The sequence below is a fragment of the Choloepus didactylus genome, chromosome 6 (assembly GCF_015220235.1).
Source record: "Choloepus didactylus isolate mChoDid1 chromosome 6, mChoDid1.pri, whole genome shotgun sequence".
Lineage (NCBI taxonomy): Eukaryota > Metazoa > Chordata > Mammalia > Pilosa > Megalonychidae > Choloepus > Choloepus didactylus.
In genome coordinates, this window is record NC_051312.1 from 78,328,522 (window position 1) to 78,400,610 (window position 72,089).

At 37.0% G+C, this 72,089-nt stretch overlaps 3 protein-coding genes and 1 long non-coding RNA gene across 4 annotated transcripts; 1 reads left to right on the top strand and 3 right to left on the bottom strand.

Moving 5' to 3' along the window:
* Positions 1 to 5,124: 5,124 nt before the first annotated feature.
* On the top strand, positions 5,125 to 55,946 carry LOC119537716. Its single transcript, XR_005217455.1, has 3 exons — positions 5,125 to 5,423; positions 54,118 to 54,251; positions 55,352 to 55,946. It is a non-coding gene; the product is annotated as an uncharacterized LOC119537716 (long non-coding RNA).
* On the bottom strand, positions 22,762 to 23,709 carry LOC119537702 (olfactory receptor 56A3-like). The gene has a single exon (XM_037840244.1). The coding sequence runs from the start codon at positions 23,707 to 23,709 to the stop codon at positions 22,762 to 22,764; it is 948 nt and encodes a 315-aa protein (XP_037696172.1).
* LOC119537701 (olfactory receptor 56A3) lies at positions 44,645 to 45,592 on the bottom strand. The gene has a single exon (XM_037840243.1). It carries the CDS (start codon positions 45,590 to 45,592, stop codon positions 44,645 to 44,647), a length of 948 nt encoding a protein of 315 aa, XP_037696171.1.
* A 10,048-nt stretch (positions 55,947 to 65,994) lies between the features above and the next one.
* On the bottom strand, positions 65,995 to 66,942 carry LOC119537012 (olfactory receptor 56A3-like). Its single transcript, XM_037839647.1, has one exon. It carries the CDS (start codon positions 66,940 to 66,942, stop codon positions 65,995 to 65,997), a length of 948 nt encoding a protein of 315 aa, XP_037695575.1.
* Between the last annotated feature and the right edge of the window lie 5,147 nt (positions 66,943 to 72,089).

Consider the following 72,089-nt stretch of genomic DNA (forward strand, 5'->3'; position numbering starts at 1 on the left):
AAAATGGACCAAAGATCTCAATATAAAAGAAAGTACCATAAAACTCCTAGAAGATAATGTAGGAAAACATCTTCAAGACCTTGTATTAGGCGGCCACTTCCTAGACTTTACACCCAAAGCACAAGCAACAAAAGAGAAAATAGATAAATGGGAACTCCTCAAGCTTAGAAGTTTCTGCACCTCAAAGGAATTTCTCAAAAAGGTAAAGAGGCAGCCAACTCAATGGGAAAAAATTTTTGGAAACCATGTATCTGACAAAAGACTGATATCTTGCATATACAAAGAAATCCTACAACTCAATGACAATAGTCCAGACAGCCCAATTATAAAATGGGCAAAAGATATGAAAAGACAGTTCTCTGAAGAGGAAATACAAATGGCCAAGAAACACATGAAAAAATGTTCAGCTTCACTAGCTATTAGAGAGATGCAAATTAAGACCACAATGAGATACCATCTAACACCGGTTAGAATGGCTGCCATTAAACAAACAGGAAACTACAAATGCTGGAGGGGATGTGGAGAAATGAACTCTTATTCATTGTTGGTGGGACTGTATAATGGTTCAGCCACTCTGGAAGTCAGTCTGGCAGTTCCTTAGAAAACTAGATATAGAGCTACCATTCGATCCAGCGATTGCACTTCTTGGTATATACCCGGAAGATCGGAAAGCAGTGACACGAACAGATATCTGCACACCAATGTTCATAGCAGCATTATTCACAATTGCCAAGAGATGGAAACAACCCAAATGTCCTTCAACAGATGAGTGGATAAATAAAATGTGGTATATACACATGATGGAGTACTACGCGGCAGTAAGAAGGAACGATCTGGTGAAACATATGACAACATGGATGAACCTTGAGGACATAATGCTGAGCGAAATAAGCCAGGCACAAAAAGAGAAATATTATATGCTACCACTAATGTGAAGTTTGAAAAATGTAAAACAAATGGTTTATAATGTAGAATGTAGGGGAACTAGCAGTAGAGAGCAATTAAGGAAGGAGGAACAATAATCCAAGAAGAACAGATAAGCTAACGTTCTGGGGATGCCCAGGAATGACTATGGTCTGTTAATTTCTGATGGATATAGTAGGAACAAGTTCACAGAAATGTTGCTATATTATGTAACTTTCTTGGGGTAAAGTAGGAACATGTTGGAAGTTAAGCAGTTATCTTAGGTTAGTTGTCTTTTTCTTACCCCCTTGTTATGGTCTCTTTGAAATGTTCTTTTATTGTATGTTTGTTTTCTTTTTAACTTTTTTTTTCATACAGTTGATTTAAAAAAGAAGGGAAAGTTAAAAAAAAAAAAAGAAAGAAAAACAAGAAAAAAAAAAAAAAAAGATGTAGTGCCCCCTTGAGGAGCCTGTGGAGAATGCAGGGGTATTCGCCTACCCCACCTCCATGCTAACATGACCACAGACATAGGGGACTGGTGGTTTGATGGGTTGAGCCCTCTACCATAAGTTTTACCCTTGGGAAGATGGTTGCTGCAAAGGAGAGGCTAGGCCTCCCTATATTTGTGCCTAAGAGTCTCCTTCTGAATGCCTCTTTGTTGCTCAGATGTGGCCCTCTCTCTCTGGCTAAGCCAACTTGAACGGTGAAATTACTGCGCTCCCCCCTACGTGGGATCAGACACCCAGGGGAGTGAATCTCCCTGGCAACGTGGAATATGACTCCCGGGGAGGAATGTAGACCCGGCATCGTGGGACGGAGAACATCTTCTTGACCAAAAGGGGGATGTGAAAGGAAATGAAATAAGCTTCAGTGGCAGAGAGATTCCAAAAGGAGCCGAGAGATCACTCTGGTGGGCACTCTTACGCACACTTTAGACAACCCTTTTTAGGTTCTAAAGAATTGGGGTAGCTGGTGGTGGATACCTGAAACTATGAAACTACAACCCAGAACCCATGAATCTCGAAGACAGTTGTATAAAAATGTAGCTTATGAGGGGTGACAATGGGATTGGGAAAGCCATAAGGACCACACTCCCCTTTGTCTAGTTTATGGATGGATGTGTAGAAAAGTAGGGGAAGGAAACAAACAGACAAAGGTACCCAGTGTTCTTTTTTACTTCAATTGCTCTTTTTCACTCTAATTATTATTCTTGTTATTTTTGTGTGTGTGCTAATGAAGGTGTCAGGGATTGATTTAGGTGATGAATGTACAACTATGTAATGGTACTGTAAACAATCGAAAGTACAATTTGTTTTGTATGACTGCGTGGTATGTGAATATATCTCAATAAAATGATGATAAAAAAAAAATTTACTAAATAATGTATCTTCCAATATGGATTTGTGTTGTCAATTCTGACATTTGCCAAATTCTCCTATGTAAGCATCTATTGTTGGCCTGTCAACTACATTTTTGTATTTTTGCATCAGTTTTGCAGCATTTTTGTGAAAAATGATTTGTAATATATATTAATATTAATATTTGGTAGAGTGGTTTTACTTTTTTCCAAAGTTGATTTAGTTAATATGATTATAGTGAATTATTTTTGATTGCTAATGCAGCCTTGCATCTCTCAGATAAACCTTGCTTAGTCAAATTATCCTTCAAAAATATTGCTTATTTGATTTGCTAAGATTTTGTATATATGTTCATAAACTAGATTGTTCTGAAGTGTTCTTGAAATATCTTTTTCTGTTTTGGTATCAAGGTAATTCTGTCCTCATAAAAAATAATTTGGGAATTATGTCCCTTTCCTCTATGTTTCTACATTTTTCAAAAATTGAAATTATTTCTTCCTGAAATGTATATCATGACAGAAACTATGTGTGAGTAGATTTTCTTTGTGGATACGTTATTAAATAAAGTTTTAAAATAGATTTAAAATATTCATTTCCCTTTATATCATTTTTTAAAAAAAAATCTGTAAAATTTTCAGTTGGATATAATAATCCATAATTTAAAAAGACAGATTGAACTTTTATCAATAAAACATTTATCTCCTCTGTCAAGTAGATAGATGTTTTATTAAATCTACACAGTGGAAGCTCTTAAGATTTTTCTGAATTTTTTGCAATAGACAAAAAATTAAACTAGCCTGGAATATGTAGAATGTGAAGTCACAGTAAACACAACTTCTTAATGTTGATCTTCATTTCATTGTTATACCCTGTAAAATGTTGACGCGTCTGATAAAAAAACAAGCAACCATAAAAACAGTAAGAAATTGAGTACAAGTGAATTAATTAAAACTCAGTAGCTTAAATTTGTTAGTTCAGGTAAGATTTGGACTGTGGTTGATCATTGCATTAAAGAATTAAGGCCTCTACATTTATCCACATTTTAAAATAGGTACAGTGTATTACATATGTTAATAAAATGAAAAATTTTGTTTTTGGTAAAATAGTAATGGGTTTATTTTCTTATTCATGATACATCTCAGGTTTCAATTATGATGTAATTAATTAGCTATAGAGTATCCTTATTTAAATCTGAAAGTGTTATCTCAAATCTCAGTCAATGGCATCAGGGACTTATTCATCCAATTCAATGTTACTGACCCAAACATTTTTAGTTTTAGCATTATTTTCATGTTAATAGACGATTCCTTTCCCCTTCCAAAAATGAGATCTTATTATTGTATATAGTAAGGTATCAGAATCACAAACTCTTTTTCCTTTCTTTCTTAAGAAATATCAGTAAACTCAAAACAAACTAAGACTGTGCAGAGAAAATATTGAGAAATGAAAGAAGTCTCTTGCCATCCTTTGAACTACCGGGTTACACTCAAAAGACAATCCTAAATTCAGAACAGAAAGGGGAAAGAGGTAATATAATAAACGTCTTAAAATGCAGAAGAAATTAAACTAGTTTAGTTTTCTACAATATCTGCTTTAATAATACATTACAGCATAAAACTGAGCCCCAGTCTGTCAGTTTTAAGTGGTTTTTAAACATGGGGATGGAGTTCCATATGAAGAGAATGGAAACAAGTTCAATTTTAACCCTGTTTTTTGGCAACTAATGGAATTACAGAATGTGAACGGACTATTGTGTGTATTTCATAAAATCTTTGAAGATACCATAACAGTTTTATAAGAAACTTTGCTGTGATCTGTAAAACTCTTCAAATTGAATAATGAGGATCTTTAAGAATTATATTTTCCCTTTAAAGGAGATTTAACTCAAACACAAAAAAGGGAGATTATACTAACAACCCCCACATGGAGTATGAGAATTAATGTCTTTGCAAGAGAAATGTAGTTTTTTCCCTATCACTGAGACACAAAGATAAATACAGTGTCTTCAGCTGCTTATAAAAAAGGGAAAATGACATGAACAAAAAGTTTTTGTTCTGAATTACTGTTAGTCAAAGAAACAAAAAAGAAACCAAAATTGTGAATGGTTTTGAAATGATCTGCTATTAAACTTAATATACATCATCCAGGTTTTTTTATTTTTATGTATATTTTTCTTAAAGTAAATTGCAATTTGATTAATTTCTGAGTACTCTTACAACTACATAAGTCATTTTTCACCTAGATCATTAGCTGCAAATAACATTGCATACACAAATTTAATGAATGAGTTTACTTTAGTTGAATGAATCTGCCACTGAGCTAAGAAATGGGGAAAAGAATAGTGCATGCAATTCTGGCTGACGCATTTATTAGATTTTTATAAGTCAAATGAACAGAATTTCTGGAACCATTTATCCTGTAATGTTGTAAAATCAAAGTACTACTTTATTAAATGAGTCATTTTTACACAATATGAATATCAGTATAATTACAATTGTAATTGCACATGTGTAGACTGATACTCAGATTTCCAAATCAGAGTCAAATGTACATTTATACAGAATTGTTTTGCATGAAGCCCAAAAGGGAACAGCATAAAAATGACGTTTGTGTAGCCCCTTTATTTTTGCAGATCAATAGTTAGAAAAGCAGCTGCAAGTCTGTCTTCTAAGGTCTGAGACAATAGAAGAGTAAAAGGTGTCATGAATTCCCCTATCAACAACTTTTTGCCTGAACATTAACCAATTCTGGAGGAAGTGGTGTCTCAGGATACTTCCTCTCAAAGTGCTGCTTGAAGGTCTTAGGGTCAGGCATTTGTGTCCAAAGGCAGCTCTGGCAGCAGGCTTTTCTTCATGTCTTTGTTTCTTCTTTTGTCCAGCTTGCAATTTGGCATTTTTCTGCTGAGAATGAATCTTCAACTGTTCAAGAGACATGTCCGGGCTGTAATAGTCTTATGTCAAACAGAACGCGCAGTCTGAAGAGGCCAGTGGAGGTCGCCGGAAGGGGAGGAAGAGGGAAGCCCGCCCCACACTGCTTCCGCCTCCTGCACCCCACAAAGAGCGGAAAGAGGAGGGGCCCGGGGCGGGACAGCTGGTGCCTCACACACCCACCCCGGCCGCGCCTCAGCCTCAGGGGTCGCTGCTGTGCTTCGCGCCCGCGCAGGTAGCTCCACCTTCTTGTTTCCCCATTGCCTTCCTGCTCCCCTCGGTGCCTGTCTGCTTCTGTTTCAATTTTGGTAATGCGTGTTACGTAAGAATTTGTCTATTTTGTTTAGTTGTCAAATTTTATGGCGTGAAGTTCTTCAAAATGTTCTCATGTCCTTTTAAAGAATGTATTATCTGTGTGAATCCTCCTTGCATTCGTAATATTGCAAATGTGTTTTTTTCCTCTTTTTAGAAAAACTGAATAGCCTACTTAAGCTTCTATTCGTTTTATTTCTCTTTCAAAATACTAGTTTGCGGTTTCATTGATTCCCCCTCTCCCCTTTTTAGTATTGTTTTGATTTTTTAACCCTTCTCAGTTTTTTCTTTTATTTCCATTTACTTTAGGATAAACTTGCTCTTTACTGTAGTTCTTAAGGGGGAAAGCACAGAGCATTAATTTTATACCTTTATTCTTTTTAAATATAAGCATTTAAGGTTATATGTTTGTCTGAAGCACTGCTTAGGTACATCTCATAAATTTTGATGCGTTTTGTTTTTGTTATCATTCAATTGAAAGCGTTTTGTCACTTCTCTTTAGATTTCTTTCTTGGCCCTATTTATTATTTATAAATGTGTTATAATTCCTAATTGCTCTTTAATTTTCAGATGGGTGGGGCACATCTTCATGGAAACACTGGAAGAATTACAATCTAATCAACACTGATACGTCTGCCCACACAAGAGTTCATCAAAGATAGTTGCATTTTGGGGGACATAAGACATTGAATTGGCACACTCTCTTTCCACATTTTCTCTAACACTTAAATCTTTCTTATATAAATAAATCTTAAATCTTTTATTTATTTATTTATTTTGACTCTGCAGATTTGTTGAGATATATTCACATAGCATGCACTCTATGCAAAATAAACAATCAGTCTCACAGTATCCTCACTTATTTGTACACTCATCATCACTCAATTTTACACAATTTTCATTGCTTCAAAGAGAAAAGTAACAGATAGATACACTCACACCAAAGAGAAAACCTGAAACACCCCATAAGTCTTATCCCCCTCCCAATTATTTAGTTTTGTTGTGGTACTAGTGAGGTACTCCTGTTAAATCTAGCCCATTTCATGCAATAGGTAGTTTTTCCCATATACCACTCTATTATTATTAACTTTTTGTACAAGTATCATATGTTAGAAGTAATTTATACAAGAACTTATTTATATTTGTACTGCTCTTTGGTGAGATACATGGCTTTAAACAACCCCTTTCAATTATATACACCTTCAATATGGCATTATTACTTATAATCCCACTAGTGAACTACTATCACCTCTATTCATTACCATACATTTAAGTTCAACCTCTTTAAAAAGTCCGTGCATATTAGGTAACCGCTCCCCCTTCTTTAGCTTCTGTCTATCTCTGTGTCTCTTATGTTCTACATTTTAAGAATGTAGGGAGTTTATATTAGTGAAGTCATACAGGATCTATCATTTTGTGTCCAGCTTATTTCACTCAGCATTATAATTCACTCAGCCTTATGTCCTCAAGTTTCCGCCGTGTTGTCATATACTTCATGACCTCATTCCTTCTTATTGCTGCATAATATTCCATCACATATATATACCACATTTTGTCTATCTGTTGATGGTCACTTGTCTTATTTCCATCTTTTGGCAGTTGTGAATAATGCTGCTACGAATATTGGCATGCATATGTCTGTTCATGTCACTGCTTTCAGATCTTCTGAGTATATACTGAGTAGTGGAATTGCTAGGTCATAGGATAACTCAGTATTTAGTTTTCTGAGGAACCACCAAACTGTCTTCCACAGCAGCTGTACCATTATACATCCCACCAGCAGCGGATGAGTGTTCCAATTTCTCCACATCTTCTCCAACATTGGTAGCTTCTTGTTTGTTTAAAGGCAGCCATTCTTATAGGTATGAGATGATATCATTGTGGTTTTGATTTACATTTCCCTTAATAGCTAATGAAGATGAACATCTTTTCATGTGCTTTCTAGCCATTTGTATTTCCTCTTTGGAAAAATGTCTATTCATATCGTTTGCCCATTTTATAACCGGGTTGTTCGTTCTTTTGTTGTTTAGTGGTAGGATTTATTTATATATACCGGATATCAAACTGTTAACAGATATATGGTTACCAAATATTTTCTCCCATTGAGCTGGCTGCCTCTTCACCTTTTTGACAAAGTCTTCAGAAGCACAGAAGCATTTGATTTGGAGGAGTTCCCATTTATCTCTTTTTTTCTTTTGTTGCTTGTGCTTTGGGTGTAAAGTCTAAGAAGCAACTATGCCTTGAAGATGCGTTTCTATATTTTCTTGTAGAAGTTTTATGATTCTGGCTCTTATATTTAGATCTTTATCCACTTTGAGTTAATTTTTGTATAGGGAGTGAGGTAGGGTTCCTCTTTCATTCCTTGGCTATGGCCAAGGATATAATATATTATATATATATATATAATAATAATAACCCCATTTATTGAAGAGACTATTCTGTCCCAGTTCAGTGGATTTGAGGCCTTGTCAAAAATCAATTGACTGTACATCCTAGGATTCTGTTTCCGAACTCCCAATTTGATTCCATTGATTAATATGTCTGACTTTGTTCGAATAACATGCTGTTTTGACCACTGTGGCTTTATCATGAGCTTTAAAGTCAGGAAGTTGTCCTACTTTGTTCTTATTTTTTAGGATGTTTTTTTCGCAATTCAATGCCCCTTTCCTTTCCAAATAAATGTGGTAACAGGCTTTTCCAAGTCTGCAAAGGAGGTTGTTGGAATTTTGATTGTCAGTGCATTGAATCTGTAGGTCACTTTGGGTAGAATTGACATCTTAATGACATTTAGCCTTCCTATCCCTTAATACAGAATATCTTTCCACCTATTTTTGTTCTTTGATTTCTTTTAGCATAGTTTTGTAGTGTTATGTATAAAGGTCCTTTACATCTTTGGTTGTTTTTTCCTAGATACCTGATTCTTTTAGTTGCTATTGTGAATGGAATTTTTTTCTTAATTTCCTCCTCAGTTAGGTTACTAGTGTATAGAAACATTACTGATTTTTGCCCATTAATCTTGTATCCTGCCACTTTATTGAATTTGTTTATTAGCTCAAGTAGCTTTGTCATATATTTCTCAGGATTTTCCCAATATAGGGTCATGTCAACTATAAATAGTGGAAGTTTTACTACTTCCTTTCTGATTTGGAAGCCTTTTATTTATTTTTCTTGCTGAATTGTTTTAGCTAGAACTTCTAGTACAATATTTAACCATAGCAGTGACATTGGGCACTCTTGTCTCATTCCTGATCTTAGGGGGAAGGCTTTCAGTTTCCTGCCATTGAGTATGATGCTGGCTTTGGGTTTTTCATATGTGCTCTTTATCATATTGAGGAAGTTTCCTTCGATTCCTACCCTTTATATTGTTTTTATCAGATAAAGATGCTGAATTTTGTTGAATGCTTTTTCTGTGTCAATGGAGATGATAATGTGATTTTTCCCTTTCAGTTTATTAATGTGTTGTATTACATTGACTGACTTGCTTATGTTGAACCACCCTTGCATTCCTGGAATGAACCCCACTTGGTTGTGTTGTCTAATTCTTTTAATGTGCCTTTGGATTTGATTTGTAAGTATATTCTTGAGAAGTTTCACATCTATATTCATTAGGGAGATTGATTTCTAGTTTTTCTTTCCTGTTATAGCTTTATCTGGTTTTGGTATTAGAGAGATTTTAGGTTCATAAAATGAGGTAGTATTCTTTTTTCTTTAATTTTTTGGAAGAATTTGAGCAGGAGTGGAGTTAGTTCTTTTTGGAATGTTTGGTAAGATTCCCTTGTCAAGCCATCTGGTCCTGAGCTTTTCTTTGCAGGATGTTTTTCGATGACTGATTGAGTCTCTTTACTTGTGATTGTTTTGTTGCAGTCCTCTGTTTCTTTTCAAGTCAGTTTAGGTTGTTTATGTGTTCCTAGGGAATTGACCATTTCCTCTAAGTTGTCTAATATGTTGGCATACAGTTGTTCATAGTATCCTCTTATGATTTTTTTTTAATAGTTTGGGATCCATGGTAATGATCACCCTCTCATTTCTGATTTTGTTTATTTGCATCTTCTCTCTTCTTGACTTTGTCAGCCTTCCTAAGGGTTTGTTAATCTTGTTGATCTTCTCAAAGAACCAATTTTTGGTTTTATTGATTCTCTGTATTGTTTTGTTTTGTTCTCCAGTTCATTTATTTCCACTTTAATATTTTATATCTTTTCTTCTGCTTGCTTTAAGGTTAGTTTGCTGTTCTTTCTGTAATTCCTTCAGTTTGTCAGTTAGGTCTTTGATTTTAGCTCTTTCTTCCTTTTTTTTTTTTTTTTTTTTTTTTTCAGTATTTTTATTTTTTTTATTTTTTTTATTTTTTTTTAATCATAATTTTATTGAGATATATTCACATACCACGCAGTCATACAAAACAAATTGTACTTTCGATTGTTTACAGTACCATTACATAGTTGTACATTCATCACCTAAATCAATCCCTGACACCTTCATTAGCACACACACAAAAATAACAAGAATAATAATTAGAGTGAAAAAGAGCAATTGAAGTAAAAAAGAACACTGGGTACCTTTGTCTGTTTGTTTCCTTCCCCTACTTTTCTACACATCCATCCATAAACTAGACAAAGTGGTGTTTGGTCCTTATGGCTTTCCCAATCCCATTGTCACCCCTCATAAGCTACATTTTTATACAACTGTCTTCGAGATTCATGGGTTCTGGGTTGTAGTTTGATAGTTTCAGGTATCCACCACCAGCTACCCCAATTCTTTAGAACCTAAAAAGGGTTGTCTAAAGTGTGCATAAGAGTGCCCACCAGAGTGACCTCTCGGCTCCTTTTGGAATCTCTCTGCCACTGAAGCTTATTTCATTTCCTTTCACATCCCCCTTTTGGTCAAGAAGATGTTCTCCGTCCCACGGTGCCAGGTCTACATTCCTCCCTGGGAGTCATATTCCACGTTGCCAGGGAGATTCACTTCCCTGGGTGTCTGATCCCACGTAGGGGGGAGGGCAGTGATTTCACCTTTCAAGTTGGCTTAGCCAGAGAGAGAGGGCCACATCTGAGCAACAAAGAGGCATTCAGGAGGAGACTCTTAGGCACAAATACAGGGAGGCCTAGCCTCTCCTTTGCCCCAACCGTCTTCCCAAGGGTAAAACTTATGGTAGAGGGCTCAACCCATCAAACCACCAGTCCCCTATGTCTGTGGTCATGTTAGCAACCATGGAGGTGGGGTAGGCGAATACCCCTGCATTCTCCACAGGCTCCTCAAGGGGGCACTACATCTTTTTTTTTTTTTTTTTTTTTTCCCTTGTTTGTCTTTTTTCTTTTTTTTTTTTTTTTTTAACTTTCCCTTCTTTTTTCAAATCACCTGTATGAAAAAAAAAGTTAAAAAGAAAACAAACATACAATAAAAGAGCATTTCAAAGAGACCATAGCAAGGGAGTAAGAAAAAGACAACTAACCTAAGATAACTGCTTAACTTCCAACATGTTCCTACTTTACCCCAAGAAAGTTACATAATATAGCAACATTTCAGTGAACTTGTTCCTACTACAACCATCAGAAATTAACAGACCATAGTCATTTCTGGGCATCCCCAGAACGTTAAATAGCTTATCTGTTCTTCCTGGATTATTGTTCCCCCTTCCTTAATTGCTCTCTACTGCTAGTTCCCCTACATTCTACATTATAAACCATTTGTTTTACATTTTTCAAAGTTCACATTAGTGGTAGCATATAATATTTCTCTTTTTGTGCCTGGCTTATTTCGCTCAGCATTATGTCTTCAAGGTTCATCCATGTTGTCATATGTTTCACCAGATCGTTCCTTCTTACTGCCGCGTAGTATTCCATCGTGTGTATATACCACATTTTATTTATCCACTCATCTGTTGAAGGACATTTGGGTTGTTTCCATCTCTTGGCAATTGTGAATAATGCTGCTATGAACATTGGCGTGCAGATATCTGTTCGTGTCACTGCTTTCCGATCTTCCGGGTATATACCGAGAAGTGCAATCGCTGGATCGAATGGTAGCTCTATATCTAGTTTTCTAAGGAACTGCCAGACTGACTTCCAGAGTGGCTGAACCATTATACAGTCCCACCAACAATGAATAAGAGTTCCAATTTCTCCACATCCCCTCCAGCATTTGTAGTTTCCTGTTTGTTTAATGGCAGCCATTCTAACCGGTGTTAGATGGTATCTCATTGTGGTCTTAATTTGCATCTCTCTAATAGCTAGTGAAGCTGAACATTTTTTCATGTGTTTCTTGGTCATTTGTATTTCCTCTTCAGAGAACTGTCTTTTCATATCTTTTGCCCATTTTATAATTGGGCTGTCTGTACTATTGTCATTGAGTTGTAGGATTTCTTTGTATATGCAAGATATCAGTCTTTTGTCAGATACATGGTTTCCAAAAATTTTTTCCCATTGAGTTGGCTGCCTCTTTACCTTTTTGAGAAATTCCTTTGAGGTGCAGAAACTTCTAAGCTTGAGGAGTTCCCATTTATCTATTTTCTCTTTTGTTGCTTGTGCTTTGGGTGTAAAGTCTAGGAAGTGGCCTCCTAATACAAGGTCTTGAAGATGTTTTCCTACATTATCTTCTAGGAGTTTTATGGTACTTTCTTTTATATTGAGATCTTTGGTCCATTTTGAGTTAATTTTTGTGTAGGGGGTGAGGTAGGGGTCCTCTTTCATTCTTTTGGATATGGATATCCAACTCTCCCAGCCCCATTTGTTGAAAAGACCATTATGGCTCAGTTCGGTGACTTTGGGGGCCTTATCAAAGATCAGTCGGCCATAGATCTGAGGGTCTATCTCTGAATTCTCAATTCGATTCCATTGATCTATATGTCTATCTTTGTGCCAGTACCATGCTGTCTTGGCAACTGTGGCTTTATAATAAGCTTCAAAGTCAGGGAGTGTAAGTCCTCCCACTTCGTTTTTCTTTTTTAGAGTGTCTTTAGCAATTCGAGGCATCTTCCCTTTCCAAATAAATTTGATAACTAGCTTTTCCAAGTCTGCAAAGTAGGTTGTTGGAATTTTGATTGGGATTGCATTGAATCTGTAGATGAGTTTGGGTAGAATTGACATCTTAATGACATTTAGTCTTCCTATCCATGAACATGGAATATTTTTCCATCTTTTAAGGTCCCCTTCTATTTCTTTTAGTAGAGTTATGTAGTTTTCTTTGTATAGGTCTTTTACATCTTTGGTTAAGTTTATTCCTAGGTACTTGATTTTTTTAGTTGCTATTGAAAATGGTATCTTTTTCTTGAGTGTCTCTTCAGTTTGTTCATTTCTAGCATATAGAAACATTACTGACTTATGTGCATTAACCTTGTATCCCGCTACTTTGCTAAATTTGTTTATTAGCTCTAGTAGGTGTATCGTTGATTTCTCAGGGTTTTCTAGATATAAGATCATATCATCTGCAAACAATGACAGTTTTACTTCTTCTTTTCGAATTTGGATGCCTTTTATTTCTTTGTCTTGCCGGATTGCCCTGGCTAGCACTTCCAGCACAATGTTGAATAACAGTGGTGACAGCGGGCATCCTTGTCTTGTTCCTGATCTTAGAGGGAAGGCTTTCAGTCTCTCACCATTGAGTACTATGCTGGCTGTGGGTTTTTCATATATGCTCTTTATCATGTTGAGGAAGTTTCCTTCAATTCCTACCTTTTGAAGTGTTTTTATCAAAAAGGGATGTTGGATTTTGTCAAATGCTTTTTCAGCATCTATTGAGATGATCAATTGATTTTTCCCTTTCGAGTTTTTAATGTGTTGTAATACATTGATTGTTTTTCTGATGTTGAACCATCCTTGCATGCCTGGAATGAACCCCACTTGGTCATGGTGTATGATTTTTTTAATGTGTCTTTGGATTCGATTTGCAAGTATTTTGTTGAGGATTTTTGCATCTATATTCATTAGGGAGATTGGCCGGTAGTTTTCCTTTTTTGTAGCATCTTTGCCTGGTTTTGGTATTAGATTGATGTTAGCTTCATAAAATGAGTTAGGTAGTGTTCCATTTTTTTCAATGTTTTGAAAGAGTTTGAGTAAGATTGGTGTCAGTTCTTTCTGGAAAGTTTGGTAGAATTCCCCTGTGAAGCCATCTGGCCCTGGGCATTTATTTGTGGGAAGATTTTTGATGACTGATTGGATCTCTTTGCTTGTGATGGGTTGGTTGAGGTCTTCTATTTCTTCTCTGGTCAGTCTAGGTTGTTCATATGTTTCCAGGAAATTGTCCATTTCTTCTACATTATCCAGTTTGTTGCCATACAGTTGTTCATAATATCCTCTTATAATTTTTTTAATTTCTTCAGGATCTGCAGTTATGTCACCTTTTTCATTCATTATTTTGTTTATATGGGTCTTCTCTCTTTTTGATTTTGTCAGTCTAGCTAGGGGCTTGTCAATCTTGTTGATCTTCTCAAAGAACCAACTTTTGGTGATATTTATCCTTTCTATTGTTTTTTTGTTCTCTATGTCATTTATTTCTGCTTTAATCCTTGTTATTTCTTTTCTTGTACTTGGTTTAGGATTGGTTTGCTGTTCATTTTCTAGCTTCTTCAGTTGATCCATTAGTTCTTTGATTTTGGCTCTTTCTTCCTTTTTAATATATGCGTTTAGTGCTATAAATTTCCCCCTTAGCACTGCTTTTGCTGCATCCCATAGGTTTTGGTATGTTGTGTTCTCATTTTCATTCGTCTCTATATATTTAGCAATTTCTCTTGCTATTTCTTCTTTAACCCACTGATTGTTTAGGAGTGTGTTGTTTAACCTCCAGGTATTTGTGAATTTTCTAAGTCTCTGATGGTTATTGACTTCTAATTGTATTCCATTGTGATCAGAGAATGTGCTTTGAATAATTTCAATCTTTTTAAATTTATTGAGGCTTGTTTTATGTCCCAGCATATGATCTATTCTGGAGAAAGTTCCGTGGGCACTAGAAAAGTATGTGTATCCTGGTGATTTGGGATGTAATGTCCTGTAGATGTCTGTTAAATCTAATTCATTTATCAGATTGTTTAGGTTTTCAATTTCCTTATTGGTCTTCTGTCTGGTTGATCTATCTATAGGAGAGAGTGATGTGTTGAAGTCTCCCACAATTATTGTGGAAACATCAATTGCTTCCTTTAGTTTTGCCAATGTTTCTCTCATGTATTTTGTGGCACCTTGACTGGGTGCATAGACATTTACGATTGTTATTTCTTCTTGCTGAATTGCCCCTTTTATTAGTATGTAGTGGCCTTCTTTGTCTCTCAAAACATCCCTGCATTTGAAGTCTATTTTATCTGAGATTAATATTGCTACACCTGCTTTCTTTTGGCTGTAGCTTGCATGAAATATTTTTTTCCATCCTTTCACTTTCAGTTTCTTTGTGTCCCTGTGTCTAAGATGAGTCTCTTGTATGCAACATATTGATGGTTCATTTTTTTTGATCCATTCTGCGAATCTATATCTTTTAATTGGGGAGTTTAATCCATTTACATTCAACGTTAAAACCGTGAAGGCATTTCTTGAATCAGCCATCTTATCCTTTGGATTATGTTTGCCATATTTTTCCCTCTCTCTATTAATATCCTTTATTGTACCCATACCGAATCTCTTTAGTACTGAACCTTTCTCCAAGTCTCTCTGTCCTGTCTTTGTTTCTCTGTCTGTAGGGCTCCCTTTAGTATCTCCAGTAGGGCAGGTCTCTTGTTAGCAAATTCTCTCAGCATTTCTTTGTCTGTGAAAAATTTAAGCTCTCCCTCAAATTTGAAGGAGAGCTTTGCTGGATAAAGTATTCTTGGCTGGAAATTCCTCTCTCTCAGAATTTTAAATATATCGTGCCATTGCCTTCTCGCCTCCATGGTGGCTGCTGATTAGTCACTACTTAGTCTTATGCTGTTTCCTTTGTATGTGGTGAATTGCTTTTCTCTTGCTGCTTTCAGAACTTGCTCCTTCTCTTCTATGTTTGACAGTGTGATCAGTATATGTCTCGGAGTGGGTTTTTTTGGATTTATTCTATTTGGAGTTCGCTGAGCATTTATGATTTGTGTATTTATGTTGTTTAGAAGATTTGGGAAGTTTTCCCCAACAATTTCTTTGAATACTCTTCCTAGACCTTTACCCTTTTCTTCCCCTTCTGGGACACCAATGAGTCTTATATTCGGACGCTTCATATTATCTATCATATCCCTGAGGTCCATTTCGAGTTTTTCAATTTTTTTCCCCATTCTTTCTTTTATGCTTTCATTTTCCATTCTGTCATCTTCCAGGTCACTGATTCGTTGTTCAACTTCCTCTAGTCTTGTACTATGAGTGTCCAGAATCTTTTTAATTTGGTCAACAGTTTCTTTAATTTCCATAAGATCATCCATTTTTTTATTTAGTCTTGCAATGTCTTCTTTATGCTCTTCTAGGGTCTTCTTGATTTCCTTCATATCCCGTACTAGGGTCTCATTGTTCATCTTTAGTTCTTTGAGTAGCTGCTCTAGGTGTGTCTCTTCTGGTCTTTTGATTTGGGTGCTTGGGCTTGGGTTATCCATATCGTCTGGTTTTTTCATATGCTTTATAATTTTCTGTTGTTTTTGGCCTCGTGGCATTTGCTGTCCTTGATAGGGTTCTTTTAGGGTTTGTAGACCAGTTGAAGTCCTTATCTCTAATTTATCAGATCTACAGCTTCGTGGAGTAGACTTTCTCTAACTAACCAGCAGGTGGCGTCCACGAGCCACCTGTTCTCCACAAGCCAGATCTCCCCTGCTTAGCCTTTTTGGTGAGTGGGGGAGTGAGTCTTGTGGGGCCCAATTGGTGTCCCAAGCTTGCGTGTGTAGTTGGTGTTGCCTGCCCTGTATGTGGGGCGTGTTTCTGGGCAGTCGGGGAGGGGGGGTGGCCCTAACAATCAAATCTCCCTGATGATCCTAGAGTTTTAAAGCTACTGCAATAGTCTAATCCTTCAGTTCAGTCCTGCCACAGTTTGTCTCTGCCACTGACCCACAAGTCTTTGGTATTGGCGTATGGCTCCTGAGACTTGCAAGTGGGCCCCTCTTCCAGGCTGTGCACCCCGGGTCCTCTGTTGAGGGATGACTGTGCTATGTCACAGGTGAGTGCCGTCCCCCCAGGGCAGTTCTGGGCTGCTGGGCTGTGTTGGGAGGCTCCCAGTCTGCTCAAATGATGGCTGAATGGGGCTCTGTTAATTCACACTGCTCCCCCTTCCCAGCTCTGGGACATTCAGCTGAGGTTGCAGGGAAGGCTAATGTCCACGCCCAGTTTTGTGGTGTGTGCCTGTTATTTGAAGCACTTCCGTCACACTGGGTTGTCTGGGGCAGCTCTGGGCTATGGGGCTGGCGATGGGCAGGAGTGTTTCCTGTCCACCAGGATGGTGGCTGTGAGCGGACACCCCCCTTTTCTTGGGAAGTTGTGTTGTTTAGTGAATTTTCTCAGCCACTGGATTATTGCCTTTTGTCTCAGAGCTCTCTTATTTCTGCTCTTGACTTGACGTGCCCAAATTTCAATTCTTTGAAGCTTTCTGTATTGAGCTTCTTAGAGTAATTGTTTTAGAAAAAGCAAAAAGGATTTAAAAAAAAAAAAAAAAAAAAAAAAAAAAAAACGGCCCTCCTCAGAGATCTAATGGGTTATTGAAATGCTAATAGACAAAGCAACCAGGGCCATTAAGGAAAGGTGCCCTGGGCAGAGAGATCAGCCTTGCTTCGGGATTTGCATATGCGCCTCAAGGCCTGATCTCCGCCCTTCCCCTTTCTGTGTTCACCAGAACTCCAAAAATCCTCTGCTTTTACTTTGGAGCTTCTCGTGTTGTTTTCCTTCTATGCCCGTCTCCTCTCTGCTGGGCTGGCTGCTCTCAGAGTCTCTGGTGTCTGGCCTCAGTCTATCTATGGTTGGAGTTTGAATCAGTAGAATGAGTTTCCGATGAGAGCAGCCACTGCAATTCTCCCTTCTCCTTCCTGGAGCCGACAGCCCCTCCTCCCCCGGGACTGAGCCCGGCAGGGAGGGGCGCGGGTCCCCCGGCCGCAAAAACCCACAGATTTCGCTGATCTCAGCAGTTCCACGTTTTCATGAGTGTTGTATGAAGTATGCCCAAAGACAGATTGCTCTGTGGTGTCCAGTCCACGCAGTTCCTGGCTTTTTACCTACTTTCCTGGAGGAGTAACTAAAACATACAGCTCACCAGTCTGCCATCTTGCCCCGCCTCCTCTTTCTTCCTTTTTAATGTATGCATTTAGAACTATAAATTTCTCTCTCTGCCCCTCCTTTGCTGCATCTCATAGGTTTTCATATGTTCTATTCTTGTTTTCATTTGTCTCCAGATGTTTACCGAATTCTCTTGCAATTTCTTCTTTGACCCAATGATTGTTTAAGAGTGTGTTCTTTAACCTCCATTTATTCTTGAAAGTTCTATTTCTTTGGTACTTATTGATTTCCAGCTTCATTCTCTTATAATCAGAAAAAGTGCTTTGAATCATTTCAATCTTTTACAATTTTCTGAGACCTGTTTTTTGTCCAAGCATATGATTTATCCTGCAGAATGTTCCATGAGCACTAAAGAAGAATGTATATCCTGGTGTTTCGGGATGTAGATGTAGACAATCTATATATGTCTGTTAGGTCTAATTCATTTATCACATTGTTATGTTGTCTATTTCATTATTGATCCTCTGTCTTGTTTTTCTGTGTATAGAAGAGTGTGGTTTATTGAAGTCTCCCACTGTTATTATAGAGACATTTAATTGCTCCCTTCACTTTTGCCAGTGTTTGCCTCATGTACTTTGGAATTCCCTGATTGGGTTCTTAAACATATATGATTGTTATTTCTTCTTGGTGAATTTTTCCCTTATAATAATATATACTGTTCTTCCTTGGCTGTTATAACATCCTTGCATGTAAAGTCTGTTTTGTTTGATACTAATAAGCTACCCATGCTTTCTTTTGGTTACAGCTTGTGTGAAATGTTTTTCCATCATTTCACTTTCAATCTATTTGTATCCTTGGGTCTAAGATGAAGGTCTTTTACATGGCATATAGACAGATCATACTTTTTAATCAATGTTGCCCATCTGTACCATTTAATTGGGGAGTTAAATCCATTTATATTCAAATTTATTACTGTAAAGGCCATACTTTAACCAACCATTTTGTCCTTTGGTTTTTATTTGACAGATCTATTTTTTCCCTCTCTCTCTTTTTATCCTTTAAGTTATGCTTACTAGTGCTCTTCAATTCTGTGCCTTCTCCAGACCTCTCTCTCTTGTTTTTATTTTTCAATGGACAGAACTCCCTTTTGTATTTCTTACAGGAAAGGTCTCTTGTTGACAAATGCTCTCAGCATTTGATTGTCTTTGAAGATTTTAAACTCTTCCTCACTTTTGAAGGACAGCATTGCTGGATGAAGAATTCTTGGCTGCCAATTTTTCTTCTTCAGAATTTTAAATATGTCTTATCACTGCCTTCTTGCCTCCATGGTGGATGTGGGGAGTGAGTGCTTAGTCTTTTGTGGCTTCCCTTGTATGTGGTAAATCACTTTTCTCTTGCTACTTTCAGGACTTTCTCCTTTTCTTCAGCATTTGACAATCTGATTAGTATGTAACTTTGAGTAGATACATTTGGATTATTCTATTTGTAGTGCATTAGGCTTCTTTGAGTTGCATATTCATGTCATTTATAAGAGTTGGGAAGTTTTCCCCAATTATGATTTGAAACACTCTTCCTGGTCCGTTACTCATCTCTTCTCCTTCTGTAGAGCAATGATTCTTATATTTGTGTACTTCATGTTGTCCATCATTTCCCTGAGATCCAATTCAAATTTTTCCATCTTTTTCACCATTTGTTCTTTGTGCATTCACATTCAATTCCCTGTCCTCAGGTTCACTTATTCTTTCTTCTGTTTCCTCAAATCTGCGGTTGTTTGTCTCTATTATATTTTTAATTTGATCTACAGTGTCTTTGATTTACATAAAATCTGCTATTTTTCTGTTTACTCTTTTAAATCTTTTTATGCTCATCACGTGTCTTCTTGATATCCTTTATGTCTTTAGCCAAACCACTGAAGTTATTTTGGAGATTTATATGTACTTCTTTGTTTAGTTGTTTCAAATTTTGTGTCTCGTCTGCCTTTTTAATTTGGTCGTTTTGCTTGACTGTGTCTTCTTGCATCTTGAGGTGCTTTGTTATATTTTGCTGATTTCTTCACAGTTATTATCTTGATAAGGTACTTTTGAAAGTTGGTTTCCCTTGCTTACTTAAGATTTTAAAGTTACTTGGGTTTGCGTGGACAGTTCTCCTTTGGCACTTGGTCTATCAATAATTCCCCTTCAGACCAAGCAAGGCCTCCCGTGGGAGATGCACATCTATTTGGATTTCTGTAGAAGATTTGGGATAACAGCAAATTTACAAGAGTGCACTTTCCCTGTCTTCCCAACACATGGTGCTCTTGGGTTACCTCTTCCCCTCAAGCACGCTTTTCCTTCACTGCAGCAACTGGCTGGGCAGGATCCAAACCAAGGGAAATCCGCAGTGCAGCAGTTCTCTGTGCATGCTGGAGACTTCCAGCCCCTGGGGTGGAGGGTGGGCACTGTGCACTTCTCTGGAGAGTCCACTTGAGGGCACAATGGGTCTGGTGATTTCCAGGCTCCCTAGTAGAAAAACTGTGGACTGTGGAGTTGAGTTTCACCTTTTCCAGCACTCAGCCAGCTTGGAAGTCCCCTGCTATCCACTGGGCCACAGGATCCCTGCCTGCTTTGCATCTGCCGGCCTCTGGGATGGGGAGGAGCTCTTGGTGCTTCCACGTGGCTCTCTCCCTGTTCTCCACCTCTCTGCCGATGCACACCCTGAATACCGTGGACCTCCATGGAGAAAGAATGCAGGCAGAAGAACATAGAGTGTCTCTCTTGCCTGCTAATTGTTGGATTGGCTTTGCTTTGGTATGCATCCCCTCTCTTCCCAAAGGGAGGACCCCTGCAGAATTCCCCCAAACAAGGCACCCACAGTGACCTGCCTCAGGGCTTTAGGGTAGGTACTGTGCACTCCAGCAGGTTCTCTGTGTGTGGCTAAAATAAGTCTGTTGATTCCCAACTCCCTACATGGGAAATCCCTGTTGCAGGACTGAAAGATGACTCCCTAGGTTGCAGAGATAGAAATGTGGGAGAGCGCAGGTGCTCCGTCATCTGCTCCGGGCCAGTGCTTAGCAGCCAGCCCTAGAGACGGTCATGATTACATGAACTTACCCATCCTTTCATTCATAATCATCATGCTTTTTCATATTGTTCCTCCATGTATAATGTAGAAGTCCCTCTCTGGCCACTCGTACACTAGAACTGCTGTCCTGGTTGTTTTCTGCGTTTTCTCTAGTTATTCCACAATGGAGAGGTTAGCTCTGCCTTTCCTTTCTGTCCATTGGCTTTTCAAATAATCTGTTTGCATTGTGTTTTAGCTTCTTCTCTAAGGATTACAATATAAATCCTTCACTTTTCACAGCCTACTTAGAGTTAATATTATACCTTTTCAAATAAAATGTATTATATATGTGATATAATTGTTATCTGTATAACATCTTCAAAATTCATATACCCCATAGGACAATGTTAAAATTTTTGTTTTAAATAGTCCTAAGCAATGTCAAGAATTTAGGAGAAAAGAACCATCCTTTATATTTATCTGATCCTTACCACTTCTAGTGCTCTTCATTCTTCCCTGCACATCCATGTTTTCCTCTGTTATCATTTCCTTTTACCTTGAAGAAAAATGTTTTAGCATTCTTGTTTTTCACATCATCTCAGGAAAAATTCTCTTAATTTTCTTTCACCTGAAAATGTCTTTATTTATTATTTAACTCTATTTCTTAATGTATATAGAATTCAGGATTTGTATTTTTGTTTTTTGTTTTATAAATTAATTATTGTATTTTTTTCTAATGAAGAGTAAAAAGAAATTTGAAATGTTCTCTTTTTTTTGTAATGTGTAGTTTTTCTCTGGATGCTTTCAAGATTTTATCATGTCTTTGGTTTTCAAAAGTTTGATTATTTATATGAATAGGCCTTTTTTATTTGTTAATACTGTTTGATATTTACACTGCTTGTAGTTTGTTGAGATTCTTAAATCTATACATTTATGTCTTTTTCTAAATTTGGGGAAATTTCAGCTTTTATGTATTCTGATCTTTTTGGCCTAATCTCTGTCTTCTTCCCTCTGGGTTTCCAGTTTCATATCTGTAAGATGTGCTACAGGTAACTGAGTTTCTATTATTTTCTTGAAATTTTTGTTGTCTGCTGTCTTAGGCTAGAAATTTTATTTTGTCCTGTCTTCAAATTCACGGACTCATTCTTCTGTCATATCTATTCTTCTACTCTGTGCTTTCAGTGATTAAATTTCATATATTGTAATAAGTTTCTCAATTTTACTTGTTTCTTTTTAATATAATTCATTTATTCCCTGAGATGTCCCATCTTTTCTTTCATTGCAAACATGTTTTCCATTACTTCAAGCTGTATTAGCAACATTAACATTTTAATTGCATCATTTAATGTATATGGGTAAATTTGGATTTCATCTCAGTTTAGTGCCTTTCTTGTTGGGCTTAGATCAATGTGTTGTAGTACTTTGTATGTTGATTAATTTAGAATTGTATCCTGAGTATTCTGAGCTCTATGTTGTGGAGGTTCTGGATTCTGTTATGGCCTTCCAAAGAGTGCTGAAGTTTCATTTTAGCAGGCAATTAACCTGGGAGGGTTGGGGAGGAAGAGAGAGAGGGATAAAGAGAGTGCAGGGGATATGTGGTAGAGGTCCAAGAGACAAAGATGTAATTACGGAAGAGTGATGAGCTCCCATTATTTAGGGATGAAATTCTACTTCTATGGATTTTTCTCCAATATATTTCTTTTGTGACTATAACAATAAAACATGTTGCACTAAAGACAACCGCAAAATACCTGCAATTATTTTTTCAGGAATACAAAATTCATGAAAATTACACAGTTGTATTTTAGGGAACATAAAATTCTCGCTCTAGGACCTACCTTAAGGAATCTCATTATTTTGGACAAAATAGGATTATAAGCATGAACAGAAGAGGCAGTATCAAAGAAATTCCTGAAGGAGGAATGAGAGACAAGGAAACAAACAATAAAACCCTGAAGAGTTAGAAGAGAAGACAGAGTATCTAGTTTACCCAGTTTGAGATTATAGCTCAGAGCTGTGCTTTTCAGGCCATGTGTCCATTAGTAATTCAAGCGGTAATCCTACTTGAGGAATGCAGAGATCCAGTTGCAGTTGCCCTTATCACCACGCTTTCTTCAGCAGTCTCCGGATTCCTTGCTTGATTTCTTGGGTTCGCACCCCATAGATAATGGGGTTGAGGGCTGCGGGGATGACATGGTGGAGGACATTGAGCAAGACTGGCACATCAGGGGAGACCTTCTTCTTAGCCATGTGAGTGAAGACAAAGACGAGGAGAACGGTGCTAAAGAAGAGGATGAGAATGAAGTGGGAGCCGCATGTGCTTAGTGCCTTGATCACAGCCCCCTCTGCCTTGAGTCTCAGCACAGCTCGCAATATGAGGGTGTAGGAGAAGAAGATAAGTATGAGGTCAGATCCTAGCAGAGTCCAACCTCCAGCAAATTGGTAGAGGCGATTGATGGTGACATCGTCACAGGAGAGCCTGGAGACAGACATATTGGCACAGATGCAGTTCTCAATGACATTTCTCCCACAGTAATGGAGTCTGGCAGAGAGAAAAGGGATTGGCACAGTAAGTAGGACATTCCTGGCAAGAACAAAAATGGCAGCCTTGGCTACAAATTGGTCATTGATGATGGATGAGTACCTCAGTGGGTGACAGATGGCCATGTAGCGGTCATAGGCCATGACCATAAATGTGCAGGACTCCATGGCCATGAAGCAATTCATGATGAACATCTGGAGGAAGCAGGAAGAGAAGCTGATGGGTCTGAGGTCAAACCAGAAGATGGCCAAGACCTTTGGAATAACGGTGAGACAGAGCACCATGTCCAGAATGGAGAGGAGGCTAAGCAGGTAGAACATGGGCTCGTGCAGAGAGGCCTCCAACCAGATGGTGATCAGGAGAGTGGCATTGGCCCCCATGGCCAGGAGGAAGAGGAGGCTGAGGGGCAGGGACAGCCAGAGCTGCCAGCTGTGGGACCTGACAAAACAGTTCAGGAGGAATTCTGACACCTCAGTCGAGACGGTATGATTTTGGTGTGCTGTCATATTCTCTCATGTATTTTTTTTCCACAAAAATGTTTATTAAATGTTGAAAGATTTATATATTCTGAAGAGAAAGCAGTTTTTCTCTCTCATTTTTTTACAGCTTTCTTTTACTGATCTGTAAAATTAAAAGAAAAATTATCTACTGACTCAAGATACGTTAAACAGCACAATTTTTTATTTACCTAGGGTAACTTAAGGATCTTAGTCATTTCTGCAGATCAGAGTATATGTATTTCTTTGTCCTTTGTGCAATGCTAGTGGGATATATCTATCCCTCTGAACAACATAGTGGACTGAAGAAATGTAATTTGGGTTATTGTTTTATGTGTTTCTTGTTTATTTTCTTTAGAGTTGTTATGTCTTTACAGAAGCTAAAGAGAAGCAGAAAACTACTTAGTTCATGAATAGCTATCATAGAAGTTTGTTTCTGCTGTTGCAAACATGGCAGCCTAACTTTCTGATACATTAGGAATTACTTAATTCAGAGTGATATAATGATATCCTAAGTAGTTTGTGGAATCAATTAAATGATCACTAGGCATGATTTTTAATGAAATAGAGTAAAATAGAAAAGTTAGTACTTTATAGAAAACATTGGTGTTCACTACCTTGAAGGTTAAATTTTGTTTCATGAAGATTGTGTTCAGTTATATGTTTGTGTGTAAGTATGTACATAGACATTATATGTTAGGTTATAATATAAAACTGAATTTCTTATTAGACATTGGAAAAAATTGCAAAACATTCACTTCGTTGATAAGGTTAAACATTATTTCATGAAAGTGTTTCAGTTTTACATGCACTTAAATACTCAAAAATCGGTGATTCCTGTTAAGAATAGACTTTAGCCTGAAAGCACTGCTTTGGTTTGTTGTTAATCCAGAGAATAGTTCAAGTTGTATAGTCTGACTGGAAAAACAAGAACTAAAATTTTTGTGACACTGAGTCACCAAATTTGTACTAGTTTCTTCCTTTTTTTTGTCTTTCTAATGACCACATAGTCTGACATATCTGTACATTAACTGTTAAAGTATATCCAAATACTAGCAGAGTCTGGCACAAGTAGGGATACAAAGAAATTTCACTAGTCCCAGTGCCACCCCCTTTTGGCTTTCAGCTATATTTAATTTGCCCTATTAGAGATTTTAATTTATTATATGCAGAAAATAAAGTTAACTTTTAATTTGTTTAAAAAGTCACTTTTATTTGGTTGGTATGGCTTTAACATATAATTGCTTTTTTTCTTTCTATTTCTTATCTTCGTAATTGTAAGACTCCTAACATCTGGAGGAAATGATTTGACCGGAAAAATATCAATTCCACATAGCTATGAGGAAGCAATCATTGTCATTAAAGAAGATAAAAAGTTGGTTCCTCTGATTGCGATATGTGGGGGTGAAGTCCATTTTTAAAGTTGTTTAAACCCTCTCCATTTCCCCCTTCCTTCTTATGTATAGTGATCCAGACCCCCCCCCACCACCACCACCATTAGACAATAGTTCAATGTTGCCATTGTTCTTTCATCATTTAATCTTTTTCTCTGACATCCTGGTAGCTTTTAGGGTCACAATATTGAATAAGGAACTGTCCTGACTCTCAAAGAAGTAGGTTTCCTCAGGAAAGCTGGAAGAATAAGAAAACAAATGAGAGGAGCAGTGACAGGGTCATGCATAGAATATTGTGAGAGTGTAGGGGAGGGCTGACTGACTCTGTCCTGGGGGGGAGGCTAGAGAAAAAGAATTTTAAATAAAATCATGTGGTACCCACATTTACCTTAAAGGTAAAGGATGCAAATTTCCTTTTCACTGAATGTGAAAGAGATCCAGAAGACCCTAGCTTCATAAATAGAGGAGTGAGGTCTTTGTGTGGTCACTGATCCTGTGTCCATTGTACCTAAACTTGTCTACAAGGACAGAGGCCCATTGTTAAGGTGTTATTCTGTGGATTTGGAAACACTGTTCATTAGGTGTTTAAGAATTGCCTTTCTTCTTACACATTAAGCTACCCAATAAACGGTTAAGTTAGACATTAATTACCTTTGAAGTCTACTACTAGTTGGGAATGGTGCTCAAATATTCTAGGGCTTCATGCCATTTAATTATCCAATATTTTGTGAGACATGTTTTATTATTATCAACATTTAAAAATGAGAGAATTGAGAGTTCAAATCAGCTTTCTTAATCTAAACCCACGCTATACTATGCTAATCCTGATCCTGCCTCATGTAGAGGGTTAGATTGGATTGACTTCTGTGACTTCTTTGAATGTAATAAATAATTCTGTGAAAATAACTTGCCACTTCAATATGCCTATAACAAAAAAAACAAACATCACTGATCATTGAATAGTTCTGAAAATGGAATCTGGTAGGGGGAGACATAGTTTTGGGTTTGGGGAAGAAGGAAGTTATTTTTAATAAAAATGTGAACCCAGAACTGAATGATGTTTTCATACCAATAGATTTATACTTGTATTGTAATGCTGTAAATAGTATTTTGTTTCCAGTTACGTGATTCTTATTCTGCAGATGTATTTCCATTGGTGCCCAGCTGGCTCTTCTCAGAACAAATATTCCACATCAGAGAGGCCCTGTCAGTCCCTGGGGCTGCTACCAAGAGGAGGGAGGATGGGCTTTCCTCCCAGGTGCCTTCCTCTCATCATCGTGATCCTCTACTTCCCAAAGCAGGAGGTTCTGTGCAGCCTGAGTCTGCCAGGGATGGTCCTTCCCACTTCATATTCAGAAGAGATTTAGATTATCTTCCAGTTTATTTTTCTCTGGCTAACAATAGGTCTATCAGTAGTGGCTTTGGCAATTTTGTAATGAATTTGAAATACACTGTTTAGTTTATGACTCATAATTGTGAGGTAGGTAGGGCAAGTTGACTAAATTTTATCAATTAATTTTTTCAAATTAGTAAGTAGGGTTTTAGTGATTGTGTCATTTCTACAGTTCAACTGGTAGAGTTCAAATGTGGGAGAAATAAAATTCCAAACGCTTTCTTCAAGTCTTAGATCAGTGAGTATATGAATTTATCTGAATAGTGTGTCACCATGGTCGTCTCAAATTGCATATTTTATTTGGCATTGTTTGTTGTTCTTGTTTTCTTCTCCTACCAACAATTAAGGCCATTTTGCCAGCAGGCTAGAATCTTCCATTTTTTTCCACTAGCAAATCTGACTTGTGCTCCCCTTCCTGCTCCTAGGGTCAGTTCCATCTTTAGTCCACTTTTCCATTGGATCCTGTCTTACTCTTTGTCACCTAAGGGTTCAATGAAAATTACAAAACTATTTGTACAGCCAGATCCTCTGACTCATTTTAGTATTTCGTATCTCCATATCCCCTGCCCCTCAAATCTCACCTCTTGTCTGCTGGTTTTCTGCTTTGACTTGATGGAGTGACTACTGAGTGTGAGGGATACTAGAAGTGGAGGATGTCTTTAATTTCAGTCTTGAGTTCATGACCAAAGAGACCTCTCAGGCCTGGGTACTATGTCCATTCTGCTCTGTCTTTCCCTCTCTTTCCATTGCCACAGTTGTGAGTTTGGGGCAAGAACTGATTGCTCCTGGGAAGCTCAGGATTGTTATAGGTGGTACAAGCACCCTTAGCTTTGGGTATCTCCACAGCACGTGCACAATTTGGGCTGTCACATTCCACATTTCCTCTCCAAATATCACCTTCCTCATTTAGTTTGTGTCATTTGTTCTTTTCTCATCCCATCCTCTGTCACCTCTCTGAAAATTTGTTACATTTAACTTACAAATGACAGCTCAAATTTCACCACCTCCAAGGATCTATTCTTCTTCAAGGCTGTTAAAGTACTCCTAGAGAGAATTAAGGGTTTCCTGCTTGGTATCACTGAGAATATTTAAATGACCTTTGGAGGGTTCAGACACATGGAAGAACTGTTGGTTAATGCATGAGTACTCTTGGGGAACCCAGAGGAATCAGAATGGTTTTTCTTTCCTGAAGAAAAGTAGTATAATTATATCTTGCATTAGAATGATATTTCTGAAGAGGATATAGATTATTTGACTTCTTTTACAGTTACGGACTATTTGTTTATCCTTCTTTTATCTCTTTAAGGTTCCTACTTTTTCCTCAATCCATAATTATTCAACACGCTTTGAAGTCCTACTCATTCCTAGAGGTAAAGCACCTGAAAAGAAATTTGTCCTTTAGATCTTTGCTTTTGATCTTGGTTTGCAGTCAGAGTTTTCCAGTGTTGTCACGTGTTTGAATATTAGAGCTAATGGTTGCTAATTCCAACTAGGGACAAGAGGAGAAAGTCAGGGAAACTGAAGGTCAGAGAATGAAGAAGTGCCCCCTGCAGCTCAAGCTTTTTCATAGGCTGCAGGTTTAACAAAGTGGATGAGATCATCTAACAACATGGGATCCAGAGAAACATGCAAAACCTTTCTTACTAGTATACTTTCAGATGTTATTAAGTGCATGTATGGACAGATGGCCCATTGCTTTTGCAGGCATAATTCTCTGGTTTGGGTACACTAGCATTTACAAATTGTTTAGATGGTTCTGAAATCCACTGAACTATGTCCTGGATCCCGCTGTGTGCCCACGGTTGTCTTTGTCTCCAACTTAGGAAGTAACATAGACTGAATTTAACATCTCTCCCATTATCAAGCATTTGTATGTAGATTCTCATTTCTAAGACCCCTAGATTTTCAAATTCATAGTTAGAAACCACAAGTTTCTCAGCTAGGCTCCAGATGACCCACTTTCCAATTCTCCCAACATACCCAGGAATCTTCCGTGGACAGTCTCTTGCTTCTTGGCCTCCCTTGCACTACCAAAAGGAAGAAGGGTCCACAACACAGGCTCTTACATGTAACTCTTGACCTGAGAATAGAGGCAGTCTCTTTTACACTCTATTAAAAATACCTTAACACCACTGAGTCAGGAACAGAAAGGAACATAGATCAGGGCAGAAGAGTTAGAGCCTTCCTATCTTGCTCCAGCCTTCCCTCAGGTGCTCTCTACATGTTTTCCTTCCCAAACACACTTACAGAGGATGTGAAGCATGGGGTTTGCCTTCACTGATGTTGCAGTTTTGGTTAGTTCTCGAAGAATCTGGGGATGTTATAATCTTAGAGCCTCAGGGGACCATGGCTTTTGGGAAATTCTTCGTGTATACTCCTAGGTGCCCCAAGGACTTCATGGCACAGACAGATGGGAGAAAAGAATGACTTTTTCTCTGGAGGGAAGATCCCTTGGAGGCACTACATTGGCTGTGTGTCCTGTAGGCTGTAATTCAGTCTCCTGAATAAGAGATCTCACGTATACATTTATTTATGCTCACACTCATTTGCAAATGTACAGGCAACATCTTCCAAGTCCGTTAGTCTTACTCCAAAGTACTCATAGGCTTCCTACACATCCTTATTGTGTAGGGCCAAATTATGGCATTGAATAGATTGATTGTAACTTATGACTGTTATCATAGCAGTATAATGATAAAGAGCAAGAAAAACTTCACAAAATCTTTCTGAGAAAATACAATGTGTTCTTCAGAGAGAGAGAGCTCCTATAGCACTTTATGCTGTTATGAGAGATTTTAAAAAGGGATTTGTATGTAACTGAATATCAGTTTAGGAACATGATTTGTTCCTTTAGTTCTTATTTTAATTTTGAACCTCATGTGGATTAGTCACAGTCCTTCAGTTAGATGCAATTAAGGTCAGTTTCTTCAAGGCCTTATTTTGCTTTGTATTTATTTCTCTTCCTTTTGCATATCCCAAGACTATTGTTATTTCCTTTCCATTTTGAAAGCACCAAACCTAGTGTTTTAAAATAACATCTTTTTAATCTTCATCAAGCTTATTTAGCTATATGTTTATCTAAGAGAGAATGATTTTATATTTAATTTATCAAAATGTTGTCTGGTCATAAATCCGATACTTTTTTCATTTTCAGTCAGCATTATATGTTTTGGAAAAGTCGATCAGTGTAATATCTTATTTTAGTTTGATTTTCTTCTGACAACTGGGCATTCTTACACTGTTTAGCCATTTCTTGTTTTCATACTGTGACTTAACTATTCACATACTTTGCACTTCTTTTTCTTTTAATAATATTTGTGTTTCTTGACATATATACAATCTCCTTGCATATTGTAATGTAATTCCCTTTTTGGTCTATATATTGCTAGTTCTCCTCCACCATGTCATCCGTCTGTCATTTTTCGTTCATGGTAACCATTCTTTTGGAAATCTTTTAATTTGTTGAAGTCGTAGTCACCATATCTTTCCTCTTCAATTTTCTTTTGGATAATTTTTAGGAATTCTATAAAGTCACAAAAGTGGTTTATGTTTCTTTTAATTTTTCTTTCATAAACCTTTTTGTCTTCTCTTTTATAGTGACATATTTACATCTATGTGTGGTTTGTATTGTTATGAGTCAGGACTGATGTTCAGTTAGAAGGTACTGGTGTCGTCATAGCAGCTATGATATTTTTTTTGTGGGAGATCCATCTTCAAAGATTTTCTTCTCCTTTGTTCCATTACCAAACTACCTAACACAAGATCTTCAGTTTTGCTATGTAGATGGTATCCCTGGTTTCCATTATAAGAAATTTTCTTTTGTGACTAGGATAGTGGGGAGAAAGTAGATACTTTTTCATGGCATGGTTTTACCCAGATGTCCTTAATTGTTTCCTACCCCTTCTAGAATCATATTTTATCAAATATTTCCTTTTTCTCTTAAATCTCCAACTACTTAACCATGTGAAAATTCTCCTCAGTCTAAACTTTAGATTTTAAAGCATCTGTTCTAGTTTGCTAATGCTGCAGAATGCAAAACACCAGAGATGGATAGGCTTTTATAAAATGGGGGTTTATTTCACTACACAGTTACAGTCTTAAGGCCACAAAACGTCCAAGGTAACATCAGTAATCGGGTACCTTCACTGGAGATGGCCAATGGCGTCCAGAAAACCTCTGTTAGCTGGGAAGGCACACGGCTGGCGTCTGCTCCAAAGTTCTGGTTTCAAAATGGCTTTCTCCCGGGATGTTCCTCTCTAGCAAGCTTGCTCCTCTTAAAAACGTCACTCATAGCTGCACTCCGTTTTGTCTCTTTGAGTCAGCATGTTTTATATGGCTCCACTGATCAAGGCCCACCCCCGAATGGGCGGGGCCACACCTCCATGGGAACATCTCATCAAAATTATCATTACCCACAGCTGGGTGGGGCACATTCCAAGCAAATCTCTGCCCCACAAGACCACAAAGATAATGGCATTTGGGGGACACAATACATTCAAACCGGCACAGCATCTTTGTATTTTTTCCAATTATTTTACATGCTAATTAATACGTCTTACCTTATTTGTCCTTTTCTTTAAATAACAACAAGGAAATCTATATTTGCAGACCTGATTTTTTTTTTTTCTGAGTTCCAAGTGTGTTATATTTTGAATGATTGCTGGGAAGCTCTATCTGGATATTTTGCAAGTTCTATGTATAACATTTCAAATATAACTATATTTTTAAAATTCTTAAAACCCACTTCTCTTTCCCTTTTCCCTCCTTAATTTCTTGGTGAAAGGTTTCATTTTTTTCTGTCATCCATGCTCAAAAACAGAACATCATCTCTAACATTGTAACCTGAGGTTCAAGACCTTGTTTTATTTATCTTTCTCCAGTTTGTGACATATCACCTTGTCCAATAGCAAGCAGTGTATGCTTGTGAAAATGTTGAATAATGAATCTGGAAATGCATTTCTTCACTCCTCTATCCCCTACATGTAATTTTTATTGTATTTCTAACTCTCTCTTTCTTTTGATTTTTTTAAAACTTTATTTATTGAATAATTAAAAAAACAACAGAACCCCCCACAATATTTCAAACAAAACAAAGCAAAGGATTAAGAAAAACAAATAATCTAAAATAACTACAGTGCTTCCAACATGTTCCTACCATACCCCAAGAAAATTAACAAACCAAAGCCATTGCATTTTAAAAAAAATTAGCTTCAATGTAGTTATATTAGGTTATTTGGTTTTTCTTTTGATTTTGAAATGTTTGCCCTGTCCATTCTAATTCTTACTTACTCTTTCTTTTGATTTTTGAAATGTCTGTCCTATCAATTTCTTCCTGTCCATCTTGAACTCTAGGAAATAGCTCTTGGTTTCTAAGGAGTAGGGAGGTGCTTGGCACAGCTTCAGAGCTACAGAAAGACCTTGTAGAGGATTCACCCTGAGAATAGAGCAGGAAGCAGCCTGTAGAAAGGTCCAGGAGCACTCTTGGCCAGCTGTCTTTGTCATCCCTAACTTCCTGAGGCAGGACTTCCTCAGAGCAGGAAAATAGAGATTGGTGGTATATCAATCAAAAAAGACCCTTGTGTTAAAACATTGCTCATCATTGATGGGATTCCTATGACAGATTGACTCACAATCTGATTATCACAAGAGAATCCCCAGGTCATTAACATCAAGGAACTGAGATGGGTGAGCTAAAGTCAGTTGTGTTACTCAATCCTACAGACATGGAATGGCTCTCTTAGGCCCCAAATCTTGATATACCCAAAGCTGCCCGCCTCCCTCACCTTCTTTTCTAGGCTAACAGGATATTTTTTTGCCTACTAAGCTTCAAAATGGTTTCCTGTTTTGGACCACTCTTGAGTTCCCTGGTATATCCCACTCTCCCTATGCCCCACTCTACCTGTCATCAGAACAGGAGGTTTGGCCTTTTCCAGTGGACCCACATAAAAGAAAACATACTTGAAATTCACAAAGAGAAACAATAAAAATAATCCAGTAAGAAAATGATGGACACTATGCCCTTAAAGTGAAATTCACTTTGGGCAGGAAGAAATTATTGCCCTTGGGTGGGGTCAAGGGCTGCTGTCATCCAATATTTCCAAGGGAATGGAAAAAAAGAATCCTGAAGTCCGGCCCTGTCCAAATCTACCAAGTAGAAATTTATAGCTGTGCTTTTTCTGGACCTCCATGGATTTGGCTAAGCAGAGCTTTCCATTCAGAAATCCCTTTTTAACTCCTAAGGGAGGGCTTGTTTAGGGAATTGTGCTTGTCAAGGCAAAATAATTTAGTGGCTGAGAGCATGGACTCTAGAATCAGACTCTGATGTACTTGCCCTGGCTTCACCACTTACTGGCTTTCTTATCTTTTACTTTATAAGTGAAATTAATTTTATTCATATGTATTTCATTTAACAAATGTATCAAACATATTACAATTTCAACACATAATCAACATCAACATTATCAAGACTTATTATGCATTAAGTCTTGAAAATCTGTTGCGTATTTACAACTAAAGCACATTGTATTTAGTCTTCCAATCCATGAACACAGTATGTCCTTCCATTTACTTAGGTCTTCCTTGATTTTTTCTAGCAATGTTTTGTAGTTCTATGTGTATAGGTCTTTTATGTCCTTGGTGAAATTTATTTCTAAATATTAGATTCTTTTGGTTGCTAATGTAAATTTTTTTTCAATTTTCTGTTGTATGCATAGACCACAATTCACCATTCTTTTCATCAGTCAATATACCCTCAGACCATCTCCATTCATCACACATCCTGAATATTACCACCATAAACACCAGTGTGCAGAAGTCCATTCGTGTCCCTGCTCTCAGATCTTCCAAGTATATACCTAATAATGAGGTAACAGGACCTTATGCCACCCACATATTTAGCTTCTTGTGGAATGACCACACTGTCCTCCTGATAGACTGTACCATTCTACTTCCCCACCAACAGTGAACAGGTATATCCCTCTCTCCACATTTTCTCCAGCACTTGTTTCCCTCTGGTTATTTTTTCTCCTGCAGTCTTATAGAGATATATTCATATACCATACAATCATACATGGTGTACAATCAGTTGTTCATAGTATCATCATATAGTTGTGCATTCATCGGCAAAATCAGCACTTGAACATATTCATTACTCCAAAAAGGAAAAAAAAAAAAAACTAAAAAAGAATAATAAAGAAGATAAAATAAAATAAAATAAAATAATAAGGTCAGACACCACCACCACCAAGAATCCCATACCCCATCCTTATATCTTCGTCTTACAGATATTTAGCATTGGTATATTGCCTTTGTTACATTTAATGGAATCATATTACAATGTTCCTGTGTACTATAGACTCTAGTTTGCATTGATATATTTTTCCCTCATAACATCCCTTTTTCAGTACCTTGCAATGTTGACATTCATTTGTTCTCCCACATGTAAAAATATTTTTATTCTTGTACATTTAGTCACTGTGTCAGTTGATTATATTTTGTCCCCCCAAAAGCCATGTTCTTTAATGCAATCTTGTGGGGGGCAGATTCATTAGTCTGTTGATTAGGGTGGGACCTTTGACTGAATTATTTCCATGGAGGTATGTGCCACACCCTGTCAGGGTGGGTCTTAATTAAATCACTGGAGTCTTAAAAGAAGGAGCTTAGAGCAGCTGAGAGAGACTTTTGGAGAGACCCAGATGCTTGCTCATGCTTGGAGATGCAGACAGAAGGATGTTTGGAAATGCCAAGCTAATAGATGAAGACCAGAGTTTGCCTCAGAGAAGCTAAGAGAGACCCAGAGACCTTTTGGAGAACACCATTTTGAAACACAACCTGGTAGCAAAATATAGCAGAAACCAGTTATGTGCCTTCCCAGCTGATTGAGGTGTTTTGGACACCGTCTGCCGTTCTTCAGTAAAGGTATCCCCTTGTTGATGCCTTAGTTTGGAAACTTTTATGGCCTTAGAACTTTAAATTTGTAACCTAATAAATTCTCTTTAAAAAAGCCAATCCATTTCTGGTATTTTGCTTAATGGCAGCATTAGCAAACCAGAACAGGCACTGTCATTGACCATTCTAGGTTTCCATAAGTTATGCAGTCCCAGTCTTTATTGTCTGTCTTTCCCTCTGGTGTCATTCGTACTTCTTTCAACTTTACTCACAGACATCTTTGTTCAGTACGGTTACATTATTGTGCTACTAGCACACAGTATTGTGCTATCCATTTCTGGATCTATACAGTCTGTCCTGTTGAACATTCTATATTCCTTCAGCATCAAATGCCCAAGCTCTACCCTCTATCTTCTGATACCCCATGTTCTCAGCTTTAACTCTCAAAGTTTGCTCATTAATGTTGGTTCATATTAGTGAGACCATACAGAATTTGTCCTTTTGTTTCTGGCTAACTTCATGCAACATAACATCTTCAAGTTTCATCCACATTGTTATATGTTCCATGTCTTTGTTCTGTCTTACAGCTGTATAATATTCCATTGCACATATATACCACTGTTTGTTTATCCACTCCTCCATTGATGGACATTTGGGCTGATTCCATCTCTTGGCAGTCGATTTACAAATGTCTGTGTCTTAGCTTTCAGTTCCTCTGGGTACATACCTAGTAATGGGATTGCTGGATCATATGGCAATTCTATACTTATTTCCCTGAGGAACCACCACACTGCTTTCCAGAGTGACTGCACCATTCTTCATTCCCACCAACAGTGAATAAGTGTGCTTCTTTCTCTACAACCTCTCCAGCACTCGCGTTTTCTTTTTTTTTTTTTTGATAATGGCCATTCTAGTAGGTGTGAGGTGATATCTCATTGTGATCACTGTGGTTTTGATTTGAATTTCCCTAATAGCCAGAGAAGTTGAGCATTTTTTCATATGTTTTTGAGTCATTTGTATTTCCCCTTCAGAAAATTGCCTCCTCATGTCAGTTGCCCATTTCTGGTGCTCTTCATTCTTTCCTGTTTTCCATGTTTCCATCTGCTATCTTTTCCATTTAGCTTAAAAAATATCTCTTAGCATTCTTTTTCAGCAGATCTTCTCAGGAAATATTATCTTTATTTTCTTTCACCTGAAAATGTCTTTATTTTGCGCTCATTGTTGAAGGGTATTTTTACTGAATATAGAATTCAAATTGATAGTTTTATTTTTTTGTTTTTGGTAAATTAAAGATAGTATTCCAGTTTTTCTATCCTCTGTGTGTTCTAATGAAGAGTGAGAAGTAATTTGAAATGTTGTCTCTTTTTTTTTTTTTTTGTAATGTGTAGTTTTCTTCTGGATGCTTTTAAGATTTTCTCTTATCTTTGGTCTTCAGAAGTTTGATCATGAGGTGACTAGGCTGTTTTTACTTCTTTATCCTGCTTGGTATTTACATTGCTAGTAGTTTGCTGAGATTCTTGAATCTATGCATTTATGTCTCTTGCTAAATTGGGGAAATTTAAGCTTTTATATCTTCTAAAGTTTTTCCCCTAATCTCTGTCTTCTCCTCTCTGGGACTCCAGATTCATTTATGTAAGCTATGCCACATGTCTCTGAGTTGCTATTATTTTCTTAATTTTTTTTCTCTGTTTTCTTTAGGTTAGATAATTTTTTTTGTCCTATCTTCAAGTTCGCTGACTCATTCCTTATCCACCCTGTGACTCTGCACATTCAGTGACTTTTAAATTTCAGATATTATAAATGTCTGTTTTTTACTTGTTCCTTTTTAATATAATTTATTTATTCCCTGAGATTGCCCATCTTTTCACTCATTGCAAGCCTATTTTCTATTACTTCAGTGAGCATTATCTACATTAAAGTTTAATTGAAACATTTAACATGGGTGATCTTGGGTTTGATCTCTTTTGATTGCCTTTTTTCTAGGGATTGGATCAAGTTTTCTAGTTCTTTGTATGTTGAGTAATTTAGGATTGTATGCTGAGTATTGTGAGCTTTATGTTGTGGAGGCTTTGGATTCTGTTTTGGCCTTCCAAAGAGCATTGAAGTTTTCATATGGCCTTAAAAACAGCATTGAAATTTTCAATTTAGTAGGCAATTACCCTAGCAGGACCCAAATTGGAAAAATCTTTCTGTTTGACAGCCAGTCAAATATTAATTCAGCTCCTTATCTTTATCTGAATCAGAGTCTATCTAATCCATGCATGCTTTGGGTAGGAATTGACCAAAGACTTGGCAGAGTTTGCAGAATCTGGAGTTTTCACATTCTAGTTCTCTACTTTCCTAGATTCCAGTCTATCTTTGTAGCAGCTATTGTTGCCTAAAGCTCTGTCATCTAGTTCTTTAGGAAAGATAAAAATACTGCTGATTTTCTATCAGAGTTTTTAACCCTTCTAATGTTTGGCACTGACTTTGTCATCTCTTGAAGCTAAAATGTATAAAAATGATAAACTCACTCTACCTCATTTCCTTCTTCCAAATTTCAACTCCCCTCTAGTGTCCTCATGTTTTTCTTCATTCATATATATACTGTATTTAATAGGTGTTACATACAAGAGGCAGGTAGAATCTTATTTAGCCATACCAGAAAGGGAATCTATCTGATATTAGCATAACCACTCTAGCTTTCTTTTGATTTTGTGTGCTTTGTGTATATTTTTTTATTTAATGTGAATTTCTTGTGGGGAGCTTATAGGTTATAATTGCTTTTTTTTTGAAAAAAAAAGTAACATTTGTCTCTTTCTGCTTTTCATGGATTATTTAGACCAAGGTTTCTCTATCATATCATTAGTGATATTGTTGTACAATTATTTTGTGCATGTGTGTGTGGTGGGGGTGGGCTGTTGAGTGTATTGTAGCATATTTAATAGCATATTCATTCTCTACCAACTAGATTCCATTAACCTCTTCCCCAGTTGTGACAACCAGAAATGTCTGATTTCCCCTGGGTGGCAAAACTGTTTACATTCACCCTCTTCATTAAGAACTACTAATTTTAGCCATATCATTTGATCTAATTATTGATATGAGTAATTAATGCCAATCTGTGACTGCTTTTACTCTACAACAGCAGAACTGAGGGTTGTGACGGAGACCATATGGCCTTAAAATCTTTAATATTTGCTATCTTACCTTTTTCAGAAAGATTTTGATGACACTGCTCTAGTATTTAAAACATGCATTTTTCAGTTATTATAATCAACCTTCAAATAATATTTTACCACTTTACCTATAAAATGAGAATTTTCCTTTTCCGAACGTTTTTTCCTATTTTTGTCATGTATTTTACTTCTACATATGTTATAAACCCAAGTACATTGTCATTTTTCTTTCCCTACCTCCTCTGCTTCACTGTCTTCAATTACTATTGCTTGAATACTAGACCAGTTAATGTTTCCCCCCAGCTTACAAGGTTCTGTACATTTTTCAGCATTATTTCTCTCTGTTCTTTAGTTTAGTTAGTTTCCATCCCTCTGTCTTTAACTTCACTGATCTTTTTTTTTCCCCCACAGTATCGATTCTGCTGTAAAGTCTTTCTAGGGAATTTTATTTTACTTTTATATACTGTATATTTTCACTGTAGAAATTCATTTGGTTTCTTTTTTTATATCTTACTTTTTCTCTCCTTATGTTTTTTTTTAAGTCACTGAACATATTTATAAAACTTATTTTAATATTTTTAGTTCATAATTTCATCTGTCATTTCTGTCTGTTTCTATTGAAATTATGGGTTATATTTTCTTTGTTTTTAGTATGATTATTGATTTTCTTGTTGGTTGTTGGGAATCTTACATTGTTGGGTGTCTAGATTTAGTGGTTTTCCTTCAAAGGGTGTGGAAGTTTGTTTTGACTAAGCATAAAGTGAATCTAGAGAAGACTTTATCCAATTGTTAGTTATATACTGCTACTTATGAATGTCCATTTTGGGGACTCCAGTGAATGCTCCACATATTCAATAGTCTCTCCACTCTGGCGGGTCACAGTTCAAATGTATTACAGCCTATGTGAACTTAAAGAATTGTTCCGGCTTCCCATTAATTGTTCTTGCCCCAGTGGTTGTTCTTTGCTTCTATACATTTGCAGTTATTATGCAGCTTATTTTATTCAGTCGGAGACTCGAGAGGACCTTTTTGCAAATTTATGGAGCTTGCTTTTTGCATAGCTCCCTCTTCTCTGCTCTTCTGCTTCTTAAATTCCAGCTTCCACAGAGTCTCCAAGATTTGCATTCTGTCTGAGCTGGACAAGATCATTATATTCTGCCTTACCCCTTCTCTCCTCCCACAGTAATGTCAGAAAAGTTCCTCTAGACAGAAACTAAGGCTATTTTGAGACTCACCTTATTTGTTTCCCCTCATTCAGGGTTCATAGTTCTTTATGCATGTCATCCAGTTTCAAAAAATAGCCATTTCACATTTTCTGTCTATTTCTCTAATTATTTATGATGGCAGTGAAAATCTGGTACCAGTTACTTTGTTGTGGCTGGAAATAACTCATTTCAACACACTTTTAAAATTGATACTCTCAAAGAAAAATTAATGATGTTACTGTCAGTGTGATACTACTCTCTAGTCCCCCTTTTCCAACTGAAACATTCTTTAAAAAGACAATATGAGTTTTATTTAGAAACCAGTGATCAACTCACAGTGGAACAAATATTACAAAATTATTCATTTCAAATCTGAGCCCTTTGCAAACATTAGTTCAAGCTCAAATTTCACACCTAAAGTCTTCATGACTGAATCATCCTATTTCATTCTATTAATCCTTGTCACTAACATTGTATAACAATGATAAAAGATAAAATTTATATACCTAACCCAATGGTTGTGTAATAAGATCTAAGCCTTGGGAGGAAGCGCATTTGATTTTTACACAAATAAAAATGACCACGGGTGTTCAGGGAGACACAGTCTTGTGAAATCTGGGATAACTATATTGACTAACTTGAAGAAAGACCTGAAAGGTCCAAGTCAAAAGCGTCTAGCTGTGGTGGTAGCACAGACTTTGCTGTTGTCTCCTGTGAGCAATCATGCCGTTAAAGAGATGATTCTGCACTTACCAGTCATCTACATTGACCCATCTGTCCCCTGCTTCAGTAATCTCTGTTTCAAGGGCATGAACTCCCCAAATTCACAGTTGCCTGCCCTTCTTCTCTGTTCCCTGTACCTTGATCTCTTTGAGGTCACAAGCTGTATATTATTTATATTTTTTTCTGCAACTTTCATTTAGTGCCTGATGAATAGGAAAGGCTGAATCACTTAATTAATGAGTTGACCAGTCTCTTCTGAGTACTTTTGCTTCCACTAAACTGAATCTAGGTTATGGAGTCTTGATCTAAAAGGCTGAACCACTTTTTATAAGAATAAAAGCATTCATCAAAGTAATACAGCATCACAAGTAATCCTATCTTCATGTACACAAAATAGAACTCACAGCATTAAAGTAATATTTAAAGTTATGAAAAAAAGCAATATATAAAGAGGTACTTTTCAATGAAAAGAAGGCTTGAAAACTCTCACTGAGGAGGGACAGTGTACCCCTGGTACTGGATTTAGGTCCCTATTCTTTTCCTAGGCTCTCCTCTGTGCAGTCACCCCAACCAGATTTGTTGATTTTTTCCCAATTATTTCAGCTTTAGTCCATTCAGCACTTAATCTGGAAGTGCTGGAGCAAGAATTTATTTATTTGATCAATATTTTTGAATGTGGGGTTCTTAGTTCTATTTGACTAAACTGTGATATACTGTCTCTGGATTGTACCTGGTTCTGATAAAGGGCCTCCTGTCTTTCAGCCCCAGTATCTCTTCTTCCGTATATCTTCAGTTTATTTGATGGCTTCCTGTTTTAGCTCCAATTAGGGTCCTGTATTGGTCAGGGCTCTCTAGAGAAACAGAACTAACAGAAGCTGTCTGTAAATATGGGATTTTATAAAAGTGTCTCAAGGGACTGTTGGGATGCACAAGTTCAAATTCCGTAGGGCGGGCCACAAGCTGACAGCTCCAATGAAGGTCTTTGATGAACTCCCCAGAAGAGGATGGCTGGCTGAAGAAGAAAAGAAAGTTCTTTCTTCTCTCTTAAAACTCTTCAACTGATTGGAGTATATCCAACTATTTGGGTTCTCTCATTGCAGAAGACACTCCTTTAGTTGATCTTAGATGTAATCAGCCACAGATGCAATCTGTTGACTTGATGATTTAATAAACCAGCCTTCTGGTTTGTCAACCAGCCACACAATGTCCTTGCAGTAACTGTTAAGCCAGTGCTTGCTTGACCAGACAACTGAGCACCACCACCTGGCCAGTTGACACATGAACCTATCACAGGTTCCTACTCCAAAATTCTGCCAAAATCTCAAAAATCCTCTTCTAAATCTGGGTCCCACCTTTCTTCCAAGTGGCCACTGCCTTGAGCTTCTGCCTTAGAGTCTCCATGGCTGTGTGTTACCCACTGATTGCTGTGCCACTGCTTCTTGTGCTTCTGCTTAATCCATATTGAGAACCTTTGCCCTTGGTGTATTATTCACTTGTAACATACCTTTTGTATATTTTCAAATGATGACTTATTTTCCTCTTTTATGGCCTTGTTTAAAGTAGATCAATATCAGAGAGATTTATCCTAATCACCACATTTAAAGTCTTGTCCTTCCCTCTGCTCAAATCATTCTGTAACAGAGGATTGTTTACTATTTCCTTCACAGCACTTTTATAGAATTGCCTTAATTATTTTGTCTTAGTTTAGCAGCATTGTTATAACAAAGACTACACACTGATTGGCTTAAACAACAGGAATTTATTGTCTCAAATTTTTGAAGGCTAGAAGTCCAAATCTAGGTGTCAGCAGAGCCATGATTTCTCTGAAGTCTTTAGCATTCTGGTGGTGGCTTGCTGGCAAATCTGACTCCATTTTTGCCTTCATCACATAGCCATCTCTCTCCAGCCTCATGCTGTTCCTGTGTCCAAAGTTCCCCTTCTTATAAAGACTCCAGTCACGTTGGATTGAAGCCCACCCTTAGTCAATTTGGGTTCATCTTAATGGGATCTTTGAAGAGCCTATTTACAAATGAGTTCGCATCCACAGGACTGGGGGTCAGGACTTTACTTGTATTTGTGGAGAACAAAAGTAAATCCCTAACAAGTGACTTGTTTATTGTTTTGGAAGACATTCATCACCAGGATATAAAGAAGGATCTTGCCTATCTTACTCATCATTGCAATCTCATCACTAGAACAAGGACTTGCATATATTAGGTATAAATGCATATTTGATAAATGGATAAATGGTGTTAAATGTTGGACTAAAGGGCCACTGCCATTCTGTGTGTGTGCTCTGCATTGTTCTTCTGGCTCACTGTCCAGCATCAGCAGGTCCACCCTTAATTATCTGTCTTGCTGTTACTGAATATATGAGGAAAGGTCCAATTATGGATATTTTATGAGTACTCTAAGTGATCTTGCCAACAAAATCCAAGCTTTAACATTTTATGGAGAAAGGCTATCTGGTTCAAAGAGACAAGTTTCCTAATCCTGTGTTTAATTAAATAATAAGTTATAGCATACACTTAGTATTATATATGTCATACAGAATATATTATTAAAATAATTTAACTCAAAATAATCAATTTCAGATAATCATGTGTTTGTGTGTAAATAGTGGAAAGAAAAATTGAAAGAATTGAAATTATGATTTTATCATAAACCGTTGATGTTCTGATAAGTATTTGACAATAGCATTACTTATCTGAATGCTAATATTGCTTACTTATCATGAGTAAAATCTCTGTTTACATTTCCCCTTAGACTCTGCAATTTCCAAAATTTATACATGGCTCTACTTCAACTCTGCCTCTGCATGATTTCAGGACTGTGTGTTGTAAAAAGCCCATAAATGAGCTTTTTCCTACTTTACATTTATCACATTGTTCTCTAAGATTTAGCATTAATGTCATGCAGCATCTTAGGGAAAAGAAATATTCATTCATCCTCTAAAATCCTGGTTTATTTTTCTTCATATTATAAAACATAGAAAACAGCAAAATCTCAGCCAAGGAGAAAGACTATAACTCTTTTCCAAGAAGGATAAATTTTCCCCAATTAATTTTATTGTCTACCCATTAAGAACATTTGGCCCATGAAAGTGGAATGTCTAGAGCTGAATTAGTCAACACAGCACTAACCACATGTGGCTTTTGAGCACTTGGACAGTGGACAGTAAACTGAGATATGTAGTTAAGTTTAAAATAAGCTTGCTAGGAAAAAGAATGTAAAATATCTCAATAATTTTCTCATTATTATGGATTGAGAAGATGTTTTGGAAGTATTGGTGTAAATAAAACATATTATTCAAAGTAACTTTACCTATTTCATTTCACCTTTTCAATGTGGCTAATATTTGGTTAATACTAAACATTTAATTTTAAACATGTGGCTTACATTATATTTGTATAGGACAGCACTGTCCTAGAGGAAATCCTAATCAATAGAAATATTTTAGTGGGATCTAGCAATTGCCAATCTGTTCACCTTAGTAATTAAATTAATATCTGCCAAAATTATTTATGGGGGCAACAAATATTTAAAAGTTGAATGTAAACAAAAATATGCAGAGCTTTCAAACACATCAATGTAACGATTTTACCACTCCATTGTGAATAGCAGGCCTATGTAAACTTTTTGCAGTTCTGGGAGGGTGGGGTATGTGCTCTAAATCCCCCAGTATTTCAATTTCCCATCCATAGTTATTTGGTAGCAGCTTACTGCTGAGATCTGGTTTTAATATATAAGCAATGTGACACTGGGAAAAAATAGTGCCCCAGTTTTTGGCTCCTTGATGAGTAGCTGTTTATCTGAAATCTTCTTAAACTTGTAGACTTTTAAGTATTTCCTAAGAGTTGGTGGCTTAAATTTACCTTACAGGTATATCTTTATATTTGTAAGACCCACTGCTGATATTAATTTATGCAGATTTTGAGCTAGACCATTCTTATATCGAAATGTCTGAGTGAATAAGATTTTAGGGAGTTAATCTTCTTAGAGTAAAACGAAAGAGGTTATCTAGTTGGATCTAGTGTGAACCTAGGTGAATCCTGACAGATTACCTTTTAAATTTGGGAAATGGAATATTCCTATTAAGATGTTGGTGATACATGCTTTTAATTATTGCTTTTTATTGACGTGAGGGCATGCTTATTTTTCAAGCAGTAGCTTACAAATTATCCAGGAGTAGAGAAATGAAATGCCAACTTATTTCTTTCACTGCCAGCTGAAGGAGAAAAAGAAGTGGACAGGGCTTGGCAGAATGGAACCATAAGTAGGCCAGCAATGTAACAGGTTATTTCAGTTAAGTCTGAAAGACCTACTCTTTAGAAAAAGTATTGGTATTGTAGAGTTTTTCTTTACATAGTTGAAAGAAAAGAACACATGTCTATAGGGTGTCATTGAGACTTAAAAGCTTAGATCAAAAAGAATATGTTTTAAAATAAATGTTTTAATATTCTCAGGTAAAACAAGTGGCCTGAGACATGAGGGCGTAAATTAAATTAATTATTTCCTTTTCCTAAGGTGGTGAAAGGTCTACAACCCAGACCCCGTAAATTCAGTCCTTTTGTACTATGCCAAATATCTTTACTATGCCAAAGTATCACTACAAAGCCCATATATGTACCTGATTCCATTCCTTACTCCTTTCAGTTTGGAATTTATTCCTGAAATTCAGTGATTTGTATTTCTTCTTCTGGGAGAAATTGCAGGATTAGAGAAAAATCATGCAGAAAATACAGAATTCCCACATTCCTATGGCTTTTTCTCCAGTATATTTCCTTTGTGAATATAACATTCAAAACACATTGAACTAAAGACATCCACAAAATGCCCACGGTTGTTTTTTCAAGAATTTAAAACTTCATGAAAAGTATGCAGTTATATTTTAGGGAATGTAAAATTCTCACTTTTGGACCTGCCCTAAGGAATCTCATTTTTTGGATAAATAGGATTACAAGCATGAGAAAAAGAGGCAGCATCAAAGAGATTCCTGAAGGAGGAATGAGAGACAAGGAAACAAACAATAAAACCCTGAAGAGTTAGAAGAGAAAACAGAATATGTAGTTTACCCAGTTTGAGATTACAGCTCAGAGCTGTGCTTTTCAGGTCATGTGTCCATAAGTAATTCATGAGTCATCCTACTTGAGGAATGCAGAGATCCAGTTGCAGTTGCCCTTATCACCACCCTTTCTTCAGCAGTCTCTGGATTCCTTGCTTGATTCCCTGGGTTCGCACCCCATAGACAATGGGGTTGAGGGCTGCGGGGATGACATGGTGGAGGACATTGAGCAAGACTGGCACATCAGGGGAGACCTTCTTCTTAGCCACGTGAGTGAAGACAAAGACGAGGAGAATGGTGCTGAAGAAGAGGATGAGAATGAAGTGGGAGCCGCATGTGCTTAGGGCCTTGGTCACAGCCCCCTCTGCCTTGAGTCTCAGCACAGCTCTCAGTATGAGGGTGTAGGAGAGGAAGATAAGTATGAGGTCAGATCCTAGCAGGGTCCAACCTCCAGCAAACTGGTACAGGCGATTGATGGTGACGTCATCACAGGAGAGCCTGGAGACAGACATACTGGCACAGATACAGTTCTCGATGACATTTCTTCCACAGTAGTAGAGTCGTGCTGAGAGAAGAGGGATTGGCACAGTAAGTAGGACATTCCTGGCAAGAACAAAAATGGCAGCCTTGGCTACAAATTGGTCATTGATGATGGATGGGTACCTCAGTGGGTGACAGATGGCCACATAGCGGTCATAGGCCATGACCATAAATGTGCAGGACTCCATGGCCAGGAAGCAATTCATGATGAACATCTGGAGGAAGCAGGCAGAGAAGCTGATGGGCCTGAGGTCAAACCAGAAGATGGCCAGGACCTTGGGGATGACAGTGAGACAGAGCACAATGTCCAGCAAGGAGAGGAGGCTGAGCAGGTAGTACATGGGCTCGTGCAGAGAGGCCTCCAGCCAGATGGTGATCAGGAGAGTGGCATTGGCCCCCATGGCCAGGAGGAAGAGGACGCTGAGGGGCAGGGACAGCCAGAGCTGCCAGCTGTGGGACTTGGCAAAACAGTTCAGGAGGAAGTCTGGCACCTCAGCTGAGATGGTACGATTTTGGGGTGTTGTCATATTCTGTCATATATTTCTACAGGTTTCTTTTAATGATCTGTAAATTCAGCATGAAAGTTACCTACTGACTCAAGATATGTGAAGACGGCAGAAGTTTTGTTTTACCAGACGCAACTTATAGATTGTAGTGGTTACTGCAGATTAGAGTATATGTATCTCTTTATTGTTTGTTTAATGTTAATGGGATGTATCTATCACTCTAAACAATATAGAGGACTAAAGTAATATGATTTGGGTTAATAGCAGTTATAGAAGTTTATTTATGCTGATGCAACATGGTGACCTAACTGGTACATTAAGAATTTCTTAGTTAAGAGGGATATTGTAAGTAGTTTGTGGAATCAATTAAATCATCACAAAATATGATTTTTAATGAAATAGACTAGAGTATTTTATATTAGTATATTATAGAAAACATCAGCGTTTACCAGTATGAAGGTTAAACATTGTTTCATGAAGATTGTGTTCACAGTTAAATATTTATGTGTGTGTAAATAGATATTATATGTTTACCTGGTTATGATATAAAACTGAATTTGTTACTATGCACCAGAAAAATTTGAAAGACATTCACTTCATTGAAAAGATTTAACATTATTTCATGAAAGTTTGTTTCAATTTTATATGTACACAAATATGGAAACATTAGTTATATCTATTAAGAGTAGACTTAATAAACACTGCATTGGTTATAGTTATCTAGAGGATAGTTCAAAGTTATGTATACTGATTGGAAGAAGAAAAACTATTATTTCTGTGACTGGTGAGTCTCCAAATTTGTACTAGTTTTTTGCTTTTTCGTTATCTTTCTAATGACCACAGGGTTTGCCATGTAAATTAACTGTTAGAGTATATCCAAATGAATAGCAGAGTCGGGCACAAGTAGGGATGCAAAGAAATTTCACTAGTCCCTGTGCCACCCTCTTTTGGCCTTTCAGCTGTATCAAATTTGCTCTAATTAGGAAATTTTAATTTATTATATGCAGAAAATAAAGTTAACTTTTAATTTGTTTACAGAGTCTTTTTTTTTTTTTTTTTTTTTTGGTAGATATGGGCTCTAACAAATAAATGCTTTTTTTTTCTTTTATTTCTTATCTTTGTAATGGTAAAAGTCCTAACATCCAGAAAAAATGATTTGAAAGGAAAAACTTCAATTCCGCATAGCTATGAGGAAGCAATCATTGTCATTAAAGAAGATGAAAAGTTGGTTCCTCTGATTACAATGTGTGGGGGTGATGAAGCCCATTTTTAAAGTCTTTTATATCCTTTCAGTTTCCCTTTTCCTTCTTGAATATAATGAGCCAGACACACACACACCACTTACCAGACACTGCTTCAGTGTTGCCATTTAATGTATTCAATCTTTTTCTCTGACATTCTGGTAGGCTCTACAGTCACAATATTGCATATGGAACTGTTCTAACTCTCAAGATGTAAAATTTCTCTGGGAAAAATGGAAAAATAAGAAACAAATGATAGGAGCAGTTACAGGGTTATGCGCAGAATATTGTGAGAGTGTAGGGGTGGGCTGGCTGATTCTGTCCTGGGGGAGAGGCTAGAGAAAAAGAATTTTAAATAAAATCATGTGTTACCCTCATTTACATTAAAGGTAAAGGATGCAGTTTCATCTCCACTGAATGTAAAAGAGACCAAGAAGGCCATAGCTTCATAAAGAGAGGGGTCAGGTCTTTGTGTGGTCACTGATCCTGCATCTGTTGTATCCAAACCTGTCTACGAAGGCAGAGGCCTCTGTTAAGGTGTTATTCTGTGGATTTGGAAACGATGTTCATCAAGTGCTTAAGAATTGCCTTGCTTCTTCCTCTGTAAGCTACCCAATAAATGGTTAAGTTAGATGTTAATTATCTTTGAAGCCCTTACTACTTGTTGGGAAAGGTGCGTAAATATTGTAGGACTTCATGCCATTTAATCATCCAGCATCATGTGAGTCATGTTTTATTATCACCACTTTAAAATGAGGGAATTGAGTGCTCAAATCAGTTTCTTAGTCTCCCACGCTATGCTATGCTAATCCTAATCTTGCCTAATACAGAGGGTTGGATTGGGCTGATATCCCTAACTTTACTGATCTTAATAAATAATTCTGTGATAATAACTTGCCACCTCAATATGCCTATAACAAGTAAAACAAACTTCATCGAAGGTACAGTTAGTAGTTCTGAAAATGGAATCTGGTAGAGGAGACATAGTTTCTGGTGTGGGTGGAGTAGATGGAACGGAGTCCGAATAACAATGTGAACCCGGAACGGAATGATATTTTCATAGCAATAGATTTGTACTTGTATTGTAGAGGTGCAGGTAGTATTTTTGTTTCCAGTTATGTGATTCTTATTCTGCAGATGTTTTTCCAGTGGTGCTCAGCTGGCTCCTCTCAGAATGAATATTCCACATCAGAGAGGCCCTGTCAGTCCCTGGGGCTGCTACCAAGAGGAGGGAGGATGGGCTTTCCTCCCAGGTGCCTTCCTCTCATCATCCTGATCCTCTACTTTCCCAAAGCAGGAGGTTCTGTGCAGCCTGAGTCTGCCAGGATAGTCCTTCCTACCTCATATGCAGAAGAGATTTAGATTATCTTCCTGTTTACTTTTCTTTTGCTAATAATAGGTTTATCAGTAGTGATATTGGCAATTTGTGATGAATTTGAAATATATTTTTTCATTTGTAGCTCATAATATTGAGAGGTAGGTAGGTCATGTGGACTATTTTAACAGTTTATTTTTTCAGATGGGTAAACTGTAAATTGAGTTTCAGTGATTGTGTCTTTTCTGCAGTTTAACTGGTAGAGTTCAAATGTGGGAGAAATAAAATTCCAAATGCTTTCTTCAAGCCTAATGTTATGAATACACCTGAGTTGTGTCCCTACTGTAATCTCAAAATAGATATCTTATTTGGCATTTTGTTTTATATGTTTTCTTCTCCTACCAACAATCCTAAAGGCATTTTTCGAGCAGGCTGGAATCTCCTATGTTTTTTCCACTTGCAAACCTGACTTCTGCTCCCTGCTCCTAGGGTCAATTCCCTCCTTAGTCCACTTTTGTATTGGGTCCCTTCTTACTGTTTGCCACCTAAGGGATAAATTAAGAATTCAAAGCTATCTGTATAGCTGGATCTTCTGACTTAAAAAATTCTTTTTATAACCCCATATCACCTCCCCCTAAATCTTACCTTCTCTTGTCTGCTGGTTTTCTGCTTTGCGTTGATGGAGTGACCTACTAAGTGTGAGAGATACTAGAAGTGGAAGATGTCTTTAATATAATAATCCATAGAAAATAACTTTCACCTTGAGTTCATGACCAAAGAGACATCTCAGTCCTGGGCACTATGTCCATTCAGCTCTGCCTTTCCCTCTCTTTCCCTTTGACTCCAGTTATAAGTTTGGGCCAAGAACCAATTGCTCCTGGGAAGCTCAGGACTGTTACACATGGTACAAGCACACTTAGCTTTGGACATATCCACAGACCTCTCACATTTTGCATTGTCACATTCCACATTTCCTCTCTAAACATCAGCTTCCTCTTTCAGTTTCTGTCATTTGTTCTTTTCTCATCCCATCCTTTATCCAACTCCCTGAAGCTTTATTATATTTAACTTACATTTATTACATTTAACTATTACAATTTACTACATTTTACACAGAACTGGCTCTTCCTTTATCATTCTTATATCTCTTTAAAGTTCCTACATGTTCTTCAATCCATAATTATTCAACAAGTTTTGAAGTTCTGCTCATCCCTAGTGATAAAGCATCTGGAAAGAAATTTGTCCTTCACCACTCTGCTGTCAATCTTAATTTGCAATCAGAGCTTTCCAGTGTCAGCGCATGGTTTGAATATTAGAGCTAATGGTTTCTGGTTCCAGCTATGGACCGGATGGGAAATCAGGGATGTTAAAAGTCAGAGACTGAAGAGGAGACCCTGTAGCCCAAGCTTTTTATCAGACTCTTGGATAGACTTCCAGCATATCACTGAAGAAGCACTGCTTTAAGAAGTTGTTGGGATCATCTAACAACATAGGATCCAGACAACTATGTAGAACATCTCTCCCTAGTATACTTTCAGACCTTATTGAGTACATGTAGGGACAGGTGGCCCATTGCTGTTCCAAGCATAATTACCTGTTTGGATGCACTAGCATTTAGAAATTCTTTAAATGGAGCTGAAATCCGCTGAGCTATGTCTTGGAGCCTACTGTGTGCCCTGTGTTCTCTTGGTCTCCTACCTCTGAAGACTGAATTAACTTCTCTCCCATGATCAAGCATTTGTAGGTAGATTCTCATTTCTACGACCCCTATATTTTCATATTCATGGTTGGAAACCACAAGTTTTTGTTACCTGGGCCCCAGATAACACACTTTACAATTCTCCCACCATACCTGGGAATCTTCCATGGACAATCTCTTGCTTCTGGGCCTCCCTTTCACTATGAAAAGGAACAAAGGTCCAGAACACAGGCTCTCATACATGCCTCTTGACCTACAAGGCAGTTTCTTCTGCTCCTCTGTTCAAAATACCTTAGCACCACTGAGTCAGGAATGGAAAGGAACACAGATCTGGACAGAAGAGTTATAGCGTCCCTATCTTGGTCCAACCGTCCCTCAACGTACCCTGTACATGTTTTCCTTCTCATACATACTTACAGAGAATGTGAAGCATGGGGTTTGCCTTCATTGATGTTGGAGCTCTGATTAGCTCTCAAAGAATGTGAGGCTGTTATAATCTTAGAGCCTCAGGGACCATGCCTTTTGGGAACTTCTTCGTGTCCACTCCTTTGTGCCCAAAGTTCTCCCTGGCACAGACTTGCAGACAGGTGACTTTTTCTCTGAAAGGAAGGTGTCCTGGTAACCAGCCCTTGGAGACACTGGCTATGGTCCTGTAGGCAGTAATTCAGTCTCCTGAATAAGGGATCTTACGTAAACAGTTATTTATGCTCACACTTAACATTTTCCAACTCTGTTAATCTCACTCAGTGGTACTCATGGGCTTCTTCCATGAACTCATTGTATATGTTCAAATTATGCCATCCAATGATTGATGCTTACTTATTATAACTCTTATCATAGTATTATTTTTTTTTTTTTTTTTTTTTTTAATCTTCATTTTATTGAGATATATTCACATACCATGCAGTCATACAAAACAAATCGTACATTCGATTGTTCACAGTACCATTACATAGTTGTACATTCATCACCTAAATCAATCCCTGACACCTTCATTAGCACACACACAAAAATAACAAGAATAATAATTAAAGTGAAAAAGAGCAATTGAAGTAAACAAGAACACTGGGTACCTTTGTCTGTTTGTTTGTTTGTTTCCTTCCCCTATTTTTCTACTCATCCATCCATAAACTAGACAAAGTGGAGTGTGGTCCTTATGGCTTTCCCAATCCCATTGTCACCCCTCATAAGCTACATTTTTTTTTTTTTTTTTTTTTTTTTAATCATCATTTTATTGAGATATATTCACATACCACGCAGTCATACAAAACAAATTGTACTTTCGATTGTTTACAGTACCATTACATAGTTGTACATTCATCACCTAAATCAATCCCTGACACCTTCATTAGCACACACACAAAAATAACAAGAATAATAATTAGAGTGAAAAAGAGCAATTGAAGTAAAAAAGAACACTGGGTACCTTTGTCTGTTTGTTTCCTTCCCCTACTTTTCTACACATTATCATAGTATTATAATGATAAATGCAGAAAATCTTTACAAAATTTTTCAGAGAAAATATGTGTTATTCAGAGAGAGCTCCTATAGCAATTTATGCTGTCGTAAGAGATTTTAAAATGGGATTTAAATATAACTCAATATTAGTTTAAGAACATGATTTGTTCCTTTATTTCTTATTTTAATTTTTAACGTTATGTGAATCAGTGACAGTCCTTCAGTTGAACACAATTATCATCACTTTCTTCAAGGCCTTATTTTGCTTTATGTTTATTTTTCTTTCTCCTGCATATCCCAAGGCTATTGCTGTTTCCTTTCCATTCTGAAAGCACAAAACCTAGTCTTTTAAAATATGTTTTTAATCTTCAGTAAGTTTGTTTAGCTATATGTTTATGGGATAATGATTTTATATTTAATTTATCAAAATGTCATCTGGTCATAAATCTGATGCTTTATTTATTTTCAGTCAACAGTGTATTTTAAAAATCTATGCATGTTCCTATGTGTACTCAAATTTAATATTTTGAAGACTGTTTAATATTCCATTATATGCATTATTCCATTTATTTAAGTAGACAACACAGGTGAACTATAATTTATTATTACCAAAATTACTAATTGTGTCAATATCTTTGTTCACCTCTCTTTTTGGACCTAGGAAGACCTATATCTAGAAATTGTTTTGCTGAGTCATGGGATATAAATATATTTCATGTTACAAGGAATAACCATTTTTAAAAAAAATATTTCCAAAATTCTACTACAAATACATAAAATTTCACTGTTTTTCACATCCTTGCCCCAACTTAATATTATCATGTTTTGGAAAATTTGATGGGTATAAAATAGTATCTCATTATTTTAGTTTGATTTTCTTCTGGCAACTGGGCATTCTTATACTATTAAACCATTTCTTGTTTTCATACTGTGAATTACTTATTCATATACTTTACCCTTCTTTTTCTTTTAATAATATTTGTTTTTCTTGACACATGTACAATCTCCTGGCATATTGTAAATATCACTCCCTTGTTGGTCTAGATATTGCTGCTTCTCTTCCAACTTGTCATCCATCTGTCAGTTTTGTTGCATGGTATCCATTATTTTGTTGGAGTCAAAGTCAGTCTCTCTTCTTAGATTTTCTTTTGGATAACTTTTAGGAAATATTCCACAAGGTCACATTTTTATGTTTATGTTTGTTTTAATTTTTCTTTAATAAACCTTTTCATCTTCTCTTTTATAGTAATGTATTTACATCTATTTGTGGCTTCTTTTGTTATGAGTCAGTACAGATACTCAGTTAGCATACACTGGTGTAGTCATACCAACTGTGAATATCCCAAAATAATTTGATATTAGTTTTATATCATCTGCTTTGAGCCCCCAAGTTCCCTTCCCTTTACATGGTCCCTTCTCCTTCTACCTCCTAGATGTCTCCTACATCCATTAGGTAATGGGTTAATGTCTTGCAGAGTACAGCCCTTCAGTGTCTAGCTCCAGTGGTATGGCCTGATTATCTTCTGATTGGTTGGGGGAGATGCTGTAACATTTATTAAATATTTTGAATATCACTCCTCTGTTTGTAAGTTAATTATTGATCTTTTATTTTCTTTTATATATAGAGAAATAATTGATGCTTTCTCTACTTATTTGAGATGCTAATTTTTTTATATACCATGTCCTCATACATGCGTGTCTCTGCCTCTAACCTGTCGTTGGTGCATTTTATTTAACTATCATCAATTCTACAATATTCTCATTACTATTGCTTTGTAATATGTACAAACTGCTACATTGAGTTCAATTTAAATTATATCCTAGAATTTTTAGTTTGTGCTATATTTCTATTTTCCACATATATTTCATAATCACCATCACTTCTGCCACGTTCTCTGAGCTATGGTCACTAAAGCCACCCCTGATTCATAAAGAGGGAAACTGGACTTCAGTGCTTAATGGAAGGATTCTCAAAGAATTTGTGGCCATATTTAAAACTACTATTTATATGTAAACTTACCTTTTGTTCTCCATAGTATTTTGATCATTTTAAAATTGCTCCCCTGACTTTCTTTTGTGTATGTTTCTATGCCTTTATTTTCAACTTCTGTGAATAATTTGGCTTCATTTATGTCACTTGTATATAACAAGTAGTTAAATATTTTTACATTTTATTTCAGTCTGTCTTTGATCATCATGAGTTTAACTCATTTACATGAATTATAATTTACTGCAGCACCAGAGGTATTTTCTCAACTTTCATACCTGCCTTTCTTTCCTATCTTCCTTTGGCAGAATAAAATTTCTTTTTATGGCCTGAATGTTATAAAAATGATGGTTTCCATCTCAGTGTTTAAATCCTCTTGAAATCTATGTTTTAGGTATGTAACAGGCTTTCATCTTTCAGGGGTTTCTATCTCCTTTCTTATCCTTGGTATTTATATTGGCAACATCTAGATTTCTAGTCCAGATTTAAATTTCAGTACCTTTTTTATTTTAATCATAGTTTATTGCCTTTATAGACAACAGAAAATAACTGCTGTTTGCTATTTCTGTGTATCAAAACTCCTTCCTCTTTACTGGAATTACTTCAGTGAATTACTTTTTCCAACAGTAATTTCAAAGAGACTTAGTGATTGGCAACTATCAAGCATCATTTGGAGAAGAATATCCTTAATTCACTCTTATATTTAAAAAACAGTATAGGTGAATAAGAAATTTAAAGTTAACAATTTTTTTCTTTGAATACATTGAAGATTTTATTTCTTTTTTTTTTTTAATCTATTGTTTTTATTGAGAAGTTTGATGTCGCTCTCATTCTGTTTCTTTGTAGGTGCAATGGATGCTGAGGTTGAGTCACTTAGATACCTCTTCAGAACCAAGGCACTCCCTTCCACAGCTGCCTTTAACAGTTCACAGCTGAGTCTCTCCTGAGGACTTGCCTTGAAGGAAGCCACTTCGCTCAAGGTAAATCCCCTGCTTGGACATCATGCATCCAAAGATTGGTTGATATGGAAGTATAGAGGCTTGGTTCCCTAGCCTAAATGAGACAACTTAGAAACATACCTCCATAGTTGGTATAGGTGTCTGAGGGAGCTGCCTCACAGTACAACTTTCCCTCCATCCAATTCTGCTTCCTTTACCCAAGAGGGAGGGCTTTTCCCAAGAGCACTTCTAAAATACCTCCTGCAAGCAAACATCAGAATCTTAGGGTCTGTTTCCTAGGGACCCCCAAGACATAGGTGATCTCTATGAATGCTTTAGAATGGACTCTTTCCTTCTGATATTACTATAATATATCTAGGTGCTTTTATTTTTTAAAATCCAATTTGCCTCCCTATAACACCTTTCAATATTCAGCATTACATATTTTTTTTTAATTAATGAGAAATTCTCCCATTTCAGTTCTTCAAATATTTCCCCTTCCTTTTATTTTTTAATTTCCTTATATGGCTCTTATTAGATCAAATTTACTCTTTTACATCTATGCATGTTTTCTCTTAACAATTAATTTCCTCCTTGTTCTTTCCATCTCTTCTGACCCTTATTTTATGCAGCTAAGGAAGCTCCTTCACCTCATCCTGGTCATTAATGTTACTCAGGAGTGTTTAGCTATTCACCTCATTTATTGGATACCCTATTTCAACTCTTTTATTTTTCAAAAAAACAGATTCTTCAGTATTACTGAATGTTAGCGCTTTGTGTTTTCAATATCTCTGAGGATATTAATCCTTTTATTTATCTAACACATATTGCATTTAAGTGCTTAACACTGTTAATTTATCTGTACTATAATTGTATTGTGTTTAGTCCATTAATTCTGATATTTGTTTAGTTCATTGCCTTTATTTAATAATGCTTACTATTTTCTTGTTTTTTATCTTGTATTTCCTTAGGACTATAAGTACTTTGGTTAGTAAAATGAATCTAAGTGTGGTGGGAGAGAGGGATAAAGAAGCAAGTCCTAGGCAGTGAGTCCATCCAGATGGGTTTTGTGATTTTCACACTTTAGAGAAAGAGCTTCATTTTAGTCTGGGCTTTAATATTTCTTGTTTCCTCCAACATAGGCATAGCAGCTCCTCGGTTCAACATCCCATATGCCTGCCTAGTACTGCTCTTGAACTTCTGCTAAATCTAATTACATAGACCCCAGTGAGGACTACAGAGGGCCTGGTCAGCTTGCCTGCTTGACTTTTACAAGCACCCTAGTCCTGTCAAAGGCTCTGCTGTTTTATTTCACCTCAAGAGCTGCAGGGATAGAATGGTATGCCAATGGGCAAGCATGGAGAGAAATAAAGGTCCAACCAAAAATCTACTCCCCTCATCTAGTTCCTTTGCTGTTGATCTCCTCCTGCTCTAGGAGGTAGAGACCAATCCAACTCAGCCTTCTAGAGTTCAGCCTCTTTGAAATCGACATACCCAGGTTTTAGAGGCATGGTGGCAGGTGATATTTCATTAAATGTTTTTTTGAATATATTGAGATTATCATGTGTTTTTTTATGTTAATGTGGTGAATTATATTTATCGCTATTTGAAGTTAAACCAAGCTTGCGTTCCTGGAATAAAGCAAACTGAATTGTGATGTATTATCTTTTTTTTAATTATAGTGTTCAATTTGTTAAAATTTTAAAAATTCATTTGCATCTGTCTTGAAGGATATCAGTCAATAATCTTTTCTTATAATGTATTTGTTATGTTTTGAAATAAGAATAAAGGTTGTCTCCACATGTGAGTTGCAAAGTATTTCTCCTCTACAGTTTTCTGGAAAAATTTGGGTAGAATTAGTATTATTTCTTCCTTAAATGTTTAGTAGAATTCACCAATGAAACTATCTGGGCCTTGTGGAAAGGTTATTAACTACAAGTTGAATTCTTTGATAGACACAGAGTTATTCACATGATGTATTTTCTTCTTGACAGTTTTGTGTTCCAAGGAATGTATTTATTTAATCTATATTGAAAATTTTATCGGGATAAATTGTTCATATTATTCCCTCATTAAACTATTAGTATCAGTATGATTTGTAGTGATGTCAGTGCTCTCATTTTTGATATTGTTAATATATGTCTTCTTCCTTTCTCTCTTTTCATCCTGTCTAGAGGCTTATAAATTATATTGATCTTCTCGGAGAGCCATAGTTTGATTTTAGTGTTTTTATCTATTGTGTTGTGTTTTCTGTCTCATTGCTTTATGTTCTGATTTTTATTATTTACTTCTCCTTATTTTGAGTTTAATTTCTTCTTTTTTGATTTTTATGGTAGTGCCTGGATCATTGATTTGAGACCTTCTTCTTTTCTAATATGGGTATTTAGTGCTCTAAATTTCTCTTTAAATATTTCTTTAGCAGCATTCTAAAAATTTTGTTGTATTGTGTTTTTATTATTGTTCAGTTCAAAATATTTATACTTCTCCTGTGACTTTTTCTTTGACCCAAAGGTTGTTTAGAAGTATATTGTTTAGTTTTTAAATATTTGGGAATTTTTCCAGTAATTTTTTATTGATATCTAATTTAATTTCATTGTGAAAAGAGGACATACTTTGCATGACTTAACTCCTTTAAAATGTATTGAGACATGGTTCATACCCCAGAGTATGGTCTGTTTTGTTGAATATTCTGTATGCACTTGAAAGAATGTGTATTCTCTTGTTGTTCTTCCTTTGGAATCTATTTTTTTTTCTGATATTAATATAGGTTTTCCAGTTTTCTTTTGATTAATGTTAATGTTGTATATATTTCCATTCTTTTACTTTTAACCTATTTGCGTTGATATCTGAGGTGCATTTTATGTAGGGAGAGTATTATTGGGTCTTGCTTTTATGTCCAATCTAGCAAGTCTACCAATCCTATTCACAGTATAACAGTTTCTTCTGTCATTAATATGTCTTGCATTAGTGTAGTACATCTGCTAATTGTTGAGCCAATATTGATCCATTAATATTAACTAAAGTCCATAGTTTAAGGATCACTCTTTGTCTTGTACAGTTCAATGTGTTTTGAAAAATGCATAATATCATGTATCCACCATTCGACTATCATACAGAATAGTTTACTGCCCTAAAACTACCCTACACTCCACATATTCATCTTTCCCTCCCTCCCCCTGTTAAACTGTCAGTCACTGATCATTATACTGTCTTTGTAGTTTTGCTTTTCTCAAAATGTCATATACCTTGTATCACACAGTACAGTTTTTCAGACTATCTTCTTTCACTTAGCAATATGCATTTAAGTTTCCTCCATGTCTTTTTTTTAATTATATTTTTTACTGTGGAATATAACATATATACATAGAAGAGATAATTTTCCAAGTGCAAGTTAACAAGTAGTTAGCAAATTTCAAAAAATGTTATGGGTTACAGTTCCATGTTGAGATTATTTCCTTATTGTGATATATAACATATATGCAAAAAAGTAATAACTTTAAAAGTATGATTTAACAAGTAGTTATATAGGAAATTTCCAAAAATGTTATGAGTTACAGTACCATAGTTTCAGTTATTTCCTTATTGTGAAATATAACGTATATACAAAAAGGTGATAACATTCAAATTACAACTTAACAAGTAGCTATAGAGCAAATTTCAAAGAATGCTAAGCAAAGAATGCTTACAGTTCCACAATTTCAGTTCTTTCCTTCTAGTTTTCTAATACCCTAGCCACTAAGAAAAAGAAAATTATATAGAGATTCAATATTTGTAATCCTTTGTTAAATTCCATCTTGTCTGTTGCTACCCCTTCCTCTAGTTTAATCATTTTCCCAATCTTCAGGGATGTCTAAGGAGTGACCACCCTAACTTGTTCATGTTGAAAAGGGGTGTCAACATTATGGGAAAAGGGGACACATCTGGTTGATGTTCTTGAAGAGGCTGTTGCCTCTGGGTTTTGGGACTTAGCTGGCATAGGAGTCCTCTATAGGATTTAATTTTCTGAAGAATAAACTTAGTGATTGAAACTTTTATAGAGTCTCAGATAAGGATACAGGTATTCTTTAGGGTTTTAGGGACTACTGTTGATTTAGGCTTATCATGCTATGGCTATTTGGCATATCTAGCTGAAGCTTGCATAGGAGGCCTCCTGACTCTATTTGAATTCTCTTAGCCACTGAAACCTTATTTTGTTAACTTTCTTTTCCCCCTTTTAGTCAAAAAGCCATTCACAACCCCTTGATGCCAGGGTCAGGCTCATTCCTGGAATCCGTGTCCCACGTCACCAGGGAGACTGTCCCATGCCTGGGGGAGGGTGACGAATTTATTTGCCAAGTTGGGCTTAGAGAAAGAAAGTTCAAAAGAGGTTCTCTGGAGGTGACTCCTAGGGATAATTATAGGTGGGTTTAGCCTCCCCTTTACAACCATAAGTTTCACAAGAGCAGGCCTCAAGATTGAGGGCTTGACTTGTAAAGTACAGTGTTCCTATGTTCACATAGCGTATGTGATGTCCGTGATGATCCATTCATATCTCACATTATCATCACTTAGTTTTACAGTCCTCATCACTCTCCATTTTAAACAATTCTCATGACCCAAAACACACCATAGCTCTTTTCAGCCCTCAATTATTTGTCCCTAGTATTTCTATGGTACTCCTTAATATGCAATAGGTAGATTTTTTTCCCACATACCATTCTGTTGTCAACTCTCTGTACCAGTATCATACCTTAGAAGTATATCATGCAAGCACCTGTCTATATTTGTAGTGCTGATCTGAGGGATATATGTCTTAATCCCTTTTGATCCTATTCACTTTCAGTGCATCTCTGATACTTATAATCCCATTAACAAACAATCATCACCCCTATCCATTCCCAAACCTTTGAATTCATCCTCATTAATTATCTGATCATATTAGATTATCATTCCCCCTCCACTAGCTTCTATCTATTACTGGGTCCCCAGTATTCTATATTATAAGACATTAATTTTACATTGTTCAGGGAGTTCATAGTAGTGGTAACATATAATATCTCTCCTTTTGTGTCTGACTTATTTCACTCAGTATTATATCTTCAAGGTTCATCATGTTGCCATATGTTTTAAGACCTTGTTCCTTTTTACTGCTGCATAGTATTCTATCATATGTATATGCCACATTTTGTTTATCTACTCATCTGTTGAAGGAAAATTGGTTGTTTCCATCTCTTGGCAGTTGTGAACAATGCCTCTGTGAACATTGGTGTACAAATGTCTGTTCATATCACTGCTTTCAGACCTTCTGTGTATATACTAAGAAGTGGAATTGCCAGATTGTAGAGTAATTAGATATCTGATTTTCTGAGAAACTACCAAACTGTCTTCCACAGCAGCTGTACCATTATACATTCCCACCAACAATGAATAAGAGTCCAGTTTCTCCACATCCTCTCCAGCATTTGTTGTTTCCTGTTTGTTTCATGGCAGCCATTCTTATTGGTGTGAGATAGTATCTCATTGTGGTTTTGATTTGGATTTCCCTAATAGCTAGTGAAGATGAACATTTTTTCATGTGTTTTTATCCATTTGTATCTCCTCTTCAGAAAAATGCTTTTTCATGTCTTTTGCCCATTTTATAATTGGGCTGTTTGTTCTATTGTTGTTGAGCTGTAGGATTTCTTTATATATGCAGGATATCAGTTTCTAATCAGATATATGGTTTCCAAATACTTTCTCCCATTGAGTTGGTTGCCTCTTCACCTTTTTGACAAAGTCTTTTGAGTCATAGAAGCTTTTGATTCTGAGGAGTTCCCATTTATCTATTTTTTCTTTTGTTGCTTGTGCTTTGGGTGTAAGGTCTAGAAGCTACCTCCTATTACGAGGTCTTGAGGATGTTTCCTTGCATTATCTTCTAGAGTTTTATTGTGCTGTCTCTTATATTGAGGCCTTTGATCCACTTTGAGTTAATTTTTCTATAGGTTGTGAGTTAAGGGTCCTCTTTCATTCTTTTGGATATGGATATCCAGTTCTCCCAGCCCCATTTGTTGAAGAGACTGTTCTGTCCCAGATCGGTGGATTTGGTCACCTTATCAAAAATCACTCAACCATAGATCTGGGGTCCATTTCAAAACTTTGAGTTCAAGTCCATTGATCAATATGTTTATCTTTGTGCCAATACCATGCTGTTGTGACCACTGTGGCTTTATAGTAGGCTTCAAAATCTGGAAGTGTAAGTCCTCCCTCTTTGTTCTTCTCTTTTAGGTTTTTTCTTTTTTTTTTTTGATACTCAATGCCCCTTTCCCTTCCAAATAAATTTGATAACTAGCTTTTCCAAGTCTGCAAAGTAGGCTTTTGGAATTTGGATTGGAACTGCATTGAATCTATAGATCATTTTGGGTAGAATTGACATCTTAACAACATTTAGCCTTTCTATCCATGAGCACAGAATATCTTGCCACTCATTTAGTACCTCTTTTTTTTATTTCTTTTAGTAAAGTTTTGTAATTTTATGTGTAGACATCTTTAATGTCCTTGGTTAAGTTTGCTCCTAGGTACTTGATTTTTAGTTGCTATTGTGAATGGAATTTTTTTTATTGCCTCTTCAGTTAGATCACTGCTAGTATACAGGAACATTACTGACTTATGTGCATTAATCTTGTGCCCTACCACTCTGCTGTATTTGTTTATTAATTTCAAGTAACTTTGTCATTGCTTTCTCAGGATTTTCCAAATTTAAAATCATATCATCTACAAATAATGACAGTTTTGCTTCTTCCTTCCCAATTGGATACCTTTTATTTCTTTCTCTTGGCCAATTGCTCTAGCTAGAACTTCTAGCGCAATGTTGAGTAATAGATGTGACAGTGGGCATCCTTGTCTTGTTTCTGATCGTAGTGGGAAAGCTTTTAGCCTTTCACCGTTGAGTGCTATGCTGGCGGTGGGTTTTGCGTATATGCCCTTTATCATATTGAGGATGTTTCCTTCAGTTCTTACCTTCTGAAGTGTTATTATCAAAAAGGGATGTTAAATTTTGCCAAATCCTTTTTCAGTGTCTATCAAGATGATCATTTGATTTTTCCCTTTTGATTTGTTAATATATTGTATTACATTGATTGTTTTTCCTATGTTGAACCACCTTTGCATGTCAGGAATGAACCCACTTGGTCATGGTGTATAGTTCTTTTAATATGCCTTTGGATTCGATTTGCAATCCAAAGGCATACAAAATTCGATTTGTATTTTGTTGAGGAGTTTTGCATCTATATTCATTAGGGAGATTGTCCTATTGTTTTCCTTTTTTGTAGTATGTTTATCTGGTTTTGGTATCAGGGTAATATTAGCTTCATAAAATGTTAAGTGGTATTCCTTTTTCTTCAGTTTTTTGAAAGAGTTTGAGCAGGAGTGGTGTCAATTCTTTTTGGAAAGTTTGGTAAAATTCCCCTGTGAAGCCATCTGGCCCTGGGCTTTTATTTGTAGGTAGATTTTTGAAGTCTGATGGGATCTCTTTGCTTTTGATTGATTTGTTGAGGTCTTCTATTTCTTCTTAGGTCACTCTAGGTTGTTCATGTGTTTCCAGGTGTCACAGTCCTTTGTTCAGCTCTCCTCTGCTGCCTCTGTTTCCCCTGCACCCTCTGGCCTGAGAAGGGGCCCAGGACTGCACAGCCTGGGGCTGGTCATGGTGTTTCAGACTCTGAGAGAGGAACCAGGTCTCAAGGTGCACCATGCAAGCTACAGGAACCAAAGGGCCAAGCTAAAGCTTCCAGCAAACCTCTGTTTAAGGCATATGGATGATACAAAGCACAGGGGGAGAGAGAAGAAGGAGGGGAAGTGAAGAGCAAAAACATTTGAGAGATTGAAGAGGGAAAGGAGAGGAAACCTGAGAGGGACTAAGAAGACCAAGTTACTGGACCACCAGCATGTTCTTCACCTCAGTGTGGCAGACACAGTAATCAGAGGTTGACAAGCAAGAGGTCACCAGAGTCACCAGGGCCTCAATGGTAGCAGAAGTGGCACAGGAAGGTTCTGAGTGAAAAACCAGGTTCAGCTGCACTTTATTTCTGGCTGTTTGGAATCGCTGCAGAGACTCTGCTGGCCAAGTGAAGACTGAGTGGGTATTAGTTATCATGGCCAGGAGAGTTGCTGTATGCTGGGCAGCAACTGGAAAGGCTTGTGCTCAGACAAAGCTGTATTTCTAAATTTCTACCTGAGGACCTTACTCCTAGAAGTTAGCCCTTCCTGAAAAAGACTGTGAGGAGAGAGCAACTGCCACCAGTACTTGTTGTTCTCTCCTTGCCTCTGTCTCCACTTTCTGTCTCTGGAAATACAGTCATGGACATCCTTCTCTTCAGGGATCCAGAGAATCCCCTCAATCTTCTCCACCCAGCAGGGTCCCAGAAATGTTGCCCTGGATACCTCTTCTTAAAAAAATAAGTGGGAAAACTGAGGACAAGGGAGAAAGTGGAAAGAACTATGTGGGAGAAATGGAAGAGTAGGACAGAGAGAGTCAAAAAGGCAAAAGGGAAGAGAGAGGGACAAGAGGGCAAAGTGAGAGGAAAGAGAGAATGCAGTGCCTCATCAAACGCTCACCAGCAGGAGTCCCTGCTAGCAGTAGCAGGAGGAAGTGCAATTTGCAGGGTTCTTGGATCTTGGCCATAGCCCAGGTCACTTTGAAGGAACTTCAGGTTTGTGTTCATGGAGACTTAGCTATCTTGGAAGAATGCTTGCAGTGAGTACCAGAATGAATTCAGAAGAGGCCTGTACCCGTTGAACCCACAGATTATTACTGAACCTTTCCCATTCCAGATTTGAACACATTGAGCAACATACTGCTATTTAATTTTCTGTATAAACATGAAATTTTTAAAGCGGAAGAACTCAAGAAGTTCATTAAGGGATGAAAATAATCACAATTTAATAGGTTGCAATTTATTTGATAAAACTAAAATCCCCTGTGATAATTTATTGTATGCAACACCATTACAATGTTTAAACATGATATATAAAATTCATGGTTTAAGAATTTTATTGACAATTCCAGTTAATACTGCTTTAGTAGAGCAAAATTTCTCTAAATTTAAATTGTTTTTAAAAAAAGTATACCCTAGGACTGCAATGACTCCGGAAGAGTTATCTACTTTGGCATTACTATCAATAGAACATTTGTTACGTGAAAGATCTGGATTACAACAACTTAATGATTTTGCTGATGATAGTAAGAAAAATACTTTTTATAATAAACTTTTGGTGGTTGATAAATTCCAAATATTTTATATGTTATGCCCATTAGTCTGTGAATAGAGTATCCAAACATACGTAATCTTGTACATAAAAGAAATGCTCTGTTTTGCAATTCTTATTTCAGCCTTATCTCTTGTATATTTCATTCATATCATTTCATATCTATTATTACACATTCCAACAAAACTTGTTGCCAATGAACTTGAAAAGTTTTCTATTTTGATTTCAAGAACAAATGAAAAGGTTCTTCTTTTAGACATTTGTTTTATTGTGGAATGCCATGGAAGATGCCTATATTCATGCACTTATATAATCTCTAGAGAAACCATGGCCACCATGGAAGGATACCACTTTAGGTATGCGGAGATTATAGCCTAAAGAGTTCAAGAGAAGACATGGTAAAATAAACGGTAAATTTAACATGACCATAAAGTGAATTATTGTTCACATTTTACTTCACAGTCTGGTACAGATGTACATTTTTAGTCATTAGCAACAAAAACAGTAACAAACTTTGAAAGAGCCTTTAGAAGCCAGCATTCATGGTCAACATAATGCAGTGTCATGGGGGAATTCTGTAACTAGCATTAAATAAATGCTTTTAGGGAACTATAGGGAACTGTAGAGGCTAAAAGATAAGGATGATGTGGGAGCACTTCAGGGCTTTTTGGTGGGTTTTCTTCTCTTCTTACTCTTTATTCTTTCCTTAAGCCATCCCATCTACTTTCATCCCTTCAATTGCAATCTGTAGCCAATTCACAAGTTTACATCTTATTTGAGACCCAATCCTGTGAATCAATCCAGATGATTACTATACACCTTCACTTACGTCTCATGGGTATTCAAGCTTAAAATGTTTAAAAGTATACTTCTGATCTTACTCAAAGCCCGCATCTGCTCCTGTGGTCATACTCTGTGCAGTTGCTCAGACCAGAAATTGGGATATGGTTGAAATATGCTCTCTTCCCCACTCCTGATATCTAATGTAAACACTCAGAGGACAAGTACCGTGTTAGAATTGTATTCCTAGTAACTGGCATATACTCAGTTATTTAACATACAGTCAATAAGTTATTTAACAAGAGTTTATGTTTTTATGCCAAGCATGGTCTGGGGTACTGAAGATGTAGCAGTGGATGTAACAGATAAAAATCCTTGCTGTCATTGCTCCTTAAATTTTAGTAAAGAGAGTTTGACTAACAAATAAGTAAAATTATGGTCATTAGATGGTGACAAATGCTATACAGAACCATGAAACAGGGAAGGTGTAGGCAATCATTTGTGTTTTGGGGAATATTACTGGATATTATTTTAAATATGGTGGTCAGGGAGCCCCAGTGGACCTGAAGGGGGAGGGCTCTGTGAACAGAGGGAACAACTAGTAAAAAGTTGCAGAGGCAGGAATGTAGTTGCTGTGTTTGAGAAACTGCTGGGCAGGAAGTTTGGATAGAATGAACTGAAAGAGGAGGTTAGAAAGGCAGATGAGGTTCAGATCGTATAGGACCTTTTAGGCCACGTAAGGCGTTTGTCTTTTATTCTGAGTGAAATGTGAAGCTATATGAAGCCTTTGTGTATAGCAGTGACGTGACTGGCCTAACTTATATTTTAAAATGCTTACTCTTGCTAAGGAATATACCCCTTCTCACGGGGTCATTGTAGTAATCTAAAATAGAGATGAGGTGGCTTGGATTGGGTAATACTGTAGAGATGAAGAAAGTGGTAGTGGTGGGATTCTCAGAATATTTAGAAGCTAAGATGAGAATTTGATGATGGGTTAAGTATTGGATATGAGGGAAAGAGGGAGACAAGGATACAAGGATACAGCCAAGGTTTTTGGTTTGAAAAACTGGGAGTATGGAGTTGAAATTAACTGGGATAAGGAAGCCACAGAAAATTACCCTCTGTTCTCTAAATGAACGAAGGACTTTTCTGCTTCTGTGCTTCGATCCACAATGATCCAGCTTCCTTTATTATTCTGCCAGTCTATCATTTCACTGCCTGTTTATAGCCTCTGGCCCTCCCTAAAGTAATCAATTCCTCTCTCTTCTGGGCTTCCACAGTGCCTTATTCATGTATTTCAGTCTAACTCGTATCAAATTGCAGTTGAGTTGATATTTCTGCTTTTTCCATTTGTCTGTATGCTCCTTGAATAATGGCACCAAGATTTATTCCTATTAGATTCCTGTTTTCTATACCATGCTGGATAGGAAATAACGTTCAATAAATTTAAGTGAGTGTTGATTTTCAATTTCCACTGGTCCCTTTTGGGATTTAATGAGTAGCAAATGATTAGGTTTGGTACTTTACTCATTAAAATTCATGGGCTGGATGGCATGGTGAGAAATTATGCATCTATATCCTTAGTTTCTGCCAGGAAGCCATGAAATGATAAAAAGTGGGGCATGCCCCTGGGTAAGAAGGAAATCATACAGTTCATATCATCAGGCATATCCAGAGAGGAGATTAGGACTGTATTTCTATCCTTCTCTCAGTCCTTATTTTCCATTTATAATTTTGAGTATTCTGACCCAGAAAAGCAAAGCAAAAATACAGTCACTTTATGTTGTCACCCATTCCTCCTCAGTAATTTCCACATTCCCTGTTTAATCTCCTGGCTTCGTACTCCATAGACAATAGGGTTCAGAGCAGCAGGAATAACATGGTGTAGGACATTAAGTAAGACAGGAATATCAGAGGAAACCTTTTTCTTAGCCATATGGGTGAAAACAAAAACCAGCAGGATAGTACTGAAGAAGAGGATGAGAATGAAGTGTGAGCCACAAGTGCTCAGAGCTTTGGTGGCTGCACCTTTTGCCCTGAGTTTAAGAACAGCTCGGAGGATGAAAGTATAGGAGAGGAAGATGAAGATGAGGTCAGAGCCCAGAAGAGTCCATGCCACAATTAACTGGTAGATTTTGTTACGGGCAACACTATCACAAGAGAGCTTGGACACAGAGAGGTTGGCACAGATACAGTTCTCAATTATATTTTTTCCACAATAATGGAGCTGGGCAGAGAGGATAGGGATAGGTGCCGTGAGAACCGTGTTCCGTGCCAAGATGAAGACAGCAGCCTTTGCCACAAATTGGTCACTGATGATGGATGGGTAATGCAGAGGCTTGCAGATGGCCACATAGCGGTCATAGGCCATAGCCAGGAAGGTACATGATTCCATGGGCAGGAAGTTATTCATGATGAACATCTGAAAGAAGCAAGCAGAGAAACTGATGGTCCTGAGGTCAAACCAGAAAATGGCCAGGACCTTGGGGATGACGGTGAGGCAGAGCACAATGTCCAGCAGGGAAAGGAGGCTGAGCAGGTAGTACATGGGCTTGTGCAGAGAGGCCTCCAGCCAGATGGTGATCAGGAGAGTGGTGTTGGCCCCCATGGCCAGGAGGAAGAGGAGGCTGAGGGGCAGGGAGAGCCAGAGCTGCCAGCTGGGGGACCCAACAAAACAGTTCAGGAGGAATTTGGAGACTTCAGTAGGGAGAGAGCTGTTGCTGTAAGGCAGCATTGGCAGTGACTCTAGTGAGGTAGGTGACTTTGAGTGGCTGAAGAAGAGAGAAGGAGTTAATTCTACCATGCACCCTAATGTCTGAGTACTTCACATATAAGGTCCATAAGGGTAAGGACATAACCTACCTCATTCACCCCACATCCTTTTTGCTAGCACATTTTTTTTCCACATAAGAGATGGCTAATAAATATTTGTTGAATATATAAAGGATGAATAAATGATGTTTCCCCAACTTTGTTATTTCACCTGTTTCATGTGACAATTTTCCTATGTGAATTTATCTTTTGAGTTTGCTTTATTGATAAATATTTAATGTATCAGAAATTAAGTAGCATGTTATTTAAATGAAACATGTTAAGTCAGACACTAAAGCTGAGATAACATTTCAATTTAAATTTTAAAACGTATAGAAAAGGATTCTAAAGGCAAGATGGCATCCACATCCATCTAGGTTTTATTTAGTTTTAATTTTTTTAACTTGTATTCTGGTAACATCTGGATATCAAGTTTTAAAGGGCGTGAAAATGAGACTATTCAAATGAATGATGGACTGACTACATAGAGTAAATCTCCTGATGAAAATGAATAAAAATCATATCTATATCTATAGCTCTGTCTCTATCTGTGTCATCTGTATCTATAGCTGTAGCTATACCAGTACCTATACCATTACCTATAACTATACCTATAGCTATACCCATACCTATACCTATACTGGAATACCTTGAATGCATCCACGAGCAGGCAAAAAAGGAAGAATTCTCAGAGGAGGGATTGCATGAAATCCAAAGTTAAATCAAACATTGACGTTGACTTTCAACTCGAGGGCATTTGAGGCATTACATGAACTTAAGCACATGTCTTGGAGCTTAGAGAAAAAAGATAAGATCCAGGGCTCATACAGGTTGGCAATTGATTAGGCAGTTGGCACATACATGAGAATCCCCAGCATTACCCACTTAGTGGGGTTGTGTACTAGAAACAAACCTTCTCCTTCGTCTTCTCCCACACCACCACCTGGAACTTAGAAAATTAACTACTTCAAAGCTTCTTAAAGGGGAAAATCTTCCCTGTAAATTCTGAACCACAGGCTGGTCCTCTTTGACTTTGGAGCCTAAATTCATAATAATTACTTAGCTAAAAAAGGAATTGAAAATTATTCCAGACTGGAAAATAACCAAATCCTTTCTTGAAGAATGAACTTTTCTCTCAGGCCTCAAATAACTTCAACATATAATATTGTACAGAAATTAAGCTGCTTAAAGTAAAAAAAAAAATTATTACTTTAAAAAGGAAAAAAATAATTATAAGTAGAAGTGCACAAAACAATAGAGAGTAGAATCCAACCTTCAGTGACTTGAGATATAGAATTATTTGACAGAAATATTGTGCAAATTTCCTTACTGGATTTTAAGAAATGAGAGATAAGCTTGAAAAATGTAAGCAAAGGATAAGCATACTTAAAAGCAGAACCACTCATATTTCCTAGAATGAAATTTAATAATTAAAAACTGTAAGACATTGGTGTAATAGTAGATTAGGCACAACTGAAGAATACATAGTGAACCAAAGGGGAGAACTGTAGATTTTTTTTTTTTTTTTTAAGAATGAAGCTCCACTAGATAAGTAGAAAATAAAAAAATATGGCTAAGAGAAAGAACATGGATTTTTATTAGACGTATTTTATCTTTTTATCTTGCTGTGATTAAGGTAATAAAATCTGGAGTTAATATTTTACTCAGGGTACTAGAAGTTATAAAAAGTAACAAAGCAGATTTGAGAAAGAACCAGATATACTTGAAAAATATATCAACAATAAGAACTCAATGATTGGATTTAAAGCAGATTAGAGATTGTTAAAGAGAGGAAACTTGAAGGAGATCAGAAAGAATCTATTCAGAATGAAGATGAGGAGAAAAAGAAACGGATGGAAAATCCTGGAGACGGTGTAGCAGAAATAGAGGACTGAATGAGAAGGCTTAAAATATATCTAATCAGAGTTCCTGACTGAGGAGGAGAGAGAATGAGGCAGGGACCATATTTGAATGGATAATGCTTTTGAAATTTCCAGAAGAAATGGCATGCATCAATAACAAGGTTCAAGAATTCCAGTAATTCTCTGGCAGGAAAAAACAACTTTACACCTAGATATATCATGGTCTAATTTTACATACCAAAGATAAAGAGGGTATCTTAAAGATCACAATGACAAATAAAATCAGAGCAATCAGAGTGTATCAGGTCACTGAGGGTTGCACATTAGCCAGAGGATGCTTGGCCTCTTTTTTGAAAAGTACCCTTACTCTCACAGGTAGATCTAATACCCTGTATGTGTATCATTCTGTCTTCTTTTTCCCAATTAAGTTGCTTTGCCCAGGTTAATAAGATCTCTCTGCCCATCTTATAGTTCCAGTTAGCCTACAGAGAGCCTTTGAAGGGAATTGTGACTTCAGTGGGGGGGGAATGCATTGCACAAGGGACACTCTCCAAGGATCTGACCTGCAAGATTGTTGCTTTCGTGTCTAGAGGAGGCAAAGCTGTTCAGAGGTTTTTCTCCATAATCTCTTTGGGTATTCAGAGTATAAAGAATCTGGATAGAAATTTATGTCAATCTTGAAAAATTATTGTGTCTGACAAGAGAGAGGTAAGGAGAGAGAAACTTTGATGAGAGGAAGAGAGAAAGCTATTGAATGGAAATGGTGGCATAGCTTATTTCTTCTTGGGGTCTCTGTTGGTCTGGAGGAAGCTGTGCACAGTACAGTGAATCTGAATCTCGGCTGAATAAGTGGAAGATAGTTTGAGAGTGAAAAGAGTAGGGAGAACACAAGCAGAAATATCCAGAAAATTGAGTATGGAGAGAAGATGGAAAAACAGAAAACAGAAATTAAAAAGGAAGAGACAACTGGGAATAGAGAGGAAAAAGGAAGAAAAGAGAAGTAAAGAAGAGAGCAGAAGGAGGAATAGGTATCTTTAGAAAATGAGAAGAGAATTTAAAAGCAGACAAGTAAAGGTTTCAAAGGAGTGATCAGAAGGTTGGTGTTTGGCAACCCCCTTTCCTGTCCAAATCTACATCTTTTCTCGTGCCCCTAGAATGGATCGATGAAGGCTGTTCAAGGTATCTCCAACCTGATACTCTGCTTTTGATCCTTGAACTCCTATCTGTGCAAAATTCTCCCCAGAGAGCACAGAAATCTGGGCTCAGTTTTGGCCCTGTCATCTTTATCTGGCCCTTTGCCATTCCTCTGCTCACTCTTCTCACCATCTCTTTTAGCCCCTGCTTAGTGCTCCAGTTCTACAGCTTCCCCAGTTAAAGCTTAGTTCCTGTCCTACCCCAATCCCTGCTCTACTTAGGTGTCCAGCATCACTGTGGTGTCTTTGTGCCTTCATTTTCCCTAGGGGTCAGACTTACCAGATGTAGACAGTGATTTTTGCCAGGGAGAAATCTTCCTGGCTCTGTCTGTCTCAGCCTTCGACATCCTAGATCTCAGAAAAGAGAGTTTATGCTTGAGCTTCAGCTTCCTCTGCTTCCCCAGGGAATACTGCCTTGGTGGCCCTGAAGGGGTTGGGGAATCATGAGTCCAGCATTTTCTTATCCCTGAGGGAGAAAGCTTTCCTTTCAGTTCTTAATGTCCTGTGATCCCTGAGCAGTGTCAGTGTTGCCCCTGAAGGCATTGAGAGAGTCTCAGAATTATCCCATCCCATATCAGTTGAATGGGTAGAATGTGATGCTTAGGAAGTAAAGTATGAATAATTATATAAAAGCAAAACCTTAGGGGAGGAAGGTCCAAAGCAAAATGCTAGTTGATACCAACTTTTAATTTTCTGGAAATGTACTGATCAAAACTATGCTTGGTAGATATAGAATATTTGTAAATAAATATTAAAAATAAAAATGCTTGCCATCCATAGATGTGCATAAAACTAATAGTGTACTTCTATACTGATAGTTTGTGGTAATTACAACACATACAGAGCAATTGCCTAATTTTTTGGTGTCTATGACCAATAGTCCTACTTGAATGAAATGTTTTTAAGAAGCCTTATTTTGTGATACTGTGAATACAAAAATCCAAAAGTTTGGTGTTCCAACCCAGCTCTTGAAGTGCTCGGGTTGGCACAGTTCCAAAGAACACTCGAGGCTCAGCGAGTTTTATTAGGACTTACGAACAGAAGATGATTTTTCCCAGTGGTGGCTGTTTGGGAAGTCAGTGCTCCACAAAGGTGGGAGTGCACAGGGCAGCTTATAAGAGTTTAGGGCAAAAACATTCTATAAGATATGAGAACAGAGTTTCAGCAGGGTCTCATGACACAGGGGTCTGGAGAACAATGATCAGGGGAGGGAAGTTTCAATGCTTTATAGGATAAGTGGTCTATGATATCATCTGTACATTCTTTTCTCCTTGAGGAGGTATTATTGACCTTTAACTTTTGTCCCAGTCATGTAGGTGGCCACATGCAGTGATTTACTCTAAATATGGAGGGGGAGCCTGGGCTCTGGGTCTCCACAATTGGTATATCTACTTATTTCATGGTATACTCTATTAGTACCTGGCAGGTTAAAGATATGGTTGATCATGTGGTAATTAATTTTTTCTAACTATTTCCTACCCTTGTGGCCAAGGGTACAAGCCTGGAGATTAGACAGAACAGAGTTCAACAACTAGTTCTGTCACTAGCTTCTTGACTTTTGACAAATTGCTTAAATTGTCTGAATCTCATATTCCTCATTTTTATAGTTGTGAGTAATAAATTTGATCATGTTGGGAAAGCACTTGCTGGTTATTACATTGTTGTTATTATTAGCATTACTATAAAATTTGGCCTCCCAGCATTTTTTTGGGTAATTGTTAGTCAGCAATAAATGACTGAATACCTACTGCTACTCACCATGGAGCCTGATACATAGAATTGCCCATGTCAGAAGCAGCTTGATTTCAATTCATTGCCTATTATTTGAAGAATCTGTACTTTTAATTGTTGGTTATGTGCTCACTTTTAAAAATAACTCTTTGTTCATAGCATCTTAATAAACATTGTTGTCTCTCAGATTGGCAGTCATATGAACCTCTGATTATAACTCAGGTTCATCTCTGTGGATTACTGCCTGTCTTTTGGAGATTACTCCTCATACCTCTCAAAGTGAA

What these genes read in the sequence shown, in the direction of transcription:
- LOC119537702 (XM_037840244.1), bottom strand. Translation starts at nt 23,709, where the DNA reads ATGACAGCACACCAAAATCATACCGTCTCGACTGAGGTGTCAGAATTC.
- LOC119537701 (XM_037840243.1), bottom strand. Translation starts at nt 45,592, where the DNA reads ATGACAACACCCCAAAATCGTACCATCTCAGCTGAGGTGCCAGACTTC.
- LOC119537012 (XM_037839647.1), bottom strand. Translation starts at nt 66,942, where the DNA reads ATGCTGCCTTACAGCAACAGCTCTCTCCCTACTGAAGTCTCCAAATTC.